At 37.1% G+C, this 72089-nt stretch overlaps 2 protein-coding genes across 3 annotated transcripts in view; both read left to right on the forward strand.

Annotated features, from left to right (window-relative positions):
• The first annotated feature begins 44818 nt into the window (after window positions 1-44818).
• Window positions 44819-50101, forward strand: LOC144999712 (ATP-citrate synthase beta chain protein 2). 2 transcript variants are annotated; one of them, XM_078958883.1, is made up of 17 exons: window positions 44819-44938; window positions 45800-45919; window positions 46037-46139; window positions 46309-46374; window positions 46769-46892; window positions 46971-47105; window positions 47199-47259; window positions 47348-47424; window positions 47509-47664; window positions 47760-47888; window positions 48052-48184; window positions 48277-48404; window positions 48512-48617; window positions 48713-48789; window positions 49100-49170; window positions 49372-49656; window positions 49798-50101. In XM_078958883.1, the coding sequence occupies exons 2-17, from the start codon at window positions 45820-45822 to the stop codon at window positions 49871-49873; spliced, it is 1827 nt and encodes a 608-aa protein (XP_078815009.1). In that variant the 5' UTR covers window positions 44819-44938; window positions 45800-45819; the 3' UTR covers window positions 49874-50101. The 2 variants fall into 2 exon arrangements, with proteins under 2 accessions (XP_078815009.1, XP_078815010.1); XM_078958884.1 differs by lacking the exon at window positions 44819-44938 and adding an exon at window positions 45696-45714.
• Window positions 50102-70041: 19940 nt separating this feature from the next.
• LOC145000594 (GDSL esterase/lipase At4g16230-like) overlaps window positions 70042-72089 on the forward strand; it is a 21989-nt gene continuing 19941 nt past the window's right edge. The window contains exons 1-2 of the mRNA XM_078959847.1: window positions 70042-70430; window positions 70519-70649. Coding sequence (XP_078815973.1) covers window positions 70079-70430; window positions 70519-70649 — 483 coding nt within the window. The 5' untranslated portion in view covers window positions 70042-70078. The remainder of the gene's footprint in view (window positions 70431-70518; window positions 70650-72089) is intronic.

Below are 72089 nucleotides of genomic sequence, written 5' to 3' on the forward strand. Positions count from 1 at the left end.
ATCATACTTCTGTCACCTCCTCCAAATTATTCTCCCTACCCCACAAGTTCTTTAAAAGTTTAAAGTCACTCGAGCCCTATTGACAAGTAAAGGTCTTGGTGTGGTCACATCTTGGAGATGTAGTCACATATTGACAAGCCGGGAGAGAAGGGTGTCAAAGTCTTGAGAAAGTTGGTGGTTCAATCACTTTCTAAGTCACATAGTGAGTTCTTTTGGGACACCTATGAAATAGACTATGACAAGACCCTTAATGATCTTATCTATTGTTAAGATCAACTTCCTGAAACTTTATGGACATTGACAATGGTGACACTGGAAATACAGAAAAAGCATTCTCTTCCCAATGGAAAGGGATCGGCCATAGTCAACTCGGTTGAACAAATGGTAAAGAGAAAAGCTAAGTCTGTGATAGTCCCGTGTACCATTATCAAAGGGTCCATATGTTTAATTTGCCAAAGAAAGGGTCATTAGTTGCGAAGCTGCCAAATTTACCTAAGGATGTTAAAGTCAATAAGTTTGACTCTACTTTAGGTAAAGTCCACTATCTAACTCTGTTAAGTTTCTATTCTGAGATTCCTGATACATGATGTGACTGGGTCACATGGTAATGTTTTAAGAATCAAAGAAAAGTAAAGGAACTCAAAGAAAGAATATGTTGAATCTGATCGCATAGATGGATTTCTATCGCGTAGTTTGAAGATCGGATTCTTGAGCTACTTCTTAGGAGTTATGAGATATTGCTTAGGAATAGATAACAACAAGTTTTCATATGGGTTGTAAGGATAAGTTTTTCCGCATAGTTTTAAAATAAAAGAAATTTTTTGATTTTATTTATTTTAAATATCCTTACAATGGCGTTTGAGGAAAAATTGTTGCTTATATGATTCCATTAATAGCAAGAGTGGAAATATGAAATTGATTCTGTCATTTGTGGTAATGTCTAAATTTATCAAATAAAGGAAAGATTCTCATCACCCAAGTCTCAACTGGACAGGAACTTGGAATCATGCAAGGTGTATAGCATGATGAATGAGAACTTTCAAGTATTGGAAAAATTAAGACTAATTACTTATTCACATGGATGTGTGAGTCAAGTAATGGACTAAGGCATCGAGTACATAGTCATGTGCACTGATTAAGTCCACCACAAAAGATATAAGGCTATTCGTCATAGTTTACTAAAGCTCAGTAAATATGATTATACTTACAAGCGTAAGTGTAACTCTGAGACATTGGAAAAGGTTCCAACGTATGGCAGAGCGAATAAGAAGAATCAAATTAGGCAGAAGGATAAAAGTTTCTCAAATCTGAAAAGATGGGAGAGTACTTTAGTATCAGTTTTGTGATCATCTTAATGATTAAGAAACCATATCAAAATTAGTTCTCTAAGGAAGTCTTAGTTCGTTCTTATGACTAAGAAGAAGGGATCTTGAATTGTTGAAATGGTTAAATCAAGAAGATGAGTCATACTTCGTTCCAATACAAGTCTTAGAGTCATACTCCAAGATTGTAATATGAGTGACATGTCTTAAAGAAGGTTTAAAACACCTGACAAATGTAAGAGTAAAAGTTTTCTACTCTTGTACATTTGAAATTGGTAAGTTGTGATGTTTTGGATAAAACAAAGACCAACTTCGGCTAATTGTGTGAAGTGTTTGTCTTGATTAGAATCCACACTATCTCTTGGATGTTTGACAAGGGAGTCTTATAGGTCAAGAGGACAGTGGGAGTCTTAAAGGTCTTGAAAGTCTCAAGAACTAATCAAGAATGAAACCTGAAGTTCTTCACTAGCACACGACTTGAGGTTTATAACCTATCGTGTTGACATATTCTGTGCCCATTCTAGTTAAAGTTGGCTTTGCATATGAGTTCTTAGAGTTCTCAATATGTTGCACAACAACTTGGAAGCAATGGTAGGCCCTTGAGCTGCCAGGTGGCAAGAAATTAAGATTGAGTTCAATCCATATGGTTTTGGATTTGTCATTATCCTTGTCTTGTGATTATGGTTTTGATAAATTCATATGGGTAGGAACTCATACACCAATAAATCTAAGTGTCATAAGGTTTCTCTCTGATTCATGAAAATGATGGTGAGGAAACACTTCCACTAAGTAGATTTTAGCTAGATAGCAATTGGGATATTTGCATTCTCAAAGTCGTTAGTGGAGCGTGTGTGGTTTACCGGCACACTAACTTGGACTTGTGAGAAGTGGAAAAAAGGTGTAACCATTATGATTACGGCATCCCTCTTCATAATTGTTTATACACACAAATGTGCTATCTAAGGGAAGGTGTATGTTTTTTGATAAAGTCTTATCAAAACAATCTAGTATCAGAAATCTGAACTTTGGTCAGAAAGTCAATAAAGTATTGATTTCTAGAAGTCGAGCTTTCTGAGTACATGTCAAAGCTAGTGGGAGCATAAGTGTTATGCTAATAATCATCATGTTAGTGGGAGCATGATAATTACGATAAGTATTGCAAGCTAGCAATATTAATTATAGAAAACAAAAGTTTCAACTGGGAAAGAGTTGTTTTCCTATAATTAAGGGAGAGGAAATTATACTTCATCTCAAATCTATAAGCTTAGATCGTGAGGTTTTAATCATTTAGTCAAGGATATATATGAATTTCATGTTGGAATGGCTCAATATAAGGAAATTCTGTATATGGGTCCATTATTTGCGTTCTTAAATTCGATTATGATTACGGTATCCCTTTTCATAATCTGAATTATGAGAACTTGGCAAATAGAAATGGAAATGTTATAGCAAAAGACTGGTTTAGTCTTTATGTGAGACATCATGAATCGTGTCCCATATGCTTCGGATATAGGATCGATTACATGTGCTATATTCATCCTTTCTAAAAGTTTCCAAATGCCTGGGGCATTAAGAAGGGAAAAGGTTTAGAACTGGATATGACTAAAAGGATTAAACAATTGTCGAGGAAAATCTAAGGTTTACCAAAGATTGGTTGCTCAAGGACAATTAGAAGTATAGTGATAATTCTGGAAGGACCATATTGACATAATCTGTAAGGAGGCAACTCTTGTTCAGAAGTGATAGTCAAAATGGAATCTGGAAATGTTTCAAAGTTAGAATTTTCAATCTGTATAAGATTAAGGAAACTTAATGCAAGAAGGATGTTTCCAAGGAATTGATCTCCTTTGGAATACTCTGTAATGATTGTTGCCAAGTCTTTCTGACTTTGTGCATAATCATTACAAGAGGATCAATGCATATAAGTTTAGAATCTAACAGATTTCAGTAAATGGCATGAATTTGAAATTCTTGCATTTGCAGTAAGGATTTGGGAGTGTGAAAAGAGAATCATTGAAGTTATGTTCAATTGATCTAGTTCACAAAGTAAAGATCATAGACAAACATAGTATGCATACTTGGTGTATGGCATGACTAGTGTTTAGAAAACATAGTGTGCATGCTTGGAGCATGGGACAACTATTGTTTTAAATTCAAGAATAATGTTGATAGCTGAAACAGTATACAATGAATAATGTGTAATCATATGGTGATAAATAAAAGGTGTTTTATTTATATTCATAAGTTCTGAGACCATATTGGATTCAATTATTATTGTGTTTCACTTTGCATGTTTTGACTTCCCGAATAAACTAGGTTATTCTTTCGGAATGACTAAGTTATTCAAACCATCCACAGTCGGTCATATGTTGGAAGTAGATATGAATTAAGACTGTCATGGGTTGGCTTGTAGAGGTCTAAGTTGTTGGACAAAGGGCTACAACACTCATGAGTGCTCATAAGTTCTGAGTATTGGATTCAACCCGCGCTCATTGGAATCACTTCATGGGTTTTATCACGAGTGATCATGAGACGATAATATCTTATATTCTTCAAACCTAGAGATATGAGTTGTTACTATGAGTTGATAGTACATTGATTACACGAAACGCATTGGTAACTCGATGTTATAAAACGTGTCTTTGTGTTTGATTCAACAAGTAGTAGAACAAGCCATATGAGTTGAAGTTTATCCATTCCTTTTACCTTCGGGATAAAAGCGATATCTGTGGGCCCCTCGATGATTTGATGATGACAAATGGAAGTGCTCGGCCGGGCCAGGACTGATTTGATTTGTTCAATTAGTCAGTCATCATAAATCGGAAATCGGGAAACAACAAATGGACAGAGAGAATGATTATAATCCATGTCTCAGTCCATATGATATCTAGAATGGAGGAATATATGATCCCTTATCTAATGGACAAGTCATTGACAAAGGTCAGAGTTCATCTACAAGATCAGAGTTCGACAGAAGCTTTTGAGAGCTACGATTGCTAGTCGGGTTTTGAAGTCATACTTGCAATAATAGTTTTAGACTTATCCAAGTGGGAGACTGTTGGATTAATGTCTAAGTCCATAACTATAATTGGTAAAACTTGACCCGACCCGGCATGGTCCATTTGGGTTGCATGGCATCATGCACTTGGATAGACTAAAATGAGAGAAATAACACTTAAGGTTTGTTAATATATTATAAGTTCTAATATATTAATAAGGTTATTTAATTAGTATTGATCAAGAATTAATTTGGAATTAATTAAGTGATCAAAAGGAGACTAATTAAATATATGGGTTGATTGTGTAAATCATTCATTCTTATATATGTGGGCTTGTGATCCAAGATTCCTTATGTTGGACTAAGTCCATGGGGTGACCCATGGATACTCCATGGAGGTTAAAATCCATGGAGCATAAGGAATGGGTAAATTCATGAGTTACATGGTGTAACCCTAATAGCCACCATATAAAAGAAACCCATGGCTCAAGAAATCGATACTATGTGTGTGTATGAGGGCTAGACGATTTCATGAAGTGTTCTAATTTCTCTCAAGTTATTCCAAGTGTATTTGGTGTTGTGTGAACCATTTGAGGTGTCACACTTGGGGCACTAAGCACTCAAGCTTCATGAAGACAAGCACCATTAAAGAGGTATGTATTCTATCTTGTTATATTGATATTTTGTATGCTAGATTAGGATAATACCTTGGATGTTCATATTTGCATGTATAATAGAGAAAACATAGATCCAAGGTATTTAGGGTTGCATGTACACTTAGGAGTGTTAGAATGCTCATAACCCAACAAAATGAACCCTTGCAACACATCCATGAAACTTCCAACAACCCTGCAACACTCGTGTATGCTAATTGTACATAAAACTGGATCCTATAGACAGTCAAATATTTGATCCTACCTAAGCCCTTTGTCAAACAAGAACAGGCAAGAAGGCCAAACCAAACATTCTCAGGCTAAAGAATCTTAGTTATGTATAATTATGATGCATATACTAAGCAACTATAGTAATGATGTCAATTTCGTATAAGGAGGAACCCTAGGCTATCAGGTATCATATAATCAGGCAATTCTAACATGCGATTCCTGAAGATCCCTAGCCTATCACTAGCATGATGTTCTAACATATCACAAGATCAAATAATTGTGAGGTAATTTGGGATCTAGTTACTGGCTCCGATTGTTCGTACACATCGCATCCTCTTTGATTATCTTGAAAACAATTTGAAAATGATTTGTAAAATCTTTTTCCTTAGTTTGAGACTGGATTCACACGAGTGTTCCTTCAATTCACTCAAACCAAAGCTTTGGATTCACACTTAGTGGCACAGTTCTCTCCTATGTGTCCAGTCAACCATCGGGTTAGAATACCTTAGGCCCCTAAACCATTGGGATGACTGCAGTGCACACACCATTTATTTCAATATGGGATGTTTATACTCTGATATATTGACAGATGTTTATGATATTTTTGGGATACATGATTCATGTTTTTTGTATGATGAATGATGTTTATGTTTTTATTAATGATTAAAAATGAAGTTTTTGGACCGTACTTTTGGGATGTTTCAAGTTGGTATTAGAGTCTTGGTTTGAGGGATTCAGCTGCACTCTCGGGTGTGTATGGACTCATAGTAAGGACTTGGTATAAGGATTTTCAAAAAAATAAAAAACAATTTTATAAAAAGGATTTTAAGAGAAAAAGGGTGTGGTGCATGTAATCAGCTGAGATCAAGTAAGTACTCCTAAATTAACGATACAAGTTATGTTATGATATGATTATGAGAACTGCATGCTAGATTAGGGCTAAGGATCTATAAGTGATGCCTTGTACGCCTGATATGATATGTTTATGAGGAATGCATGCTAGATTAGGGCTAAAGATCTAGGAAGGATGCCTTATGTGTCTGTTATATGTGTACGAGCTTTATGAACTGCATGTTACTACTGATTAGTCAGCGATATCATAGCTTGAGTAAAATATGCTTGATTATGTTTACTTAGTGCTCGAATGTTGATTGCTTTGTGTTTTTAGGAGTTCTAGTTATCATTAACTAACTAGTAAATGAATATGTTAAGTTACATAATATGAGGGGTAAATAATTTCAGAAGGTTAGGTTCAACTCTATTTTGCAGCTCTTGTATGAATCTAACCGTTGTAGTGTAGGACCACTCATTCAAAGAATTACCTGGTCTTATTTATATGTAATGGTATTCACGATCTAGTTAGGGGGGATACCAGGGACTTCTTATGCAGCTGATGGTGGAGAGTGGGTCGGTGATTACCCTAGGGCAAGCCTAGGATGAGATTAGCGCGTGAAGCAATAGTAGTATAAGGTACTTGGTGAAGTCAAGGCAGTTCTTGAGCAAAGTATGGATAGATGTGGAACGTAGTATGGGCCCGTACTATGAAAGCAGAGGATCCTTACTCGAATCAATGAAGGATGAGATGAATCCATGGAACTTGTAGTATATGTGATCCGTCGAGGTATGATATCTCTACTGATGTTTGTTATGGTGGCACTGTGCACTAGACCAATTGGAACTTCAACACTGGTGAGGGATCCAACTCGGACTCTGGAGCCGGGAAGCTAGATGAGCAAATGAGAGAGTTCATTTCATCTGAGGTCATGTGCAGTATCAATGACCAAACTCTTGTGATCTTTGCTACAATCAAGGAGGGTATCTTGGAGCTTTTGGATGAGATACTCAGTGCTTTCCACATCAAGGTGGTGGCCATGTTGAGGTTTCACACGTTGACGTTCAGGGAATTTAGAGCTTGTGGAGCTCCCGACTATCATGGGGTTCGGTACCCCATTGCTAGCGACAGATGGTTGGCAGATGTCCTAAGGGGGACAAGGTTCAACTTGCTTCCTGCCTCCTGAAGGATATGGAGCAAGATTAGTAGGAGGAGGTCGGGAGAGCTATTGGAGATGATGCCGCTATTGATGGAATGACTTGGAGTGATTTCTCGGCCAGGTTTAGGGCCGAGTTTGCACCTGTGATTGAGGTGCAACAGCTTGCGAGGGAGTTCCAAGACCTATAGCAGACTACAAAGACGGTGGTCGAGATCATCACTATATTAAGGGAGAGCGCCCTTCTTGTTCCACAATATATGGTGGACGAGGAAATGAAAAAGGCCGGATACCATGAGATGCTGAGGAGCGATATCCGACAATTTGTGAGCTGATCCAACTGCAAAATGCTGGAAGATATGATTACGAGAGCTCATGAAAGGGACCTGAAGTTGGAGATGGAGAGGAAGAGGAAACCAGATGGGGTTCATATAGATAGTTCGGGAAAAAAGCCTAAGGTATTAGATTACAGATCGAGGAGCCAGCAGGACCGCATCCGGTGTGAGGAGTATAGCAAGATGCATGAGGGGGGCATGTAGGGAAATGAGTTCGGGCTGCTTCAAATGCGGCCGAACTGGTCACATGAGCAGGGATTATACAGCTACCACCACTATCACATCAGTTCCAAATCTGATTTGCTTTCAGTATAATCAGAGAGGCCACAAGAGGGCCCAATGTCCGATGACATTCAGGGTCGGGCTGAGGCACCTACAGTGAGGAGCAGGGCTTTCCAGCTTACAATGGAGGAGGCACGTGCAGCTCCTGATGTTTTTAGGGGTACATATTCTCTCCTTATCTATTTATTCGTATTGATTGTCACTTATGCTTATGTGTTTTATTATAGGATCGTTCCTAGTGAATGGTATATCAGTTATGGTATTGTTCGATTCGGGGGCTACCCGGTCTTTTCTGTCACTCACACTTAGAAAGCAATTTTTTTGGAGCTCTGGGGGAGCTAGACTGTCCACTGGATGTAGAGATTGCAGATGATAGGACCGTTTGGGTTGCGAGGGTTAATTGGGGGTGTACACTGTAGTTTTTCGACGATCGGTTTTCCGTGGATTTGGTCCCCATTCCCCTGCGAGGGAATAAGGTTATAGTTGGTATGGACTGGTTGAGCCCCAATGGGGCAGTGATCTACTACGAGCAGTAGTTAGTGAGAGTTTCGACTCCTAGTGGGGGAGGGTTAGTGATTCAGGGCGAGAGGTCATAGTATGGACCGATTTTGTGTTCAACAGTGAGGGCGAGGCACTACCTTCAACAGGATTGCGCATGTTATTTCGCTTATGTTATGGATACTCGGGATAAGAGTATGGTGATTGTGCATGATATTATTCGTACGAGAGTACTTGGACATATACCCAGAGGATTTACCTGGGGTACCTCTAGAGAGGCAGGTAGAGTTTGGGATTGACCTATTTCCTCGTGCAGCTCCAATAGCCAAGGCACCGTATTGGTTAGCTCCTCCCGAGATGCAGGAGTTGTCTACTCAGCTGTAGGAGCTGTTAGCCAAGGGATTTATTAGATCGAGCAGTTCACCCTGGAAGCCCCAATCCTGTTTGTGAAGAAGGACTATTGGGTTTTGGTATAATACAACATCCTATGGTGCACATACAACCCTAAATACCTTGGATCTATGTTTTCACTAATTATACATGTAAATGGTTTCCATGGCATTAAACCTATAACTAGCATGCATTTGACATAAACCATATAATATACTAGTTAGGGAAACATACCTTTTATGTGGCTTGAAGTCTTGATGTATTTGGCCTTTAGAGCTTAGCACCAATAGTATGAAATGCCTCAAATGGAATCACAGCACACCTAGGACAAAGGTGGCTCTTGAGAGAGAATTCCATGCACCAAAACACCTCCATGTTTCTCTAAGAAAAGAAGTGGTGATTTTGGCTAGGGAGTAACCTATTTATATGTAGGATTCCAAGGGTCATGGGTATAATCCATAATCCATACCCATGGGTTTTATGATCCATGGTTCATGTGGCCCAACTCTTTATGTATCCATACATAAACTTGGTCCAACATGGATCATAAGCCCAACACATATAAATATAAATAATTATCATAATTAGTCCCCATAGATTTAATTAGTCTCTTTTGATCACTAAATTAATTCCAAATTAATTCTTGATCGATACTAATTAAAACATATGATTTCATATTAATATATTATAACTTATAATATATTAATAAACCATAAATAACCTTCTCTCAAAAGTCCATCCTAACAAATTGTCCTGATGATATGCAACCCAAATGGACCATGCTACTCTCGGGTAAAGTACATACCAATAATAGTTATGGGCTTAGACATCTAATCCAACAGTCTCCCACTTGGATAAGTCTAAAACTATTATTGCAAGTACGACTTCATAACCCGACTAGCAATCATAGCTCTTAAAGCCGCTGTCGAACTCTGAACAAATCAATGATGCGTCCATTAGATAAGGGATCATATATTCCTCCATTCTAGATATCATATGGACTGAGACATGGATTATAATCATTCTCTCTGTCCATTTGTTGTTTCCCAATTTCCGATTTATGACGACTGACTAATTGAACAAATCAAATCAGTCGTGGCCCGGCCAAGCACTTCCATTTGTCATCATAAAATCATCGAGGGGCCCACAGATATCGCTTTTATACCCCCCTTATAAACCGACTTCGTGAATGAGGCCTACTAACGGTAAGACTGACATTACTCTCATACATATATATATATATATATATATATATATATATATATATATATTATTAACTTATAATATTATAAAGTATAAGGGTTAAATTTTAACTTTTAAAATTCTAAGGTCTAGTTTGGAATTAAAGTATACATGGGGGGTAACTTTACAAATTCCAAAACTTGAGGACAAGTTTTGAAGCCTTTCAAAACTCTTGGCTTTTTAGCAACTTATGAGTTTAATTAAGGTTTAATGAAAAAAATCAAGTTCCATAACTTGAGGACAAGTTATGGAAGACATTAAATCATTTAATGATGACATTAAAAATAGAGACTCTTCTATTTTCATAACCTATGAGACTTGATGACACTTTAAAAAGAAAAACTCTTCACTTTCCATAACTAGAGGATAAGTTATGGAGTTCATAAAAACCATTAAGATCAAATATTCCAATTAACACAATAATCAAATAATTTTTCTATGATCTAGATTAAACTCATAAGTAAAGATAATTCACATCAACAATTTTCAAGAAATTAGATAAATCATATAAACTAATACAAATCTGGAAACTTTGACAATTATCCTTTGAAGACTCTTGGACTTCATAACCTAAAGAGTTAATAAATGAGACATTTCACATCCATAACTTATGGAAGTTTCAAAACTCTTAAGATCATAACTTTAAAATAACTTTTGAGTTCCAAAATTTTATGACAAAATTTGTAACTCCTTAAAACCACTTAGATCAAACTTTTAAAACAAATAAAATAATCATATCATTCTATATTTTAATAAATTGACCTAATTCAACTCTTGTAGTAAAGTGACTCAAATTTTACAAATAATTAGTTTTTCATAAAATCAAGTAATTATCAAAAAATTTGACAAACTTCATGTTTTTTTTTTTCTTTTTTTTTCATCAACTTGAAAAAAAATACATTTGCATCAAATATAGTAGAAAAAAAACCCATGGCTCTGATACCACTGTTGGGTTTTGGTATAATACAACATCCTATAGTGCACATACAACCCTAAATACCTTGGATCTATGTTTTCACTAATTATACATGCAAATGGTTTCCAAGGCATTAAACCTATAACTAGCATGCATTTGACATAAACCATATAATATACTAGTTAGGGAAACATACCTTTTATGTGGCTTGAAGTCTTGATGTATTTGGCCTTAAGAGCTTAGCACCAATAGTATGAAATGCCTCAAATGGAATCACAACACACCTAGGACAAAGGTGGCTCTTGAGAGAGAATTCCATGCACCAAAACACCTCCATATTTCTCTAAGAAAAGAAGTGGTGATTTTGGCTAGAGAGTAACCTATTTATATGTAGGATTCCAAGGGTCATGGGTATAACCCATAATCCATACCTATGCGCTTTATGATCCATGGTTCATGTGGCCCAACTCTTTATGTATCCATACATAAAATTGGTCCAACATGGATCATAAGCCTAACACATATAAATATAAATAACTATCATAATTAGTCCCCATTGATTTAATTAGTCTCTTTTAATCACTAAATTAATTAAAAATTAATTCTTGATCGATACTAATTAAAACATATGATTTCATATTAATATATTATAACTTATAATATATTAATAAACTATAAATAACCTTCTCTCAAAAGTCCATCCTAACAAATTGTCCTGATGATATGCAACCCAAATGGACCATGCTACTCTCGGGTCAAGTACATACCAACAATAGTTATGGGCTTAGACATCTAATCCAACAGAAGGACGAGTCATATCGGATGTACATAGACTACTGGGAGATGAATAGGTAACGGTGAAGAACCGTTATCCCCTCCCGAGGATTGATGATTTTGTTTACCAGCTACAAGGTGCATCTTGGTTCTCTAAGATTGATCTACGATCGGGTTATCACCAGATGCGAGTAAGAGATGACGATGTGCAGAAGACAGCTTTAAGGACTAGCTATTGTCACTATGAGTTTGTGGTGATGCCATTTGCGCTCACCAATGATTCTGCCACGTTCATGGACCTCATGAAACACGTGTGCAGACTGATGTTGGATCGGTCTGTAATAGTCTTCATCGATGATATATTGGCTTATTCCAAGACTTAGGAGTAGCATGAGAAGCACCTGAGGGAGGTGCTGGAGACACTAATGGAGATACTTTTTGCAAAGTTCTCCAAGTGTAAGTTCTTGTTGCACAAGGTACAGTTTCTAGAGCACCTTGTCAACCAGAAGGGTATCGTGGTCGATCTAGCCAAGATAGAGGTCGTGATGCAGAGGGAGGTTCCAAGGTCTCCAACTATGATTCGGAGTTTTCTTGGTCTAGCGGGTTATTACCGGAGATTCATGCATGATTTCTCCAAGATCTATGTTCCTTTGACCCGACTGACCAAGAAGTCGGTGACATTCCGTTGGGGGCCTGAGCAGCAAGCAACCTTCGAGACTCTCAGAAAGCGGTTATGCGAGGCACCGATTCTGAATTTTCCAGAGGATGTCGACGACTTCGTGGTAACGGTGATGCTTCGATCATGGGCATGGGTGCGGTATTGATGCGGCGGGCTCACGTGATAGCTTACGCTTTGAGGCAGTTGAAGCCTCATGAGGCGAACTATCCAGCACATGATTTAGATCTCGGGCTATGTTTTTCGCCCTCAAGATTTAGCGATATTACCTCTACGGGGTTCATTGTACTATTTACATGGACCACAAGATGTTGAGGTACCTCATGGATTAACTGAATTTGAACATGAGGGAACGTCGGTGGTTAGATGTGGTGAAGGACTATGATTGTGAGATCCTTTTTCCACCCGAGCAAAGCAAATGTGGTGGTCAACGCTCTAAGATGCAAGGCAGCGGCGACCCTGATTCGAGACATATGTCTAAGGATGACAGTGATTACTCTATTACAACAGCAGATCTGGGAGGCGCAGGTCAAGGGCCTGAAGGATGTGCGCCGAAAGTTCGAGCGGATCATAGGCCGGGTGGCCTCATTTGATTATGATAGTCGTGGGTTGTTGACCTTGCATGGGAGGGTCTGGGTTCCAAACTGGGGCAGTGTAGATGGGAAGATATCACTATGGATTTCATCATGAAGAAAGGTCAAGGACAAACACCATATGCCTCATGGAAAGATGCAGCTGTTAGACATTCCCGTGTGGAAATGGGAAGATATCACTATGGATTTCATCATGAAGCTTCCCGAGACCACACATGGATTAGATTCGATATGGGTCATCATGGATCAGTTGTCCAAGAGCTCTCACTTCATCCCAATCTAGGAGAGTATATCGGCTAAGAAGATAGCTGAGATCTACGTTTGCGACGTAGTGGCACGTCATGGAGTGCCGGTCTCGGTGGTGTTAGACTGAGATGTTCATTTCACTTCCAGATTTTGGAAGCGGTTTCACGACAAGATGGGCACTCATCTCCACTTCAGCATCGCTTTCCACCCTCATACACATGGCCAGAGCGAGAGGACGATTCTCGAGGACATGCTACATGCATGTGTATTCGATTTCAGTGGCAGTTGGGATATGTAACTTCCATTAGTGGAATTTTCGTATAACAACAGTTATCACACCAACACAGACCGATCTCCCTTTAAGATGCTCTACGATAGGAAATGTAGGACCCCAATCTGTTGGGGCGAGATCGAACAAAGGGTCATAGGGAGTTCTGAGGTAGTACTCAAGACTACTGAGAGGATCCAACAGGTCTGGAGCAGGCTCCGGACTGCTTAGAATCGGAAGAAAAGTTATGCCGACAAGCGTCATTCAGACTTGGAGTTTAAGGTGGGCGACATGGTTCTCCTAAATGTATCACATTGGAAAGTTGTCATATGGTTCAGGAAGAGGGGAAATTTGGGCCCCAGGTACACTGGTCCGTTCAGGGTTTTGGCTCGGGTGGGTCGGGTTGCTTACCGTTTGGATCTTCCAGCAGAGCTCAGCCAAATCCACGACACTATTCATGTCTCCTAGCTTCGGAAGTGCTTGGTGGACGACTCCGCAGTTGTGCCTTTAGAGGATATATAGGTTGAGAATAGCCTAAACAAAATCGAGAGACTGGTATCCATTCTTGATAGGAAAACATAGGAACTGATGAACAAGAGGGTTGAGCTAGTGAAGTTGCAGTGGCAGCACCGCAAGGTCATCGAGTAGAGACCAGAAGTGATGCGGATTTTAAGTAACCTACTCGACGAATTGAGAGCCCTCAACTCGACGAGTAGGGTTGCCAGGATGCGGTTTTGCACCCTATTTAAGCATCTTAATCCCTACATGCTAGCATCATTTCCAGCCTCCAAGTCCTAAACTCTAATTCATTTGTCATCTTGTGAGCCATTTTTAAGTGAAACATTGTATGTGGTGAAGCATGTGAAGGAAGGAGAAGCTTGGGGATTCAAGGAGAAGCTAGTAGTGCCATAGACTCCACTTCATTCTCATCATTTCCCGGTAAGCAAGTCTCAAACTTGCTTAGTAACTTCTTAGATCTCATTATTATATTTTTATTGGGTTTTTGGTACAAGAAGCTTGATCTTTGGGATATGGACGTCCCAAGTGAGTGTACCATAGATCTGAGCCATTGAGGGCCTTCATGGCATAAAGGTGCAAACTTTATGGCCATTAAAGCCCCATGCAAGCTATAGGATGTCATTTTTTCCTTTTAAGCTCCAAAAGGCTATGCATGGAGGGAAACATGGAAGCTTTACGTGTTCATGTAGTGTCTAGGGTCAAGATCTCAATTTATATGCCTTGGTTTAGAGTGTTGATGGCTTTAGGATCAAGATCTAGTTCCTAAAGAGTTAGGGTGTGAGCTAAACCCATTAAGTAAAGGTATTAACGGGTAAAGTTGGAAACTTTACCCTTAAAAGGACATTTTCAGTGTATATGAGAAGTCTGAAGCATAGATCTAAAGAGTAGGGGCTTAATCCATTAAGATGGCCCAAACTGACTGAGGAACTCATCGAGTCCATAGAAGAACTCGACGAGTTGAGTTGATTTGTCCCGATTCTGAATAGGGTAGAACTCTACGATTTAACTCCCTTTATCACGACTATGAGTAGTAAGGGAACTCGGCAAGTTAGGAGGATGACTCGATGAGTTGAGTCAACTCGGAGTGTTGAATTTGACTTTGACCAAGCGTTGACTTTGACCAAGGTTTACCCATGAAAGGGTCTTGAGAAAGGAATGGTATCTAAGGGGTTGTTTCTATATACAACAAGAGTAGAGCCAGTTGCAGGAGCAGAGACGTACAACTATTTCACCCAATATTTGAGGTGAGTTTTCTCCTCTAGGAATGGTTATAAGACACCAAGGCCAACCCGTTTATGTATGATAGTATGTTTTGGACTAAGGTCCGATGTCAGGCAGGGCCCGATGTAGGTTTATATGTGTTTCCGGGTTACGATCCGTTGCCCGGGTGGTACCCGATGATTGTTTGTATGCTTGATGTCTTTGTGATTCTTGCATGTGTTTGTATTTGTATGCTTTCTCGACTATGGTCCAATGTTGGGCAGTTCCCGAGGAATGTTTGTATGCTTTCTGGATCTCGGTCCGATGCCGGGTGGGGCTCGAGGAATGTTTATATGTCTATGATTAGGTGGTTATGCTTATGTTTATGTGAATTAGTAGATATGCTCATATGTATGCCGAGCTTCGCTCGATGCCGGATGCGGTCTGATGCCAAGCGGGGCCCGATGCCGGGAAAGGCCGATGTCGGGCAGGGCCCGATGTAGCAAGGCGAGGCCCATGATATGTTATTATGTCATTATGTGATATGTGTATTGGACATGGTAGTTTGGGGAGACTTGCTAAGCTTCATGCTTACAGTTTTCAGTTTTGTTTTTAGGTACTTCTGGTAGTAAGGCGAAGAGCTCGGGATGACTTTAATGCACAAACCATTTGTTTCAGCCTGGGATGTTTATACTCTGATATCTTGACATATGTTTATGATATTTTTGAGATACACGATTCATGATTTTTATATGATGAATGATGTTTATGGTTTAATTAATGATTAAAAATGAAAATTTTGGACCATATTTTTGGGATGTTTCACACGACCAAGGATGCATCACGACACGTAAGTTGAATGGGCTTTGCGATTGTTTTTTTTCGCCTACTGTCTGTAACGTCGCCGAGAGCCAAGTCGCAACACGTTGATTGTTGACTGTTGACCATTAAGTGTTTTTGACCAATTTCACTTTTGGTAAAAATTATATGGACTTGAGCTATAGAATGAGGCTTGAACTCTAATTGACTTTTAGCTGATTCATGTAGCTGATTCCTTCAAGGATGTGTGTTTGTGTTTTAATTCTTCATATCAAGTGATTTTTCTCACTATACTTCATATAGCAATAGATATATTTATCTGATTGGATGTAAGTACTATCAGGGTTTGCTTATACAAGTAGACTATATTACTCTTTTGTATGTTTGTTGATTGCTTATTTTTTGGTGTATTTATGCATAATAATTGAGGCGTTGATGGCAGAATGTCGTTAGGCTGTGAGTCCAGATATCTAGATTCGTTGACAGAACAACATTGGACTACCAGTCAATTATTGATTATGTTTGATGGGTTGATGACGGAATGACACTAGGCTGCGAGTCCAGATACCCATAGTTATCGATGAAACTACACTAGATTGTGACTCAACTATTTGTATGTATATTATGGTATGTGGTATTTTGGGGACTCGCTAAGCTTTTTGCTTACGGTTGTTGATTAAATGCTTTTTCAGGTAGTTCTGCTAATCATGAGAGTGGTGTGGAGTGACTATTCTGCATTCATATCTATGTTGATTTATGACTGAGACTTTCGTTGTTTTAACATGATTATGATACATTGTTTTTATGACTTGGTTTTATGGTGTTAAAATTTGGTATTTCTTTCTTTATGGAAACTAATTATTTCACTTATGTTTAAAACAAAAATTTTGTTTGAAAATCGGGGATGTTACATTGATTATTAGGGTTTATACTGAAAAGCACACTTTAAAGAACACTCGCAATGTCCCATGTCTTTTATGTCTAAGATGACACGCCTCGTGTCATGGTTGCAGGTCACCAAAAAAGTGTTTTCTCATTTAATCCATTTACTTTTTACTCTAGACCTCCAATGACCACCAAACTCTATCAATTGGTTATAATACATTAAATAAGGGTTATTAACTTTATATACACTCAATTATTGTAACACCCATAAAAATCAAGCCATTTTAAAACTTTTTCAATCATTCAAAACCATTAAGTTATTAAAAAGTGTTTTCTAAATATTTTAAATATCAGAGTATCCCAAAAATCCAGATCATAAAAATGTAAGGAGGTGCACGATCACGCATTCGCCTTCACATGATCATCAGAATTACCATCGGGTTGGAATGCCAACATACTATGGGTCCAATCAACCATCGGGTTAGAATACCCCCAGCCCTCAACCATCGGGTTAGAATGCCAACATACTATGAGTCCATTCAACCATTAGGTTGGAATACCCCAGGCCCTCAACCATCGGGTTGGAATGCCAACATATTATGGGTCCAATCAACCATCGGGTTGGAATAACCCCAGCCCTCAACCATCGGGTTGGAATGCTATCATATTATGGGTCCAGTCAACCATCGGGTTGGCATACCCCCACTACCAATCAAACGTGTGCACCTATATCAAATAATCATATATAAGTCTATAGAGACAACATACCAGGGGTCCAATCATCCAAAGGATAGAATACCCTTAACTACCAATCAAACATGTGCACATAAAACAGTCTGCAGACAGTCAAACCGATACACATATATCTAGTCATAGCACCCTCCTATATACCCGGATACCGATCTAACCGATCTCACTAGCAATAAAGTAGGTTAACAATCCAAAGGGCCGGCCTTGGTGCCTTTGAACCTTAAGTATAGTTAGGAAAACTCACCTCACAAGTAGCTCAGGATGATAAATGTCAAACTCCCTAAACGCAGCTCCATCTCAATCACCTACATCCACCAATGATCCATTTCCATAAATTCCTAAATTACTAAAATACCCTCAGAAGTCAAACTAGTCAACCCTTGGTCAAAATCAAAGTCAACGGTCAAGGTCAACATACCATGTTGACCCAACTCGTCGAGTGTAGCCCACTGACTTGTCGAGTCCTTTCATAACTCGAGAAATCGTGAAAACCCTAGTTGACTCGCTGAGTTTCCAGACAACTCGTCGACTCCATGCAGTGTCCAAATGACGGGAAAACCCTAACTAACTCATTGAGTTGTCGCACTGACTCGCTGAGACCATGAAGAAACCAACAACGGCCAATCTTCATCTGACGCGTCGAGTTTACCATGCAACTTGTTGAGTCCCTTCAGTCCATTTCTCATTCAGACGTCTTTGAGGTACCCTAAAGCTCCAAATTGTAGATGTAGCTTCCTAAGGCATGGTTACCAAGTAAAGTTGCAAAATTTATGAGCATGCAAGGTCTCAAAAGCCAAAACGAAGCTAACGAAGGAGTTTTAGGCAAGGAGACGATCATAACCTGCTAAAGGCTAGAACTTTATGAATATAAGGACTTAGAGGAGTCCAGATCTCAAGTTACAACTTCAGTTCATGCCCAATACCCAAAATGATCCACAAATATGCTAAAAATGGCCTTAAAACCGAAGAATAAGGAGATCTAACACTAGAATGATCAAGGTAACAACTTGTTTCCTTCAAATGGTAGCCAAAACATTGTAGATGATGGATCTACAAGCTCCTTCCTGTTCTAAGCTTCTCACTCTTCAAGTCTCCCTTCCAAAATCCACAAATCACACTTTTCAAGCTCTCAGCACACACAATAGGGGTTTCAGACACAATCTAGGGTTCCCACTGGCTGTAATAACGATGTAACACTCTAAATTTTCCAACAAAATATTCATTTTTAAATCACATAAATTTAGTATCACAATTTCTAAAAACCACAATGTATTAAATGACAAAACATAATTCAACAAAAAAATTGATAATATCCCAAAATCCTCAACATAGCCTCGAACATGTGTGTACAAGCAAGGCGGCTCCTTCCCGCAATACTGAGAAGTACCTGAAACACATAACATACAACGTGGTAAGCACGAAGCTTAGTGAGTTCACAAAATACCACATACACAAATGATAAGCCTCTCATGGCTATAACCCGGCATGGACCCTCTGGTCTCATGCATCTCGGTGAGTACCCTATGGTCTCACAACTTGGTGTGGACCCTCCGATCATGTGCCTCACTGAGGATCCTCTGGTCTCATAGCTCGGGTTGGACCCTCCAGTCCTATATCTCAGTGAACACCCTCCAGTCTCACAACTCGGTTTGGACCCTCCGGTCCTAGGTCAGTAAAGCACATAATAATATAGCATATATCATAAACACAAAATTCATAATATCACATAACGCAGTATAAACACATATGACCCTCCGGTCGATAACCCAAATAAGACCCTTCGGTCATACAATATTACCACTCAGATAAGTATAGTGAGAAGAATCACCTCGAAAGCAAGCAAGTAGATCTAGTACCCCACGAACTGTCTAGACTCCGCCTACATAATATAGTTATATCTAATAAGAAATTTGTAATAACCACTCCAAGATGCTAAACTGAATCCTCCACTAAATCTCAAAAACGGTGAAGAGACCATTTTACCCCTCCATGGTCTCTAAGGTCCATAATTGACCAAACCCTAAAAGTCAACGAAAATCAACACTCAATTCAACCGTCCATGTTGACTAAACTCATCGAGTGCATCTATGAGACTCGTCGAGTTCCTTCGTTTTCTCTAAAGTATCGAGAAAATCCAACTCAAGTCGTCAAGTTGTCTCATCAACTCGTCGAGTTGTAGCGTATCCAGTCTATCGGGGAATACCCTAGCTGACTTGATGATTTAGCTCATGCGCTCGTCGCGTCCCTCTAAACTAATATTCATTAAGATGACTCTAAGTAGAAATAAAGTCCCAAACTCTAGATCTGGCCACCCAAAGCTGAAATATCACATCAAGCTGCAAACTTCAAGTCCATGCATGGCATCTAGGGCTCGAAATGCCATAATAAGCTCTATATGGGGTTTAATGCATAAAATCTTTTCGCTAGCTTGAGAAAACTTGTATCTTTCAGCTCAAAGGACCTCATATGGTCCAGATCTAATGTTTTAACTTCATGTCATGCTCAAATGACTCAATAACCAAAAGATGGATGTGAGAATGCCCTAAAACCCCGTAGAAAGAGATCAAACAAAAGAAATGATCAATGTGGTAGCTTTTTACCTCCAAAAAGAATCTAAAATTGAAGAACACTAGATCCAAAAGTCCCTTCTCATTCTAAGCCTTGTTGCTCTCCAACTTTCTTCCAAAAGTGCACAAGAATACCTAAATTTAGTCTCTCTCTCACACACGCACACAGGGAATGAAGTTTGTTTAGGGTTTCTCTAAGAGTTATAAGGTGATAAGGGAGGTGAATATGAAGGCTTAAGGTCCTTTAAATAGGACACAAACCCAGAAAATTAGGGTTTTCTCACTCAGTACTTACTCATCGAGTTGGGGTCCTCCACCTCTTCAAGTAGACTCTAAAAATCACGCGGCCATTAAATCCTCTACTCGGCGGGTTGGGGCATCCAACTCGTCGAGTTGCTCTAAAATTATGAAAGTAAATTAATTAAATATTATACCTGGGATTCGGGATGTTACAATTCTCCCCCACTAGAATCAGAGTTCACCCCTCGAAGTCATCCTCCGAAAAAAAACTCTGGGTACTACTCCCGCATCTCGGACTCCGTCTCCTAAGTCCACTCAGATCCCTTCTGTTGTTGCCACTGAACCTGAACCATGGGTGCCTCTTTATTCCTTAAGACCTTTACCTTCCTATCCAAGATTGTTATCAACCTCTCAATGTAGTTTAGGCTTTCATCAACCTGAATGTCATCTAAAGGAACAACTACCATCTCATCGGCTACACACTTCCTTAGTTGGGACACATGGAAGGTGTTATGAATATGGCTCAAATATGTAGGCAACTCCAACCGATAAACTACATGGGTTTTAGTCATAAGACATCCTATGTGCTCATACAAACCCTAATGCTTGGATCTAGGTTTCTCTATTGTACATGCTTTGAATCCAAGACTATAAACCCTAATTCTAGCATACAAGTAATCATATTAATATGTAATTAGGTTTAAGATCATACCTTGATTGTTATGTAGCAATAACAATCCCAATTCCTCCTTGAATTTGCTTTGGAATGCTTAGAGTCACAAGTGTCACTCCTCTAATGGCTCACAAACACCATAAGCAAATGGAGAAGGTATAAAGAGAGAGGTGAGAGGTTAGAATTCGTATCTAGGACCTCTTGGGAAGGGATACACGAATTCATGACCCTAGGAGTGTTTATATAGGTGTAGAGATAGGGTTTCAGTCATTATCCTTATCTAGTTGATTATCCATTAAGCAACCAATAAGATAATCCTTGAATCCTTATCATACTCGAATTCTAAGGCTTTCCAACCTTAAATTCGTCCACCATATAAATAAGATAATCCTTACCTTATTTTGTAACTATCACATAACTACAAATCAGTCCCTCTAGTTTAATTAATTACATTTGATCACAAAACTAATTCTTAATTAATTATTGACCAATATTAATTAAACAAATATTATTTCTCCTTTAATATATTATTCTTATAACATATTAATAAATCATATTATCCTCTCTCTCTTTATTCATTTCTCCAATCAAGTTGCTTTGGTGAAGGCAACCCAAAAGGACCATGCACCATCGGGTCAAGTACATACCAAAATAGTTATGGACTTAGACACTAATCCAACAGTCTCCCACTTGGATAAGTCTAACAACTATTTTGTGTATGACTTCAGATCCCGATCTGCAATCGTAGCTTTCCAAAGCCGCTGTATTATCAATGTGCAACCGATTCGCAAGATGTTTTAGAATGGTCAAACATTAAAGCATTTTCAATCGATCCTATACCCATAGCGTATGGGACACGATGCACAATGTTTTATTTGCTATGATCTCAAAATTCGAATTGTGAAGAGGAATGCCGTAATCATAATCGAAATTTTAAGAACACACTATATACCTTTGACTAAATTTATTAACATTCCACAACCTAATCCTTTAGATTTGAAATGAAGCATAATATTCTCTCCCTTAATTATAGCAAAACAACTTTACAACTTTGCAAAGTATGACTCTTGTTTTCTATAATTAATATTGCCAACTATGCAATACGTGCCTTAATAATCATACAATCATAACATTTATGCTCCCACTATCATGATGATTATTATAAAACATAACACTTATCCTCCCACTAGCTTCGACATGTATTTATAAACATCTTAACTTTTAGAAAAACAATACTTATTGAATTTCTTAAGTTCATGTTTCTAATACTTAGTGCTTTGATAATCTTTTATAAAGGCTTCTTGAACTTATACACTTTTGCCTTAGATAGTTCATATGTGTGTCTTAACAATTAAGACTAATTGCCAAACCTCACAATTCAAATTATGGAAAGGGATGTCGTAACCATGATCGAATTCGAGAATGCAATTTTACAATCACTATCTTTTAAAATCTTTCTTAGTGAAAGCATTTTTCTCACAATCATTTTCATGAAGGAGGAAATCTTATGACACTTAGATTTAAACGGTGTATGTGTTCCTATCCATGTGAATTTGTTAAAAACCAAAGTTTACGACAAATTAAACCCCTTATGGATCGAACTTCCTTAATCTTGATTTCTTGCCTTATGGTAGCACAGCTACCCACCACGTTTTCCAAGTAGTTAAGCAGCTCACCTTTTCCTATCAATGTACTTTCCATTGATCAAGGTCCTTGCCTTTTATGCATTCAAATGAGAACTCATAGGACTCACATGCATAATTAACTCGATTGGATTGGCACAGAAACAAAATAATGTCTTCACGATAGGTTGTAAACCTCAACTCGTGTGCTAGTGATGATCAATAAGGTTTATTTGATTTGTTCTTGAAACCTTTCAAGACCATTAAGACTCCCACTGACTCCTTGACATATAAGATTCTTTTGTCAATAAACATTTCTTGACAAACAAATATTCAAGAGTTAGTGTAGCTTTTATCAAAACAAAACACTCCATAGTATTGGTCTTATTTGGTCTTTGTCTTATCCAAGACATCAAAACTTTCCCCAATTGATGAATGTTATAAACCTTCTTAATACTATTCACTCAATGTCACAGTGTTGACTTTAAGACTTGTTTTGGAATGAAGTATGATTGACTTCTTGATTTGACCATTTTTTCAATCTTTGATTCCTCTTCTTGGACATACAATTGTACCAAGACTCACTTAGAGGATCAATTGAGATATGGTTCTTAATCATTAAGACCTATCATAAAGCATAAAAGCTACTCTCCCTTCTTCTTAGAATGGAGAAACTCTTATCTTTCTGCCTACTTGATTCTTCTTATTCGTTTTGCTATTGATCTAAACCCTTTAATCAATTCAAAATTACACTTAATCTTGTAAGTGTAATCATGTTTACTAAGCCTTTAGTAAATCATGACGAATATCTTTGTTACTCTTATGGTGAACTTGATCAACACACAACTTTGTGTACTCGATCTCCTAGTCCTTCACTTGACACTTTGTCAACGAATTAGTCTAATTTCCAAAATATGAAATTTCTCATTCATCGTGCAACCAAGTTGCATGATTCCAAGTTTCGGTCCAATTTGAAACTTTGGGCGATGAGAAACTCTCCCTATTTGGTAAATTCTCGACATTTCCATAACTAAGAATCATATCCATTCGTTGTAGAAATATGCAAACATCAATTTTCAAAACGATTTCATTGCAAGGAAGTAAATAAATAAATAAATAAGTCAAACAAAATTTATTTTATTTATAAAAGCAGTGGAAAAACATTTGTCCTTACAATGCAAAATCTATTGAAAACTATGTAAAAAGAAAATTTCTAACAACTCTATCATAACTATCTAAGCTCAAAATCCAATCTTCAAGTCCATGAGATCGAGATCCATCTCTTGTGATTAGATTCATCTTGCTCTCTTATCAAGCTTCCTTTCTTTTCACCGATCCTTCAAAACATTCAAATGAAATCTTATCACATCATGTATTAAGAATCAATGAATAGGAACTTAATGGAGTTAGATAGTGGATTCTTACCTAAAGCGTAGTCATACTTTTGACTCTCCCATCTCTTAGATCTCTTAGGTAAATAGGGCAACTTCGTCTCCAATGCCCCTTCTCTTGGCAATAAAAGCAAATTGACTCCTTTGGAACAACACATGGAACTACTTCAGACATCGCCTTTCTCTTATGATCAAAGTTCTCGATCATTGCATGTCTTTCATTGCCATTGTCTATATCCATAGAGGTCTTGAAGGCAGATTCACCAATCAACTTTGCTTTTCTATTGCGCCAAACCATTGTTGATTCAGCAGCAATAAGCATGTAGGTGAGATCTATAAGTGTCACGTCGTGGTTCATCATATAGTACTCTCTTACGAACTCACTATACGAGTTAGGAAGTGACTGAAGAACCCAATCAACAGCCATCGCTTCACCGACAATGGATCCCATCATTCTTAGTCTATCAATGTGTGACTTCATCCCTAAGACGTGTGCACACACCGACTTGCCCTCTTTATGTTTACTTACCAAAAGGGCTTGAGTGATATTGAACCTTTCAATTTTACAATCTTGTGGGTTAGGGAGAATAATTGGAGGAGGAGTAGGAGGAAGTGAAGCATGATTTCTTGTTCCTCGATCGAATCGTGGAATATCATCTTCATGTGGAATGCTTGTTCCACGGGATTTGAGAAGACTATAGTTGTCGAACTTTCACATTGGGAGAAAAACGAATTCAAGTTAGTTGATTGATTGAGTCCTTGGTAAATCACCCAAATGAAATTCCAAGGATAGGACCCAATACAATATCCTACAACTCGGGAGAGGGATGTCGTAACCCAAATTGCAGAACATTTGAAGGTAAGTGAATGACGATTCACTAATTTCCACCATGAAAAACGAAAAAGAAATTTAAGTTTTAAATCTATGAAAACTCCTAGATCCTTTGAGATTCATTGAACATTTCAATGGCATGTTTAAATCTCGATATGCCCCTCTTGTTTGTGATTGGGATGCAGAGGATCACAAAGCGGGTGTGAATAACCATGCAAACTACATGGTGCCCTCACATGTTACAATCACCTATTCGATGTGCCGGTAAAGCACACACGCTCCACCGAACTATGACAAACATTGAGACACCCTTTGCTACCTTTGCTTAGAACCATTTAGTGTGCCGGTAAACCACACACGCTCCACCGAACTATGACAAACATTGAGTCACCCTTTGCTACCTTTGCTTAGAACCATTTAGTGTGCCGGTAAACCACACACGCTCCACTAATGTCTTCGCAAGGGCACAAAGTGTAATTTCATGGAATTGCATCAATTCACTTTTGCATAAGTAACAAAGATTGGGAATTTGAAAAACATTTAGTTACTTTGTATTTCATTATACTTATAATGGAAGGTTTCGTCCTATCCTACCCGTTCGGCTAACGACCCTCCACTAGTCAAGAGTGCGGTGGGTAAGAGTGGATACCCATTCAATCGCCATTTTATAGGCAATTTCCTTAAACACCCCTTATAGACCAGCTTTGTGAATGAGGCCTACTAACGGTAAGACTGACTTTTACTCATACATATATATAATGTTAGACTTTTAATGTTATATATAGTATAGGGTGTATTTTATACTTTTAAAATACTATATGGTTAACTTTAACAATTACACTTTTAATCCAATTAAAAGGTTAACCTAAACTTTTATGGATTTATTAAACCTCTTTTAACTATACTCCTTAATTAATTAATAAAACCATAAGGGTGTGATTTGAACTTTTCAAAACATTACTAGGGTTTTAGAATTTAACATTTCTAATTAAACCTTTAATCAACTTTTAAATTCCAAAACTTGAGGGCAAGTTTTGAAACCTTTTTCAAAACATTAGGGTTTTAACTATTTAAATTTTAAAACTCCAAAACTTTTAGGTTCAAATTTAAACTATAAAACCTAAAGGGGAAAATATGAAACCTTTCATAACAACAAGGATCAAATAACAAATAATTTTAAATTAACATTTAATCACATAATTATCCATATTTTATTTATTTAATGATTTCTTGCAAAACAATTTATCAATTTACTCAAAATAATTAATCAATTATCTTATAAGGAAACAATTATCTTGTTAATTGATAATTATCTTTAATTAGATCAAGAATATAGTCATATATATCATAAAATCGGATTTATATTGATCTAACATGATAAGGTAACTATCCATATGCAAAAACAACAAGAAATCCCGAGATAAGCATTATCTGACGAGTTGACTCGTCGAGTCAGGCATGGACTCGTCGAGTCTGCATGGACTCGGCGAGTTCAGCCATGGACTCGGCGAGTCCAGCCTCCACAATCCAAAAAATCGAATTTTTCAGTTATACAATGCATCAATACAATTGAAACCAACCTGGTTCTGATACCACTGATGGGTTTTAGTCATAAGACATCCTATGTGCTCATACAAATCCTAATGCTTGGATCTAGGTTTCTCTATTGTACATGCTTTGAATCCAAGACTATAAACCCTAATTCTAGCATACAAATAATCATATTAATATGTAATTAGGTTTAAGATCATACCTTGATTGTTATGTAGCAATAACAATCCCAATTCCTCCTTGAATTTGCTTTGGAATGCTTAGAGTCACAAGTGTCACTCCTCTAATGGCTCACAAACACCATAAGCAAATGGAGAAGGTATAAAGAGAGAGGTGAGAGGTTAGAATTCGTATCTAGGACCTCTTGGGAAGGGATACACGAATTCATGACCCTAGGGGTGTTTATATAGGTGTAGAGATAGGGTTTCAGTCATTATCCTTATCTAGTTGATTATCCATTAAGCAACCAATAAGATAATCCTTGAATCCTTATCATACTCAAATTCTAAGGCTTTCCAACCTTAAATTCGTCCACCATATAAATAAGATAATCCTTACCTTATTTTGTAACTATCACATAATTACAAATCAGCCCCTCTAGTTTAATTAATTACATTTGATCACAAAACTAATTCTTAATTAATTATTGACCAATATTAATTAAACAAATATTATTTCTCCTTTAATATATTATTCTTATAACATATTAATAAATCATATTAACCTCTCTCTCTTTATTCATTTCTCCAATCAAGTTGCTTTGGTGAAGGCAACCCAAAAGGACCATGCACCATCAGGTCAAGTACATACCAAAATAGTTATGGACTTAGACACTAATCCAACACTCAGGCGATCACCCTGAAAGGAATAATGTATCTATAGCCCAACTTTTCACATTTCTTGAATTGGATCACCCCTTTCCATGAGGACACCTTCAGGAGGACAAAATCTCCGACGTGAAACTCTAGCTCTGAACAGTGCCGGTCAGCGTAACTCTTCTGACGAATCCAGGCTGATAGTAACCTTTGTTTAACCTGCTGGATCTGCTCTGTCTTCTTGAGCACTATCTCAGTGCCTCCCATCACTCTCTGCCCTACGTCACAGATGGGAGTCCAACACCTCCTCCTATATAAAAGCTCAAAGGGAGGCATACCAATACTGGAATAATGGTTGTTGTTGTATGAAAACTCAGCCACGGGCAAAATCGGAGCCCTTACTTCCACCGAAGTACATAACACATGCACATAGCATGTCCTCGAGCGTCTGAATTGTCCGCTCGCTCTACCCGTTTATCTATGGGTGATATACAGTAGTGAAGTGCAAGCGGGTGCCCAAATCCTCATGAAATTTCTTTCAGAACCTGGAAGTAAAATGCACATCTCGATCTGACACTATCAATATCGGCACTCCATGCCGTACCACCACCTCTAGAACATAGATCTCAGTTAATTTCTCCGTAGAAGAGTTCTCACTGATAGCCAGAAAGTGAGCAATCTTCTTCAACCGGTCTACAATCACTCATATTTCATCGAAAACTTGCGCGGTCCTCATTAATTTGGTGATAAAATCCATGGAAATTTGCTCCTGCTTCAACTGAGGAATCTCTAAAGGCTGCAACGGGCCATGTGGATGTTGGTGCTCCGCCTTGACCTGACGACAGGTGTAACACACCATTTATTAAATAAATAAATGAGCAAATTTATGAATGAAAAATAGCCTAAAATTAATAATATTAGTGGGGTGTTGGTTTTGGGGAGCCAAGTATTACAATTTAGATTATTCGGGGGCTAAAGTGTAATTTCAGAATTAAATCTAAAAGTACTTTTAGAAGTTGGGGGCTGAATCGTAAATTTTGGATTAAAGATGAAAAGATTTTATGGAGGCAGGGGCTAAAAGGGTAACTTATGGAGTCATTATGAAGAAAAATGGGAGGGAGGGACGAAATCTGTAATTATAGGGAAGATGCTTAACGGCTGCCTCCATATATAAGGAAGCGAACCCTAACCCTAATGGGAAGCTGCAGCCGTCACTTACACCCTCCACCCTTCAGCCGCCACCTCCTATCCTCGCCGGAATCGATGAACGCTACCACATACGCTCTTCCAGTCAGCTGTGGCTACCAAGGGACCGTAATTCCCAGCCGATAAAGGTGCCATTAGCTTGGGACGTTAGCCTCCAGCATGCTCATCGCCACCTTGTAGTCAAACGCCACCACCACCTCCGTTTCAACGACCTCCAGCACCGCCACCACCATTGTTGAGGTCACAAACCACAACCGATAACCGCTTGCGACCCCGACAACGAACGAGGCCGATTCCACGGCTGCTATAGTTATTCTAAATCGCAATTCTTCTTCTTTTCTTATTTATTCCACAGCATGTTGTCGTCACTGCGGTCATTTCTGACAAGAAAACGAAGCCATCGTCGTTCGCCGTTGCATACTAATGATCGCCACCACTATAGTTCGTCGCTAATGATGCTTTGAGCAACCGGGACGACTACCGGGGGCCGAAAAAGGGTCGGATTTGCTACAGTGTGGTCATGAATGATCAGGAATCCTTGGGGATCAAGAAACCACCACCACCATTGTGAGGTGGTGGCTGTCATCATGAAACAGTTGTCGTCGCTGCTGTGAGCCACCAGGTGGGTGACTGGACCTTATGAGCAAATCAGAATCGTGTAGGTGTATGTGTTTTGTAGTGTGAGGGTTTTTTTGGTTGGAAAACCAAGAACAGCAACCACCACCGCAGTGAGGTGGTGGCTGCCACCATGTGTGTGTGTTTATGTTAGTTAGTGTGTGTGTGTGTGTGTGTTTATTTTTGGATTTTGCATTGTAAACTGTAATCATGTCGGAATAATGAAAAGGAAAACCCTAAACACCACTCCGAGGTGGTGGCTGCCACCACTGGCTGCCGTGTCGGGTGGTGGTGTGCCTCATTTGTATTGTAACTCGTTTGGGATGCTTGGACAAACAGACGGAAACTCTAATGGTCCCAATAATGAATTGATTGACCAAAAAGCCCAAACATGTGACTAATGGGCCTAATGAACCCTAATTGCTCAAAAAACCTAGCTATTGGGCCTATTGGGCTATGATTGGGTTGAAACACTAATTAGGGTTTAGAAAACCCTAATTTTGAAATTACGGGCTTGGACTTATCGGGACCCACATTTGGGCCATAGGAACATAATTGTGTATTAAGCCCAATCACACCATATGATTTATTTAGAATAGTGACAAACGTAATGGATTAAGTCCTTAATGGGTTAAGTGATAAACACTTAATCCTAATCATCATTTTATGTGAAAACCCTAATTTCACTTGGGCCTCGAGTTGGGTCTTTCCATTTGGCTTTGGTAATTGCACTATTAATGGGCCATCCAAAATCAAGCATATGGACTAGAATAATTTAATGGGCTGTAGGGTAAGGCCCATGTAAGAGGTTTGGGCCTAATTTGGAAAATTGGGCCATAGATGGGCCATAATTACGCCTTTATGATTATGAGATATTGGGCCATTAGAAATGCCAAGTGTTTGGACTAGACTAAATGATTGGGGCTTAGTATAAGGCCATGAAAAGGTTTGTGCCCAATTTGGAAAATTGGGCCATATGTTGGGCTTTGACTCATTGTTGATTTTTGGGCTTTTGGATTGGGATTTAGGCTTGAATCAAGCTAAGATAGGGGTAAAGTAATCTTTTACCCCAAGTGTGGACTTATGGATATGTGTTGGAACCCAATTGTTAATTGGGTTGTTATTTTGATGTTGACATGTTCCAGAATTTGTTAGCCAGCAGCCATAACGTTATTCGCAGGACTTCAGCAGTGTGAGGTGAGTCTCCTTATTGTTTGTATGGGTCTAAGGCACCAATGCTGGCCCATTTAGTTTATATATGATAGGAAGACCCGGGGGTTAGCCCTATGCATTATGCATGAAAGACCAGGAGGCAACTCTTGGCACACAGTACATTATTATGTATGGTAGGAAAACCCACGGGTTAGCCCTAGGCAATATGTATGGAAGACCACGAGGAGGTTCCTGGAACATTATATGTTATTATGTATGAAAAACCAGGAGGTAGCTCCTGGCACACTATATGCTGATTAGCTAAGTAGAGTAGCATGTATGGTAGTTGTCTTTAGGAAGCTTGCATGGAAGACCAGGAGGTGGCTCTTGGTAATTATCTGTGAGATTGAGGGGGTGGCCCGCTTGGCAAGAAAGAGCACATGGCAGCCCGTGGCATAATGACAAGACTATGTTTGGCATAAAGCATCTTTACTGATTGTGATATATGTATGGCTCATGGTTATGTATGATGGTATGTGAGTATGGGTTTATATGTTAGGCAGTATTCGGTTGAAAGAGAGCAAAAGGGTAAGCCAACACCCAGATATGCTAGCAAGTATGTTGATATGTATTGTAACATCCTGTTTTGGATCGCCCGTGATTAGGGTTCGTAGGTTGCAACCCGGGCATGAGGAAGTCTCGGGGTTGCGACGAGCTGCTAGAAGCGTGGGGCATCTCGTCACCTTTCCGTGGATATGAGGTTCATTTGAAATGGAGTTATATCGAGGAAGCAATGGAACTTTGACGTTTTGGCAGGATAAGTCCCTTATTTGAGAAGGGTGGCAGCTGAGTACATTGGGCGTACGTGTGTGTACGCTTAGCATACTTATGTGCGTGATTTTTAAGCAGAGCCACCTAGTATGCTAGGCGTACTAGGCACATAGTGAAAACCCTAATTTTGGGTGTGTCCCTATATAAAGGATGATATGATGGCCTCATTCTTGGCCACCATTCTCAACCATCAAACCTTCTTAAACCCTAAACCTTCGTTTATGGAGCTTGTGAGTGCATTTAAGAGTCTTTGAGTGTTTTTGTGTATTCTTGGAGTGAAGAAGAAGCTTTGGAGAAGAAGGAGTCCGAGTACAGGACCTTGGATCTGATCATGTCTATGTTAGGAGCTTCATATAGAGGTATAAAGCTTCAAGCTTTTCACTCTTTTGATTTGTGCATCTTAGTAGAGTATTTTAGGGTTTTGTCCCAAAAGTTGGAGACTTTATAAGATATTCAGCTCCAGAGATTTTGATCAACCCCTTTGAGAGTATTTAGTGGTGTAATGTCATAAAAATCAAGACTTGGACGTTGGAATCAAGCCATGCATGTGATATGAGCATTTTGTGATAGAAGAGTGAGAGTTTTGTGTGTTTGTGACCTTATCAGCCATGACAAGGCTTAAAATCACTGACTTTATGGAGTAAGAGCTTTTAGGGAGTCCAGATCTGTGTCATGAGCCAAGGTCTTATCGAATTAAGACCATATGAGTAGAAAGAGTAAATCTGGGAAGTACACTGAGCGTAATTCCAATACGCCCCAAGTACTGACCAAGTGTCCCCGATGGCCAATCTGGATTCGTGAGTACGCTGAGCGTACCAAGGTAGGTACGCCCTGAGTAACTTCACTGTGGACTTTTTGGGCTAAGTCTCATTTTAGGCCTTGAGTGTTGGGCATGGAGTTTGGGCTTGCTGCAATAGAGTTTTGGACCAGAATATATATATATATATATATATATATATATATATATATATATATGTGTGTGTGTGTGTGTGTGTGTGTGTGTGTGTGTGTGCGCGTTGGGACCTTGAGTTGGGCTTTCCATTTAGATTTGAGAATTGGGCCTCGAAAGAGCCCATTTGTTATTCGGCCTTAGTGAGCCCAATGGATTTTAGGTTATTGATGGGCTAGTTACTGGACTACCTTTAGACCTAGTGAGTGAGAGTTTGGACTGAGTTCCTAATTGGGTTAATTGTGGGTTTGGCTTAGAAATAGAGTTCGGTGCACAGTAGCAACATTTTTAGGGGTTGTTCATCATCTGAGGTGAGTCCTCTCACTATACTTTACCTATAGTGGTAATTCTTGTGTGATCAGAGGGTCTTATATGTTTATATTGAGTATTGTGATATCTTGCATTATGTCTATGTGATTTATGATGTGTATTATTCTGTTCTTACTGAGTTAGGACCGGAGGGTCGACCTGAGTCGTGGGATCGAAGGGCCCCACTGAGACACATTGACCGGAGGGTCTTATTGTGTTATATCCTTGAGTGGCTAATGAGTTGTGTGTGGTATTTTGGGGAACTCACTAAGATTCATGCTTAACGTGTTATGTGATATGTATTCCAGGTTTTCTCAGGATCACGGGAAGGCACCAGCTTGATTGTACACACCAGAGAAAGAGTTATGTTTTGAGGATCCTGGATTATTAATCAAACAATTATGGAATTACGTTTGTAAATTAAATCGATGAGATTTTGTGAAATGTGTTATGAGAATTATGTGAATTTAAAACGAAAAATTTGTTTGAAGATTTACGGTGTTACAAGTTGGTATCAGAGCCTTGGTTTGAGGGATTCGGATGCACCTTCAGGTATGTATGGACTCAAACTGGGGATTTGAGGAAAAATTTCAAAGGAAATGATTTTTCTAAAGCGAGCAAGAATTTCTAAGAGAAAACGAAAAGGAGCAGTGTGTACAATCAGCCAGAGCCCGAACATTGATTTCCTAAAATACCCTTACTTATTTGTGTTATGAGTTATTATTGAGATATTAGTGATGCATGCTAGGATATAGGCTAGGTATTTCATATATTAGGGATAGAGTTGCCTGATTTGTGATGCCTTAGCCTAAGAATTGTTGTTATCTGTGATGTGCTTTGAGTATGTGCAGAATAAGAGTATCCAACAGGAATCTTTTAAAGAGAGCTTTGAGTAGAGGAGTAATCTAGGAGAGATACCTAGATGAGCATTGGAGAATCCTATTGAGGGAGTAGTTAGATACCTGCGAGAGGTAGGGTTGCTTGAGTTCAATGATACCTTTTGTGTTATAGTAGAGCAAATAGAGTTTTAACCTAGAATGGTTTTACATGTTGGTAAAGATTATTCGATCCCCGAATGCTGCTTGCTTCGTGCTTTGTGGAACTATTGATGATGGGAGTCAACTACTAAGTGAATATGATGATATTTAGGAGGTAGAAGGCTGGCATTATAAGGAGTTCTTCAGCAGTTGATGGTAGAGAAATGTGAGAACCTAGGAAGAGCCTAGGGAGTGACCTTAGTCAGATAAGTACACTTATAGAGGAGAGTATTCGGTGGGGAATGACCAGGTTTAACGGGATTGGTGATCGAGAAGGTTAAGCAGCTACTTAGGAAATATGGGATGATCCGTGTGGATAGTATGGGTAGATGTGGCAGGTAGTATGGGCACATACTACTAAAAGCAGAGGACCTGTACTATAAACATGGAGAATTCTATAGGTTCTAAGTAGAAGATTGAGAGGAGATAACATGGTTCGGATACCATGATTCATAGCAGATAAAGAGGATATAGGTTCGGGTACCATGATTCGTAGAAGTCGAAAGGAGATCACATGGTTCGAGTACCATGATTCGTGGCGGTTAGTGCTTCTGGTTTTACCAGTTATCCCGTTATGATATATTAGACTAAGATAAGATGTAATAGAGTGTGGGGCCAGAGGGCCAGGTCGAACGAGTTTCAATGGAGCGTACCTTGAGAGGGAAATCAAGTTAGTTTCCGAGAGATTTCTAATGAGATGCCAGTTGGAGTCGCAAGACTTAGGGATGAGTAGAGATGATGCTTATTGGAGAATCGCGGTTTGAGTTGAGCAATCAAATGATAAATGAGGCATCACCTTCTGTGGCAAAAGTGGCACTGTCCTCGTTTCATGGAAGAAACAAAAGAGATGATGAGCTTCAGGTTTCGGAGTTTGGAGGTAAACCCCGTGGGGTAGCATAGGGTTACAACCCTATCACCAGAGTATTTTGGGCAATATGTTTGATGCGAGGTATTCCTTATACCATGAGACAGTTTTGGCTCTAAGATGGAAGAGAACAAGGAGGTGCCTTATTGAGGGGGGCGTAGTTTTAGCAGCAATTTCAGGTGGTTAAGAGGAGTATATCAGGGCGGTGGCCCTTGTTACGTTATGTATCGACTGTAAGAGTGAGGTATCTTGCTTTTATGATGCTTTCGCGATGCTAGGCTGGTCGAGGAGTCAGAGACGAAGTGCATGATAGTGCATTATTTCCGGACTGAGAGTCAGGACTAATTCGAAACGGTTGGGGTATCTGGCAGTATATCGGTATGAGGCTTCAAGATGACTAGAGGCAGTCACGTTGGGAGGATTCTGAGATTTTTGTCTGAGTTACGGGATATTTGGAGTTGCTTGGTTCCATCAGGAAGATCATTGAAGTGATTATGTGGTATGTTCCAAGAGTCAGGTGTCATATACCTGGTGAAACAGTCTACGGAGTAGATTGTTGGTATGCTAATTGGTGATGTTTTGAACCCTGAGTGGGGGAGAACTAAGTATTCTATTTAGAGGATTAGTGATCCGTTCAAGTGCGGTTAGAGAAATGGTTATGGAGACTCACGGTGCGGACACATGAGACCTAGGTTATTGGTGGATGAGGCGAGGCGCAAGGTGGGATGATGCATGAGTATGTGCTTAAGGAAGGATGAGTGAATCCATAGCAGGTGGCCATTGGTCAAAGAATTTATTATGGCTAGGGATTTTTCGAGTTTGCAAATATTGAGTTCGAGGCGGTTGGGTCACTGAGTTCAAGATGCAATAACTGAGATTTGTGGGTATAGGTATAGATTGTGATCTATACTCTAGGAGGGGCAATAGTTTATTTGTCAACCAATTTCATAGTTGGTATGAGTAGTTCGTATGGGTGGTGATTAGTAGAGGGTGGAGCTTCGGATTTTTTTTCAACGTGTTTTCAATCGTTGATGATTCCTTCGTGTTTCAATTTGTGAGGTGGGAGTATTTCGAGGTTTCGAGTTATGTAAATCGAAGATCAGTGGTTGAGGCAAGACATCGTGAGATGTTGTGATGGTGCAACGAGGTGCCCGAGTATGGTGTCCTAATTTTTGGTCATGTTGACACTCGAGTTGTGGGATGGTGAGTGGAGTACCGAGAGACGTTTGTTCCAGTAGGAACCCATCAGTTAAGCGTCGCAGGAGTGGGACTGTCTAAGGGTGTATCTATGCTGAGAAAAGAGCATTGCCTATGAGAACTTACATCAGGAGTGGTGGTGCATAAGCAGGGTGGGTGTAAGCACCTATAAATGTTGAGCTGCAGAGCATAAGTTGGTGAACTCAGTGTAGTGATGGCTTGACGATGAGATTATGGGGTGATAAGCGAGCAAGTGGATTCGAGTGGGAGCAATCGATTGGGATTATCATGAAAACCATGGAGTGAGCCCATGGTGATTCAGTGAGCGAGAGAGTGTTGTAAGACTATGGGGAGCCGTAGCATCCATGAGTCAGCAAGGGAGTGTTGTGATACTGCGGGGAGCTGTAGTATTCATTAGTTAGCGAGAGCATGTTGTGATATTACGGGGAGCCATAGTACTCACTAGTCAGCGAGAGAGTGTTGTAGTTCTGTGAGGAGCCAAGTATTCACTTGTTAGTGAGAGAGTGTTGTGATACTATAGGGAGAAGCAACACTTAGTACTCGATAAGAGTGAATATTGTTCTACCGGGAGCGGTAGTATTCACTAGTCAGATTATGACACATTGGAGTTCTTAGGCTTGGGTAGCCTTACCACTTGAGTCTTCTGGAACCTGGTTGCCGGACCAGGGGCGAGACTAGGGTCTCCGTAACGGTCGATGATTGTTGTATCCCGGGTTGAGGAGGGATTATCATAATCAGAATGAATTGGAGAGATGTGTGTGCATAAATTTATGAATCGCGGGTTCGGGTTAAGTATTAGATTGAAAATGAGTGGTTCTAATTCTATTGTGGAATCAAACTCTCGAGTTGAGGTTGGGACAATTCATTTATTGAGTAGGTGAGATGAGGCTCCGGATTCGTAGATGGGTTTCATTTTGAGGGGTAACTTCATATACACTAACTACACAGAACAAGAATTTAAAGCAATCAATTATCAAACAAACATGCTAGGTAAAATCAATCCAACACAAGTCTTAACCAACTAGTAAATCAAAGCTAAAGTAAATACACCATGAGTTCCAGCTTCATCTAGCTAACAAAAGCAGCTAGATTTAGCTGGACATCCTAGCAACTAAGCAAACAAAATTCATAATAAAAAACATGTTTAAATGTACCAAACTATGAATCAAATTATGAACTTCTTCTCCCTTGGTGTTGAAAGCCAATTCCAAACTTTTTATTCTTCTTCTGAAAATCGTCTCCAGGAACCTTCCAAGGCAAAAAAAGCCCCTTCAATCGTAATAATCTTAGGTTTTTATAATAATTTCGAAATTTGTGTTTCACGTCGTGAATGACATCTTCACGTCGTGACTTCGGAGGAATCCTTATCGGGCAATGATTTTACTTCGCGAATACTTATCTTCCATAATACTCATGCCACGTCGTGGCCTTCTAGTCCACGTCGTGATTTGAGATGAATTTGTGGGTTTCTTCTACTTTTGTACTCCAAGTCTCCAAAGTTCCATGGTTTGTCATTTTTGCTCCCTTTCTTCAAAAATGCTTCAATTTGGCTGAAAAATATAATTTAAGCTTATAAGTATCAATATTCTATGCAAATAACCAAATTATTAGTAAAAATGTAAATAAATATTGCCTAAAAATATGTATAAATATGGCAATATCAGCACACGTCTCGGATTGGAGCACTCACTACTCTACGACTTAGGGCATCGGCTACCATATTAGCCTTGCCAGCGTGATACAAAATCTCACTGTCATAGTCTTTCTCTACATCCAACCACCTTCTCTGTCTCATATTCAGGTTAGGCTGATCCATAAGGTACTTAAGGCTCTTATGGTATGTGTATATAGTACGTCGGACACCAAAGAAATAGTGGCGTCAGATCTTGAGGGCGAACACCACCGCCCCCAACTCCAAATCGTGGGTGGGATACCTCGTCTCATGAGGCTTCAACTTCCTTGATACATATCTTATCACATTCCCCCTCTGCATCAACACAACACCCATCCTTGATATAGATGCATCACCATAAACTACGAAGTCCTCCACTTAACACTGGAGCTTCACACAATCTCTGGTGAAGAGTCTCAAATGAGGCCTGCTACTCAGACCCCAAGCAAAAGTAACACCCTTCCTGTTCAATCTGGTAAGAGGAACGAAAATCTTGGTGAAATCCTTGATAAATCTCTGGTAGTACCCTGGCAGGCTGAGAGAACTCCTGATCTTGGATGTATACCTGGACACCTCTCATCGTATAACTGCCTCAATCTTGGCCGGGTTGACCAAAATCCTATTATGATTAACGAGGTGTTGAACCTATTGTAAACTTGGATTATTTGGCGTAAAGCCTCTATGTCCTTAATACTCCAAGAATCTCCCAAAGATGCTCTTCGTGCTGCTCTTTGGACCTCTAGTATACCAAAATGTCATCGATGAACACGATCACCGACCGATCCAACATGGGCCCGCACACCCAATTCATGAGATCCATGAACGCTGTCGGTGCGTTGGTGAGTCCGAAAGGCATCACCACAAACTCGTAGTGCCCACAACGAGTCCTAAAGGTCGTCTTATGGATATCCTCCTTGAAAACTCTCATCTGATGATACCCAGATCTCAAATCAAACTTGGAAACCAAGACGCCCCCTACAACTGATCAAATAAATCGTTAATCCTCGGTAGTGGATAACGGTTCTTGATCGTCAACTTGTTCAACTCTCGGTAGTCGTTACACATCTGGTATGAACCATCCTTCTTCTTGACAAAAAGGATTAGCGCTCCCCATGATCCGAAGGTGAATCAAATGATTCTCGGATGATAGTTGAGAGAAAACTAAGGGTTTTCGGTTGAACATCTTGAGAGAAAAAGCTTGAATTTTCAATTAGAAAAGTAGAAGTGAGGATTACTTCAGTCAAACATGTATATATAGGGTAGAGTTTGCAGTCCGAAAGAGTTCACGACCGAGAATCGAAGGTTTACAGTCAGAAGTGAGTTCACAACCGAGAACGAGGTTCTCGATTGCGAGACGTTTACGGTTGCGAAGGGGGTTTATGGTTCGACTGAAGGTTCTCGGTTCCAAATTATTTCCCTCCAAAACACACAACACCAAAGAATACTAGGTTTATACACCTATAACTCATTAATCTAACTATATTAAGATAATTAAAGAAATAATTTTGACCTTTATTTGATATGTTTGACTTTTGTCACACTCCCAAACCGAATTGGCGGAAACATTTGGGGGCGGAGGACATCATGTACAATATCATAACAATGCACAATAGTAAAACAAGCAACAACATCATCTATTGCATTAATAATATAGTTTATACATGCGTGTTCTCTATATAGTTGTAAGATACCAAAAATAATATATCAAAATAAAAGACGAGTCTTGAACATGCTCCATCTTCTGAAAACCTGGTCCAGTGTACCTGCCTACTGGTAACATGAGAATACAAGTTATTTTGAAAAAGTAGATCAGCATTTAAGCTGATGAGTTCATATGTATTTTTGTGTCAAAAGTTTGCATCTGTTTCATGAAAATGTTTGTAAGTGTTTTGATGTAAATATTTGTATACTTCCTAGAAAATCCTATATTTTCTACTAAAATGAAAAGTAGTCTTCTACCAAGACTCAACTGTTTTGTATGTTTATTTCTCTTTTGAAAAATGATGTAAGATGTATGTTTGTACTTGTAATAGTATAAATGTGGGTTTTCCATATATGTAAAACTATCTTTACACGAAAAATAGTACACATTTCTTATGTGAGAATATCACTGTATGAATGTAATGGAAAAAAGAAGATGTACACTAGTGTTTGTATAAAAATACTCTACTGAAGCACTAACTACCTTAAAAATTAAATTGTTAATTAAGGTAAAAATGTGATTGAGTTATAACCATGCTTGACTGACTAGATAAAACACAACATTCTTCAGACATTGAAAATTGTATGACATTTGTCACTCGTAGACCTATAGGTCCCACTCTAGCTAGCAGCAAGGTGTAGGATGGTCAATCCTGTATAGATTTATACACAAACTCATGCTCTCCCTCCAGGAGACTCTGGTTACAAAACATGACATAACAAGTATATTGTTATGCCATGAAATAGTGGCTTACATTTTAGTTATGTAATGAACCCTTAAACTATAACTATTATAGTTATACACAAACTCATGCTCTCCCTAAGCAGAAATAATGTCCCAAACTCTAGATATGGCCTCCCAAGGCTGAAATACCAAGTAAAGCTACAAGTTTTACGTCTATGCATGGCATCTAGGGCTCTAAATGCCATAATAAGCTCTATATGGGGTTTAATGCATAAAAGCTTGTCGCTAGCTTGATAAATCTTGCATCTTTGGGCTCAAAGGACCTCATATGGTCTAGATATGATGTTTCAACTTCATGTCATGCTCAAATGACTCAATAACCAAAAGAGGGATGGGAGAATGCCCTAAACTCCCTAGAAAGAGATCTAAAAAAAGAAATGATCAAGGTGGTAGTTTTTTACCTCTAAACAGAAGCTAACACTGGATCAAAAAGTGTCTCCTTGTTCCAAGCCTTGATGCTCTCCAACCTCCTTCCAAAAGTGCATAAGAATACCCAAATTTAGTCTCTCTCTCTCTCCCTTTCTCTCTCTCTCTCTCTCTCTCTCTCTCTCTCTCCCCCTCACACACACATACACACAACGAATGAAGCTTGTTTAGGGTTTCTCACATAGTTCTAAGGTGACAAGGGAGGCATATATAAAGGCTTATGGTCCTTTAAATATGACACAAACCCTGAAAATTAGGGTTTTCTCACTCTGTACCTACTCGTCGAGTTTGGGTCCTCTAACTCGTCGAGTAGACTCTAAAATTCACGCGGCCATTAACTTATCTACTCGGCAAGTTGGGGCATCCAACTCATTAAGTTGCTCTGAAATTATGAAAGTAAATTAATTAAATATTATACCTGGGATTCGGGATGTTACAAACGATGAGGGAGGCTAGAAACGGCCCATAAGTTTTTTAAATAGGGTGCAAACCCTAAAATTTAGGGTTTCCTCATTCAACTCCTACTCATCGAGTTGGGGTCCTCCAACTCGTCGATTAGACCTCATAAATCATGCGGGTTGGCTACTCTCTACACGACGAGTTGGGGGGCCTCCAACTCGTCGACCTCCATAGTTGCACTTCGTTTATCTATCACTGCATCTGCCAGCGTTCCTCAGCCTCTTCTGACGACACCATCAACCTTTTTAATCGTTGGTCAATATTTGCCGATGTTCCACAACAACGGATATCAGACCATGTGTCATGAAATCAAATTATATGTATGTGAAATCCAAATTTATATGTATAAAATCAGGTTATATGCTTATGAAATCAGATTATATGCTTTTGAAATAAGAAATTCTTGAAAGCCTGTATGATCTTTATATGAAATCATAACTTGTTGTGTTGTATGAAATTAAAATTTGATGAATGTCGTATGAAATCAGAATATGTTGTAGATGTTGGTAAAAATATGATGGAGTTGTCTTTGATGCCCTATTTGTCTTACTAAAAACATGAAAACCTTTAGCAAGTGTGTTGTATATTATTAAATCAAGCTTTACTCAATTGTTAACCATGTAAATGTATGCATCAGTACTCCAAACTTCAACATCAAACAGAAAATGGTTATTGCTTCTTGCATTAAGGATTGCTTATATAAACCATCTACAAATATATGATTTGTTTGTTTGCTTTCTTGGATTCCACTTATTTTGATGTCACTGTACACATCCCACATGCCTTTTGAGAATATGAAAAATGGACTAATGGAGTAGGTAACCATCAAATACTACAAAAGAAAGAATCAAGACTGTGATTTTTATTATTTCATATACAAAATCAAGGGAAATTGTATTTTCATTTACTTATGTATGACAACATATTATTTTAATTTCTTCATATTATAATAATATAATATTTAATATCAAACTTTTTTTTATTAGACTATCCGTTATACCTACCACATATTACATATGTAGTGGGTGTCACATCAACACCACATTTCCCTACTACTAACATGTGATACCTACCACTAACACACCACTCCACATCATTATTTTTATTTTTTTTAGTAAATACAATAAAATTACATTATTTTTATAATTAAAAAACATCCATTTTTTATAAACTAGTTTTTCATTAATTATAAAAATAAAATTACAACTTCAAACTACATTACTTAATTAATCTAGAAAAAAAACATTACATTAATTAAAAAAAACAAACAAACATACATATAAAAAAAACTAATATTCGTTCGTGTTACGTTGGTACAAATGTTCCGCGACATATTCTCGAAAATTTGAACACGTTTCACTATTATGAATTTCAACAATTCGCTCTAAAAAACTCATTCATTCCGGGTACAAACTCCTTAATTGGAATGATAACGTCGTTCGGATCATACGTGCAAATCGGTCGACCTTCATCTTCAATAATCATATTATGCATTATAATACATGCTAGGACCATTCGTTTAATTCTTTCTTTATCCCATAATCGTGTAGCATATTTCACTACATGTCATATCTGCTTAAGGACTCTAAATGCCCTCTCGATATCCTTTCTCGCTGATTCCTGTTTTTTTGTAAACAACTTTGCCTTTTCACTTCGAGGAACCGAGTATGCCTTCATCAATGTTCAATAATCCGGGTATATCCCATCACCAAGGTAGTAACCGTATTTGTATGCGTGCCCGTTCACCGTGAATGTCATATCAGATGCTTTGCCGGTCCAAATATCGTTGAAAAGAGGAGACTGACCAAGAACATTAATGTCGTTCTAAGACCTCGCTACTCCGAAAAAGGCATGCCATATCCATAAATCTTGAGATGCAACAACTTCTAGGATGATAGTTGGTTCATCTATATCTCCTCAAGTGAACTGACCACGCCATGCATTTGGACATTTTTCCCAAGCCACAAACGTGCAATCTAGACTGCCAAGCATACCCGGAAATCCATGACTCTCTTTATGAGTCGAATATAATCTCTCAATATCACATTGAGTAGGTTTGCACAAATATTGTTTGTGAAAAACCTGATACACACATGCAAAAAACCAATCTACACATTCAACTTCAGTCCTCTTGGATACTTTCAAGTGTTCGTCAGATGCATCAAATGTTATATCGTATCCCAAATACCAAAGAGCAGCCACACATTTTTGTATACTACTAAAACCCATTCTTCCTCTAGCGTCGGGTTTTTGTTTGAAAAAATCATAACGAGATTCTAAAGCATTACTAATACGTAAAAATATAGACTTATTCAGACGGAAACGATGTTCGAACAAGTCGTCATTATAAAGACAATTATCGGCAAAGTAACCACGTACCAATAAGTCGTGTGCGGCTTGACGATCACGATTGACAACCGTCGTTGTACGAGTACCATTCAAACTTTCTTCGTTGTGTATGTGTTGCATAACATTGAAGAATGTCTCGACGAATTTTACGTCGTCATCCGAGTCAAAAGTTTTTAAGAATTCCATGTGTTTTGTGGTTTTAAAGAATGAATGTTAGAATGAAAGTGTAAGTTTTGGTGAAAATAGAAGGTTTATTTATGTGTATTGAATTGAGTTTGAAAAAAAGAGAGGCCAAATGGCCGTTCAACGGTCGAGAAAACAATCACCAATCACCTTTTGCATTTAAACTCGTCGTCGGGAACACGAAGGACAACGACCATGCCCGACCACGATTTGTCAGGGTGGTGTGCATGAATTTTTCTCTTGGCCACATGGACCACGGATGCTCTTGTTGAGAGTATACCGTATGGTCTTAATGTATTATGCCGATTCATAAAATTTATGGATTATAATAGTAAAAGTGATGTATGTTATGAATCAATATAATTAGAGATAGAATAGTAAAAGTAATGTATGTTAAAGATCAATATAATTAGAGATTAAAAGGAAATTGAGTAATCTAATAATTATAAACGAGGTTTTCAAAAAAAAATAATTATTTTTTTTTAATAAATACTTTTCCGGAATGTCTTTATTCCAGAGTATTGTTCATATTATAATCTATTCATATCCCAGAGTATTTTTTTTAGTTGAATTTTTTTGGGGATTCCGAATGCTACATTTTGTAATGTTTTAAGTCATCTTTTTTTTTTTTTTTTTTAACAAAATGTCTAATTTTTTACATTAATATTGTATATAATTCATATAATTATGTTTGTTCAAAATTTTGTTAAATTAAGCAAAAAAATGATTTTTTTTTTAAATTTCGGAGTTCTTAAAATTTAAGAGTTTTTTTTTTCCTGAAATCCAAAATTTTAGTCCGAAATCTGAAATAATGTTCCGGAATCAGTCAAAAAAATTGTTTTTCTTGTTAAATATGTCTATTCCAGAGAAAGTGGTTTATTTTGTTAATTGTGTTTGGTTATTATCTTCAAATACATATTAAAAAGTGGTTATATTGAGGAAGCTTTTAGAGTCAAAATTGATTACATATAAAGAGTAACCCATTTGCCGGTCAAAATTATGATGCTTTATTTGGAGAGCCTCCTTGGATAGAATATCTGCGATGAATGCTTCGATGATAAGGGTTATACACATTTCAAGTATTTTATGCCCTTTATGCAACAAGGAGAATGATGAATCATCATATCATCTCCTAATTACATGCAATTATACTAAGGAGGTGCAAGATAAGATTCTTAAATGGTGTGGGGTTTGAAATAGAAGATTCTTAAATATAAGAGATTTCATTGATTATGCGATTGCTTGAGGAAATTGCCCTAGGAAGAAATGGATTCTAAGCTTGTGTTTTACCGTCTTTTATGAAACATTTGGTTGAACATAAACGACAAGTATTTCTTTGTAACTTTGTTTATTTGTTATATTTCTATCGTTTTCTCTTATTGTAAAGGTACTTTTCCTCATGTTAGCTTCTTATTTGTGAGTGCCTTTTATAATATTATTTGCCGTTTAAAAAAATAAAAAATAAAAAATGGTTAGATTTCTTAATTCCCTATATTAAACTTATACTTAATTCCCTATATTAAACTTATAAATGTTTTTTTAATAAAAATAATAAATAAATAAGTAAGATAACTTAATAAATAAAGGATCTCCTCGTATATTGATACTAGTTAACAACGTTATTAATTTAGCGTGGCGAAGTAAATTGTTGAAACTTGAAAGGTATTTGGACCTAAATATCTACACCGGTCAATTTGGAACGTCTACAACCCACCAAACCAACAACCAGCCACCCCTCTCTCTCTCTGGTTAGTATACCTATACATATAAACCATGAATCTATATACAATTAAATATTTATGTCGAATCACTGAATCCATGACCCCATATCTCCAATTCCTCTTATATATATAGCACACCCGTTGGTATTCTTCACACTTCATTGCTCGTCTCGATAAACCCACTCACGCATTTGACGTGTTTCAACAAATTCTTACATACCAAGGTAAACCCACACTCCAATTCCCTCTCTTTCTTTCTCTCTCTGTGTTCTATGATTCAGAATCTTCTCTAATTTCTTGAAACTTGATAAAAGATCCAGCATTCGTTGTGTTTTGCAAACCAATTCGGTTCAACTCACCTATGTTTTTACGAGATTCAGTCCATTGTGTGATTTGATTTGTTGGTTTTGCGGAGAAATTAGAGGTTTTAGAAAACTTCACTTCAGTTTGATCTGTAGATCTGGGTTTTACTGTTGAATTAGGTAGGGTTTTATGTTTAAGTATTGAAATCGGATGTTCTCAGACCTGTAGATCAGGATCAGTTCTTTAATCACTGGATACTGAATCAAACTTGTCGTTTTTATCATGATCTGATTTGGTGATCGATCCACTTGAAGCTCAGCTAATTGGGTTAGATTCAGAAAAAAAAATGTTTTTCTGATTTCGAAACCTAGTGGGACCCACATGGAATGTACCATCTGCCTTACTGCTTGTACATTTAATGCTCTTTAAATTTGCTGTATTAAGTTCATTTTTCACAACTTCTCACTCTCACAAGATAGATTTTTTTAATGGTATACAACAATTCATTGCATCTGTAGTTGTGTCACAAGCATTTATATCATAAAGACCCAAAATTGGGTTAATTAGTTATCTGTCATTTTATGAACATTGAAGAAAAGGGCACACACACACAGTACCCCACAATAGAGCAGGAATTTGGGGGTATCTGTAGTGGCGATTCTGGATTTTTCTACCAGACGATGCACAACAAGAACATGTTTTTATTTGCTTTCTTTTAATTTTCAAAAAGACTTCTCTTTTATGTCAAATTGTTTACTTTTTTGCTTATTTTGTATTTACAGGTGTTTTTGAGCAAGCACCGATGGCGACAGGGCAACTTTTCTCCCGTACAACACAAGCTTTGTTCTATAACTACAAGCAGTTGCCAATTCAGCGCATGCTTGATTTCGACTTCCTTTGTGGTATGTCAAATTACCTTTATCCCCTCAATACCCAATTCGCTAGAGAACTTATTGCTGCTTTATTTATTTTTATGTTTGTAAGGTTTCAAACTTCTGACTAACTTTTAACTCAATTAGGGAGAGAAACACCTTCAGTTGCTGGAATCATTAACCCTGGTGCTGAGGGATTTCAGAAACTATTTTTTGGCCAAGAAGAGATTGCAATTCCAGTTCATTCCACGTATGTCTTCTTTGTCAATATGATTAACAAATTTAAATATGATCCAATTTTATGTGATGATGTTACAGAAGTATTTGAGAAATGGAATAGATAAAGGATGAGGGTAAATTTGTAAAAAGTTAGGATCTAACCCTCACTTTCATTATTAAATGGTTCTATGCTTTTGCAGAGTTGAAGCTGCTTGTGCTGCGCATCCTACTGCAGATGTATTTATAAATTTCGCATCCTACAGAAGGTCAGTTGAAAGCTGCTTTTGCAAATTTTATATTTATTAAAAGTTTTCAAGTTGCAAGAAGTAATGATATTAATTATTTCCCCACAAACGTTTTTTTCAAGAACTTGGTTGTTGGTTAGTGACATCAACAAAACATTTATAACGAAAAAAACTTCTGAAAAGGCACCAAAATGTTACACAAATGGCACACTTCAAACAAGGACCAAAATTGCATGAAAAACTTAGCGGGACCAAGTTTGCAAAAATTCCCTATAGTCAGGGACCATTTTTGTAATTTAGTCCTGTTTCAACATTTGAACAAAATAGAAACTTGGTTACCATAAACCCACAAATTCATATTGTAAAAGCACATACATAAATTCACAATAAAACAATTGTTTTTTATTTACAACAGTGCTGCTGCTTCATCCAATCTTGCCCTCAAACAACCCACCATCAGAGTTGTGGCTATTATAGCTGAAGGTGTTCCTGAATCTGACACCAAGGAATTGATTGCATACGCAAGATCAAACAACAAGGTAAATAAAATGGGACCCACATTCTAAAATTTCACTTTCAACATATAAATATATCTATTAACAGTAATGATTTTGCAGGTTGTTATTGGGCCAGCAACTGTTGGTGGGGTTCAAGCTGGAGCTTTCAAGATTGGTGACACTGCAGGAACAATTGATAACATTATTCAATGCAAACTTTACAGGCCTGGATCTGTTGGATTTGTCTCCAAATCTGTATGTTATTTTTTTCTCATTTGTGTGATTACGTTTTCGTCCTTTCAAAGTGTTCATGGAGAAAATATGACTCTATGATTTGTTTAACTTCAGGGAGGCATGTCAAATGAGCTGTACAACACAATTGCCCGTGTCACGGATGGACTTTATGAAGGTAGAAAGATAAACACGAAAACTTTATTTTACATCTGTCACTGTCATTATCACTGTCAGATGCTCTAAATATAATAATGGTTTTGTAGGTATTGCAATTGGAGGAGATGTTTTCCCCGGTTCTACTCTTTCGGATCATGTTTTGCGGTTCAACAACATTCCTCAGGTACGTTGACATTGTGGTAAATTACGGTTATACCCTCTTTTGCAATATGCATAAGTCTTAACGTGTTTGTTTGGGAAAATTCAGATCAAAATGATTGTTGTGCTTGGGGAACTTGGTGGGCGAGATGAGTACTCGTTAGTTGAAGCTCTTAAAGCGGGAAAAATCAATAAGCCAGTATGTGCTTGGGTCAGTGGGACTTGTGCCCGCCTTTTCAAGTCTGAAGTCCAATTCGGGCATGCGGTAAGCCTCTTGCCTTTCTTTGAAGGGTAGAATCGTAATTTCACTTTGTTTATCCGTTTTTTTTAAAAATGTTTTCTCAATGAAATTAATATCAGGGGGCTAAAAGTGGAGGTGAAATGGAGTCTGCACAAGCTAAAAACCAAGCTCTGATGGATGCCGGTGCCATTGTCCCAACATCATATGAATCATTTGAAGCCTCCATTAAGGAAACATTCGCCAAATTGGTATTATATATATATATGTCTCTTTTAACACTTCTTAGGGCTGTTTTCGTCAATTCCCATCTTTTCAACTCAACTCATGTCTTGTCTTATGGATTCTTTTTTATTTTTCCATTTTTGTTCCATAAATTGATTTTTTTTGGGTGTTTTTTTTTTTTTTTTTTAGGCGGAAGAGGGAAAGATTAGCCCTGTCAAGGAGATCACGCCTCCCCAAATCCCAGAGGATCTTAACTCTGCAATCAAGAGCGGGAAAGTACGAGCACCGACTCATATTATTTCCACCATCTCCGATGACAGAGGTAAAACACCAAACCATGTAAAATGACCATTTTGCCCCCCATCACTTCTTTTCCCGCTGGTGATTAAAGATTCTCTTTTTCTGAATTTTTAGGTGAGGAGCCATGCTATGCTGGCGTACCGATGTCTTCCATTGTTGAAAAAGGAATGGGAGTCGGTGATGTCATTTCACTTTTATGGTTCAAACGCAGTCTTCCCCGCTACTGCACACAATTCATCGAGGTTTTTTTTGTTGTTTTTTAAAAAAAAAAAGAATTTTTATTTATTTATTTATTTATATTTTATAATTCCATCTCATATATTTATTTGTTATATGATTTATTCACCAGATTTGTATCATGTTATGTGCCGATCATGGGCCATGTGTCTCCGGTGCTCACAACACCATTGTAACCGCTAGGGCAGGAAAAGATCTCGTATCCAGCCTTGTTTCCGGTACTTCACTTTGAACCAAATTTTATAAAAAAAAAGTAATAGCGATAAGAGTTTTATAAAATACTGAGTTATTTAATTTCTGATTTGTGAAACAGGTTTGCTGACTATTGGTCCACGTTTTGGTGGTGCTGTTGATGATGCTGCTCGATACTTCAAAGATGCCTACGATAGGGTGAGTCGAGTTCATGGATTTGGATTCCGTACCTAATTATATATTATAAGAGTATATTACAAGAACGGTCCTTGGTTTTCACAGTATTTTGCAATTTAGGGACCTGAACTGTCAATATGTTTTTAATTTTGGTCCTTATTACTTATTTCCTTTCAACTTTGGGACCTTTTGTATGAGCGTTAATTTCAAATATTTTGAGAAACTCAAGGACCATTCTCGTAGCTTATTTTAAATATAACGGAAAACACGAAATAAGGACAAAGTGTTTGAGATCTTAATTTTTTAATTTGTGTTTTCTTTTTCTTAACAGAAACTTTCACCATATGAGTTTGTTGAAAGCATGAAAAAGAAGGGTATTCGGGTGCCCGGAATTGGTCACAGGTACGTTATTTATAGAACACGTTGTAATGTATTTGACATGCACTAGAATGAGACAAAATTTGCAAATTTTTGTCTCACGAAAAATGATGGGACTCAATCTCTTGTCTTTGAAAAGACGTAAATGCCCTAGAAAGCTTGTTTATACCTGTTTACTATGATTCCCTAATTTAATAATGTATGTTTGGTGGTTGTAAAACAAAGGATCAAGAGAGGGGATAACAGAGATAAGAGAGTGGAGCTACTACAACTATTTGCACGAACAAATTTCCCATCAACCAAGTACATGGAATATGCGGTTGAAGTAGAAACTTACACTCTCTCAAAAGCAAACAACTTAGTGATGAATGTTGATGGTGCCATTGGTACCCTTTTCTTGGATCTTCTTGCGGGTAGCGGACTCTTCACCAAACAAGAAATCGATGAGATTGTCAGCATCGGTTACCTCAACGGTCTCTTTGTCTTGGCACGTTCCATTGGTCTCATCGGGTAAGTCAACTTCCATTCCAATTACAACAAATAGCAACATACTTTCATTTGTCTTAAATTAACGACTAAGGTTGTACCTTCTGCATTATTGTTTGTACTTTGTCTATGGTGAATGAATGCTGATGGTTTGAAAATTTGTAGGCATACGTTTGACCAGAAGAGGTTGAAGCAACCACTATACCGTCACCCATGGGAAGATGTTCTTTACACCAAGTGATTGTTCTGTGTTGTATTGTAATAGTAATACTAATGCATCATTGTTGGATGTATTTCCTTTTGTTTGTTTGTATCATTTAGCTTATGGCTTTCTATTTCGATTGTTATGTGGAGGGAGTCTTGAGTCTTGTTTCGGAACTTTACAAAAAATAACACAATCATGGAGCATTTTTCATTCTCTTGTACTAGTTTCTTTGTAATTGTTAATGATATCTTTGTTTCTGTTGAATGAAGATCTATAAAAAGCATAAATATTTCAAAATCAAAATTATCAGAATTATATATCGACATTCAATTTCGATTTATCAAAGTAGAATATTAATGATGTTAATTCGAACGCGAGAAGCTCGGATTTTTGAAGCTGATAGTCTTCAGACTCTTTATTTAATCAAAACAGGACATCAACATTACAAATAAAGGTGCAGGTATTTAAAGACTTTTAAACATAAACCTATTAGAACAGACTTTTGACACAAGGAAACAAAACAAATAAATAAGGAAAGAAAATAAAGAAAATAAAAAAAGACTCAACATTAATAAAACTTATTAACCAATTACTTGAGCTCTACCCTTTCTCTTTGTTGTTACGGACCAACTAGACCATAGCCACCTCATCATTCTCCCCAAGTTGAATGAAACTCGACCTTGAGTTCAGGGTAGGATATAAAGGATCATCAGGATGAAATGCGGATAAATCGGAGACATTAAAGGTGGAGCAGATGGAAAGATCATCAAGTAAGTCGATAACATAAGCATTATTATTGATGCGCTTTAAAACTTTGCAAGGTCCAATCTTCTTCATCTTCAACTTGTTGTACGTACCAACCGGAAAGCGTTCCTTGCGTAAGTGCACCATTACTAAATCTCCCTCATGAAAAAGCTTTTCCCTTCTACTCTTGTCATGTGCGTACTTATATGTAGCATTCGACGTTGCAAGTTTATTCTTAACTTCAAATTGTGTTGCTTCCATTTTCTGAGTGAAATTTTCGGCGACAAGACTATGGCCCGGAAGCTTTGGAAGCGCAATAAGATCAACGACATGCTTGGGAGGGCGCTGGTAAACGATTTGGAACGGGGATTTGCCCGTGGATTTGTTGATCATGTTATTAAAAGCGAACTCAGCAGACACTAAGAATTGATCCCATTGCTTTGGCCGATCCCCACAAAGACATCTAATCAAATTACCTAGAGTCTTGTTAACAACTTCTGTATGACCGTCTGTTTGCGGATGAAATGAGGTACTAAACTGAAGAGCAGTTTGAAACAGACGCCATAATGTCCTTCACAAATGACTTTAAAATTTAGTGTCATGATCAGAAGTGATGGTGGAAGGAACACCATGTAAGTGTACCAACTCGCGAAATAAAATGAGCCGTTTTAGAAAAACAATCCACCACCACAAAGATGAAATTGTTACCCCGAATGGTCTTAGGCAATACTAACACAAAATCCATGGAGATGTCTTCTCAGGGACCACCGGGAATGGGAAGAGGAGTGTATAAACCGGTATTTTGAGCTTGACCCTTGGCAGTTTGACAAACAATACATTTAGCGACATATCGACCAACATCACGACGTAACTGCGGCCAATAGTAACATTCCTCTAGTAAAACGGACGTCTTGTCTCGTCCAAAATGTCCTCCCAAACCACCGCCATGCAACTCCTTAATAAGTTCCTCACGTAAAGAAGTGCAAGGAATACACAGACGATTATTGTAGAAAAGATAGCCAACAACTTTCAACATAGGAGGTTGTATCGGATTGTTCCAAATGTCCTTAAAATCTTCATCATCGGCATATAATTCTTTTAAGAGGTCAAACCCAATAATACTTGATTTCAAGGTGACCAACAAATCAGCTCGTCGACTTAAAGCATCCGCCACCTTACTTTGCTCCCTGGATTTATGTTTCAAAACAAAAGAAAAACGTTGAAGATACGAAATCCAACATCCATGCATACGATTAATTTTCTATTGACTGTTAAAATATTTTAACGCTTGATGATCGGTAAAAAGAACAAAATCTTTGTGAAAAAGATATTGCTCCCAGTGCTGAATAGAACGATAAATTGCGTAAAATTCCAATTCATAAATGGACCACTTTTGTCTTTCCTCGCTAAGCTTTTCACTAAAAACCGCAACAGGCTTGTTTTCTTGTGACAAGACAGCCCCAATGCCAACAATAGAGGCGTCACATTCGATTGTAAAAACTTTATCGAAATTTGGCAAGGCTAGGAGGGGAGCGGTAGTTAACTTTTCCTTGATAATGGCAAAACTTCGAGTGGCCTCCTCGCCCCACTGGAACTGTCCTTTCTTCATGCATTGTGTAATTGGTTCCATGATGGAGCTAAAGTTGCGAACAAATCGTCGATAAAAAGTGGCGAGACCATGAAAGCTACAAACCTCACTAATAGCGCGTGGAATTGGCCAATCTTGAATAGCTAGAATTTTCTCATCATCAACGCGGATCCCAGAAGCCATAATCATGAAACCCAAAAATAATAAATGATCAGTAAGGAAAGTACATTTTCTTAAGATTTAGATATAGCTTGTTCTCGGCCAGGGTAGAAAGACCTGCTCGTAAATGTAGCAAATGATCGGCTTCTGATTTAGTATAAATGAGTCTATCGTCAAAATAAACTACCACAAAAGAACCGAGAAAAGGTTTGAGGACCTGATTCATTAAACACGTTAAAGTGCTTGGAGCATTAGACAAACCAAATGGCATGACCAACCATTCGTAGAATCCATCCTTCATTTTGAATGTCGTTTTCCATTTGTCGGCCACACGCATACGAATTTGGTGATAACCGCTACGGAGATCAAGCTTGGAAAATAGTTGTGAACCTTCCAGCATATCAAGCATGCCGTTGAGACGCGGAATGGGAAAACGATAAGCCATAGTAATTTTATCATTAGGTCTACTTGTTGGATTAGTGTCTAAGTCCATAACTATTTTGGTATGTACTTGACCCGATTGTGCATGGTCCTTTTGGGTTGCCTTCACCAAAGCAACTTGATAGGATGAATTATGGAGAGAGAGGATTAATTATGATTTATTAATATATTATGAGAATAATATATTAAAGGAGAAATCATATTGTTTAATTTATATTAGTCAAGAATGAATAAGAATTAATTTTGTGGCTAAAAGATATTAATTAAATAAAGGGGACTAGAATTGTCAATTGTGTGATAGTTGAATATTGGGCTAATGGACTCCATAAAGGATGGAGTGGACGAATTCTATGAGGAAACCCATTAGAAATCGTCCAAGGCCTCTAAGGAGGGAGTCTATAGATTGCTTAGGGCCTAAGCAGTCAAATTAGGGTTTCCTTGTTATATAACCTTAATAGCCTCATTATTTAAGGATCCCTAGGGCACCAAAAACGTGGCCAACTAATTCCTTAGGGTTTCTACACATTTTTGGGTGCCTTCTCTCTTATCATTCTTCATCCTCTTGCTCTTGGTGTTTGTGAGCCATTAGAGGAGTGACACTTGTGACTCTAAGCTTTCTAAAGCCATTACAAAGGAGGATATGAGATTGTTATTGCTACATAACAATCAAGGTAAGATCTAAACCCCAATCTTATGTTAATATGATTAATTGTATGCTAGATTTAGGGTTTACAACTTTAGATATTCAATTGCATGTTCATTAGACAAACTAGATCCAAAAGCTATTAGGGTTTGCATGTACACCATATGAATGATGTTTTGCTTAAAACCCATCAGTGGTATCAGAGAGCCAGTGCTGTTTGTTTGATGTATTGGATGCTATTATGTATTATCCTTGCTTAAAATTCTAAATTTAGGGTTTCTGGGGGCTGCACTCGCCGAGTCCATAGATGAACTCGCCGAGTCCATGCCTGACTCGACGAGTCAGCTGGTCAGAAAGAGGGAAAATCAGGATTTTGTGCTATTTTGGCTGTGGGATAGTTACCAAAACGTTTTTTATTGATATAAATCAGATTTTTATGATATTGGGTGATTATCTTTGCCATAATTAAAGATAACTTCATATTAGTTAAATAATAATTTCCTTATATGATTAGATCTAATTATTTGAATTATTTGGTGAATTATCTTGCAAGAAATTGGACTAGGTCAAATTAGATAACTACCAATTAATAGTTAATTGCCTTATTTGAATTTTGTGATCTAGAATATTCTTGATAAAGTTTGGAAAAGTTTTAAATTAATCCCTTTAGGTTTTATAGTTTAAATTTGAACTTAAAAGTTTTGTTTTTGAAATTTAAATAAGTTAAACCCTAATGTTTTGAAATGTTTTAAAACTTGCCCTCAAGTTTTGGAATTTAAAAGTTGATTATAAGTTTAATTTAGAAATGTTAAATTCTAAAACCCTAGTATTGTTTTGAAAAGTTCAAATCACACCCTTATGGTTTTATTAATTAATTAAGGTGTATAGTTAAAAGAGATTTAATAAATCCATAAAGTTTTGGTTCACATTTAGTTAAATTAAAAGTATAATTTATTAAATTAGACCACCTAGTATTTTAAAAGTGTAAAATACACCCTTATACTATATATAACATTAAAAGTCTAATATTATATGTATAAGTTAAATTGCTAGTCTTATCGTTAGTAGGCCTCATTCGCGAAGCTGGTCTATAAGGGGTGTTTAAGGAAATTGCCTATAAAATGGTGATTGAATGGGTATCCACTCTTACCCACCACACTCTTGACTAGTGGAGGGTCGTTAGCCGAACGGGTAGGATAGGGAAAACCATTTCCATTAAAAGTATAATCAAGTATAAAGTAACTAAAAGTTTATACAAAATTCCCAATCTTAGTTACTTAAGGCAAAAGTAAATTGATGCAATTCCATGAAATTACACTTTGTGCCCTTGCAAAGATGTTAGTGGAGCGTGTGTGGTTAATCGGCACACTAAATGGTTCTAAGCAAAGGTAGTAAAGGGTGACTCAATGTTTATCATAGTTCGGTGGAGCGTGTGTGGTTAACTGGCACATCGAATAGGTGACTGTAATATTGGGGGCACCATGTAAGTTTGCATGGTTATTCACACCCTGTTTTGTGATCCTCGGCATCCCAGTCGCAAATCGAGGAGTACATCGAGATTTTAACATGCCATTGAAAAGTTTAATGAATCTCAAAGGATCTAGGAGTTTTTCAATACATTTAAAACATAATCTCTTTTTTGTTTTTTCATGATGGAAAATTAGTGAATCGTCATTCACTTACCTTCAAATGTTCTGCAATTTGGGTTACGACATCCATATCCCAAGTTGTAGAATATTATGTTGGGTCCTAAACTTAATATCTCATTTGGGTGATTTATTAAGGACTTAAATCAATTAACTAACTTGAATTTTCTCCCGTTTTGTAGATGTCAAAGTATGATAACTATGGTCTTCCCAAATCCCATGGAACAAGTTTTCCACATGAAAATGGTATTCCACGATTCGATCGAGGAACACGAGATCATGCTTTACTTCCTCCACCTCCTCCTATTTTTTCCCTAACCCACAAGTTCAAAGGCTTGAAAAGTTAAAACTCACTCAAGCCCTTTTGGCAAGTAAATATGAAGAAGGAAAGTCAGTGTGTGAACACGTCCTAGAGATGAAGTCACACATTGATAGGTTAAGAATGTTGGGATCTATTGTCTGTGAGGAGCTGGTTGTTGATTGGGTTCTTCAGTCGCTTCCTGACTCATATAGTGAGTTCATAAGAGAATACTATATGATGAACCACGGCGTGACCCTCATCGATCTCACCTATATGCTTATTGCTGCTGAATCAGCAATGATTTGGTGCAAGGGAAAAGCAAAGTTGATTGGTGGATCTGCCTTCCAGACCTCTATGGATATAGGCAATAGCAACGAAAGGCATGCCATGGTCGAAAAAGTTTGATCATAAGAGAAATGAAAAGTCTGAAGTAGTTCCGTGTGTTGTTCCAAAAGAGTCAATTTGCTTTTATTGTCAAGAGAAAGGGGCATTGGAGACAAAGCTGCCCAGTCTACTTGAGAGATCTAAGAGATGGGAGAGTCAAGACGTTTGGCTCTACTTCAGGAAAAATCCACTATCTAACTCCATTAAGTTCCTATTCATTGATTCGTAATACATAATGTGATAAGATTACATTTGAATGTTTTGCAGGATCAATGAAAAGAGAGGAAGCTTGATGGAAGAGCAAGATGAGTCTGATCACGAAGAAATGGATCACGATCGCATGGATTCGAAGATCAGATTTTGAGCTTAGGAAGTTATGATAGAGTTATTAGGAATATTTGATTACATAGTTTTTCAGTTGATTTTGCATTGTAAGGACATGTTTTCCACTGCTTTTATGAATAAAATAAATTTTGATTTATCTTATTTATGTATATCCTTGCAATGAAATCATTGTGAAAAATTTGATGTTTGTGTATTTCTATAAATGGATGTGATTCTTAGTTATGTTATTTATAGTAGTGTCAAAATTTCTAAGTAAGGAAAGATTCCCATCACCAAAGTTTCAATTGGATAGAAACTTGGAGTCATATGATTTGAATCATGTGATGAATGGAAATTTTGGTACTTAGGAAATTAAGACTAATTCCTTGATCACACAAGTATGTGAGTCAAGTAAAGGACTAAAGGAATAGAACACAATGTTGTGCACTAGTCAAGTCCACCACAAATAACAATAAAAACTATTCGTCATAATTTACTAAAATTCTAGTAAATGTGGTTATGCTTACAAGATTAAGTAGAATTCTGAATCATTGAAAAGGTTTTAATGAATAGCAGAACGAACAAGAAGAATCAATTAGGCAGAAATATAAAAGTTTCTCCAATCTAAGAAGAAGGGAGAGTACTTTTGTATAAGATTTTATGATCATATTAATGATTAAGAACTATATCACAATTGATTCTCTAAGGACATCTTAGTGCACTAGTATGACTAAGAAGAAGAATCGGAAATTGTTGAAATGGTCAGATCAAAAGGATGAGTCATACTTCGTTCAAAAATCAAGTCTTAGAATCGTACTCCAAGATTGTGAATTGAGTGACACACATTCATCAAATGTGAAGTAAAAAATTGTTTTCCTACTCCTACACATTTGAATTTGGTATATTGTGATGTCTTGAAGAAGCCAAAGACCAACTAAGACCAAATGTGTGTAATGTTTTGTCTTGATTTAGACACACACACTAACTCTTGAATATTTGTTTATCAAGAAATGTTCTTGATAAGAGAATCTAATATGTCAAGAAGTTAGTGGGAGTCTGAAGATCTTGAAAGGATTCAAGATTTAATCAAGAGTAAACACTAGCGCACGACTTGAGGTTTGTAACCTATCGTGTTGACATAATTTTGTTTCTATGCCATTACGATTTAAGTTGACTATGCAATGTGAGTTCTATGACTTGTCATGTGGATTGCATAGAGTCAAGACACCCTAATCGATGGAAAGTACGTTGATAGGAAGGGGTAATCTTATTGACAACTTGGAAGACATGGTGGGCACCCGTGCTGTCATGAGGCAAGAAATTAAAATTAAGTAAGTTCAATCTATAAGAGTTGAATTTTGTTTTGATAAATTCACATGGATAAGAAAACATGCACCTTAAAATGTAAGTGTCATAAGACTTCTCTCCGTTCGTGAATAAATTCTTTCACTAAGAGAGATTTTAAAAAGATAGTGGTTGTGAAAATTGCGTTCTCAAATTCGATTATGATTACGACATCCCTTTTCATAGTTCGAATTGTGAGGTTTGGCAATTGGTCTGAATCTTTGAGGACTTATTATTGTTCAGACACACATATAAGCTATGTATTGAAAGGTGTATGAGTTTAAGAAGCTTGATAAAGGCTTATCAACTGTTTTCTGAATACATGTCAAAGCTAGTGGGAGCATAAGTGTTATGCTTGTATGATAATAATCATCATGATAGTGGGAGCATAGTGTTATGCTTATATGATTATTATGGCAAGTATTACAAGATATCAATATTAATTATAGAAAATAAGAGTTATACTTTGCAAAGTCGTAAGGGTTGAAAAGTTGTTTTTCTATAATTAAGGGAGAAAATATAATGCTTCATTTCAAATCTAAAGGCTTAGATTGTGGAATTTTAATAAATTTAGTCAATGATACATAATGTGTTCTCAATTTCGATTATGATTATGGAATCCCTCTTCATAGATCGAATTATGAGAACGTGGCACATAAAATATTATGGCAGATGATTGATAAAGTATCATATGTTTATGTAAGACATTATGCATCGTGTCCTATACGCTTCCAGTATAGGATCGATTGAAAATACTATAATATTTGACCATTCTAAAATTTTCCAAATGTCTAGTGCATTTAGAGGGAAAAAGGACTAGAATCGGTTTTGACTAAAATAATTAAACAACTATCAAAGGACGATCCAAAGCTCGCTGAGGATTGGTCGCTTGTGAGTAGTTGGAAGTATGGTATTGGATGACATTATTATGAATAAATAAGATTCTACTAAGAATGAATTGACAAATATGGAAATGTTTCCATATTGGGAGTTGGATATTGAGAATCTATGTCTAGATTAAAAACTTTTATGCAAGAAGGATGTTCAAAGGAATGTACTTTGAGTGAGAGACATCATATCTATAGAATTGTTTTTATTAGAGATTGGCTAAATCTTGATGATTTTGAGCTATGACTATATGAAAGGATCATTGCATAAAATGTTACAATCTAGCATGTTCTATAAGTGGCAAGAATTTGATGTTCTTATGCTTATGATAAGGATTGGGAGTTGTGAAATGAGTATGAAATGTGTTCATTTGATCTATTTCACAAAGTAAGGACCATAAGTAAACATTGTGTGCATGCTAAGAGCATGGGACAATTATTGTTGTAATTCAAGTAAAAAGTTGATTACCCGAAACAACAAAAAATGAGTAATCAATATGGTGATTAAATAAAAGGTGTTTTATTTATACTCAAAGGTTTGGGGCCATATAGGATCAGTATTACTCTTGTGTTTCACTTTCCATGTTTTGACTTCCTGAATAATTAAATTATTCCAGAATAATCAAATTATTCAAACGGTCCACAGTCGTTCATAAGTTGGAAGTAGATATGAATGAAGACTGTCATGAATTGGTGTGTGGATTGTCTAAAGTGTATTAGACATAAGCAAATGTTTGCTGCAACGTTCATGAGTGCTTATGAATATGATTTGAGCATTGGAATAAACCCACACTCACTTGGATCACTTCATGGATTTTATCATGAGTGATTAGTAAGACGATAATATCTTATATTCTTGAAACCGAGATGTGTGAGTTGTATCTTGTGAGTCGGTTACACATTGATAATATGTAAACGCACCAGTAACTTGCTATCATAAAACATATTGTTGTGTGTGATTCGGTAAGTGAGTGCAAGCAAGCATTGAATCAAAGTTTATCCGTTCCTTTTATCCAAAGTGGGATGAAAGCGATATCTGTGGGACCCTCGATGATTTAGTGATGACACATAAGCGCTTGGCCAAGCCGGGACTAATTTGATGTGTTCAATTGTAGTCTGTTGTCAGTCGTCATAAATCGGAAATCAGGAAAATAGTATAGAGAGAATGATTTCAATCCATGTCTCACATCTATGTGATATCTAGAATAGAGGAATATATGATCCCTTATCTAAAGGACACGCTTCTGATAAGATCAGAGTTGACAGCGCCTTTTGAAAGCTACGATTGTAGATCAGGATCTGAAGTCATACGTAGAATAGTTATTAGACTTATCCAAGTGGGAGACTGTTGGATTAGTGTCTAAGTCCATAACTATTTTGGTATGTACTTGACCTGATTGTGCATGGTCCTTTTGGGTTGCCTTCACCAAAGCAACTTGATAGAATGAATTATGGAGAGAGAGGATTAATTATGATTTATTAATATATTATGAGAATAATATATTAAAGGAGAAATCATATTGTTTAATTTATATTAGTCAAGAATTAATAAGAATTAATTTTGTGGCTAAAAGATATTAATTAAATAAAGGAGACTAGAAGTTGTCAATTGTGTGATAGTTGAATATTGGGCTAATGGACTCCATAAAGGATGGAGTGGACGAATTCTATGGGGAAACCCATTAGAAATCATCCAAGGCCTCTAAGGAGGGAGTCTATGGGTTGCTTAGGGACTAAGCAGTCAAATTAGGGTTTCCTTGTTACATAACCCTAATAGCCTCACTATTTAAGGATCCCTAGGGCACCAAAAACGTGGCCAACTAATTCCTTAGGGTTTCTACACGTTTTTGGGTGCCTCCTCTCTTATCATTCTTCACCTCTTGCTCTTGGTGTTTGTGAGCCATTAAAGGAGTGACACTTGTGACTCTAAGCTTTTTAAAGCCATTACAAAGGAGGATTTGAGATTGTTATTGCTACATAACAATCAAGGTATGATCTAAACCCCAATCTTATGTTAATATGATTAATTGTATGCTAGATCTAGGGTTTATTGCTTTGGATATTCAATTGCATGTTCATTAGACAAACTAGATCCAAAAGCTATTAGGGTTTGCATGTACACCATAGGAATGATGTTTTGCTCAAAACTCATCATTACTATCAACATACATGCACCAACTCCCATCTTTCTTCGGAACTAACAGAGCTAGAACAATGCAAGGGCTCATGCTTTCGCGAATTAGTCCCTTTTGTAATAAATCTTCCACTTGTCCTTGTAGAATAGAATTTTCTTTAGGGATCATTATATAATGCGCTAGGTTTGGTAGTTTTGCTATGGGTATAAAATCGATATGATGTTGTATATCACGCATGGGGGTAACTCGGGAGGGAGCTCTTGAGGGATGAGCGATTTAAATTCCGTTATCATAGGTACTAATTTCTTAGGGATGTTACTCGTTACTCCGTCCTGAACTAACCCGACATCTATTATCGCAAGGATGACATACTTGCCTTTTATCTCCTCCTCAAAATCACGCCTATTCATTATGATCATATTGTTGTGCGTGGGTGCTCGTGTGATAGGAGTGTGTTTGTGTGACTCGAGTAATGGAACCAGGGTTAAACAAACACCATTAATATTAAATGCATATGTATTGTCTTTCCCCTTGTGTACGACATTGACATCGAATTCCCATGGTCTTCCTAACAACAAGAGACATGCATCCATGCCAATTATTTCAAAAAGTACCTCATCTTTGTAGCTACCGATTAAAAATGGTACTTTACATTGCTCGGTGACTCGAATCTCACCTATGGATTTAATCCAGCTGATTTTATAAGGACGAGGATGTTTTACTATTGGTAGTTTAAGCTAATCGACTATAGTGCAAGATACAATGTTCTCCGTACTACCGCTATCGATGATCACATTAAAACCCTTAGATAAACTAAACATCGAGTACGAAACAGGTTGTGGTGTTGTGTAGGTGTCTCAAGGAGTTTAGGAGCTGATAGTATGCGGCGTAAAATGCATGTCTTGGAGGTATGCTCGCCCCATGATGTTTCTTCTTCAGCGTAACACAATTCTGCCACCGTCTCTTTCTTTTCACTACCAATGGAGCTGTTGATTTCGTCCACTTCCTTAGTTGCGAGATTGACTTTAGCTGTAGATGCCCTGCAATCACTGGAATGATGGCATGTGATCCCATATTTAAAACACTTACCGACTAAGGGTCGTGCGTAAGGGTTGGATGGTTTTACAGTAGACGAGGTTGCGACAGTTTTCACTTTGTCTAGGGCGGGCTCTTTGGCATGGGCTAGACTGTTTTCGGTGGATTGGGAGGCTTGAAGTGTTGGGCTGGTGTTGGTGAGAGCTCTGGTTCGATTATTAGCCCAAGAACGAGAGTTTTTAGTGATGTGGGCTTTAGCTCTTGTAGCTAAATTGTAGGCTTCGTCTACGGTGCATACTGGCACAAGTGAGATACGATCCAAGATATCGGATCTCAATCCATTCGTATACCTCGATACTTGTTGGGACTCTGTCTCTGCTAGATCATTCCGAGAAGAAAGGCAGTGGAATTCTACCGTGTAAGCCTCCACAGTTCGATCTCCCTATACACAATTTTGAAGAAGGGTAAAAAGCACCTGGTCGTGATTCGGAGGTAAGTGTATTTTCCTCAACTCTTTTTCCATGCACTCCCAAGTCGAGATTGGAAGTTTCCCTTGCCTCTCACGATTCGACTGTAAGTGCTTCTACCATGCTTGTGCTCCCCCTTTAACTTATACGCCACAAGAGTAAGTATTTTGTCATTGGGGATTTCATAGAATGAGAAAAAGTTTTCTAATTCAGACATCCAATTGAGGAATGTCTCGATGTTCATTGAGCCATTGAAGGATGGAACGTCCTTGGCTCATTGTCGATAATCAAAATCATGGTTATCATGTTGTCGACCATGTCTGCCGCCTCCGTCTCCCTCATCACCTGTATCCTGCTCAAGGTCGGAGTCTTCCCCGTTCGGTCCTTGTTCCTGCAGTTGGAGTCGATCGGCAACAATTAGGAGGTTGATTATTGACCTGTGTTGCTGGTTGTTCCTGGGGGGCAAGAATTCGAGTCGTAAGGGTCATAAGTGTGGCTGTAATTTGTTTAAGTGTTAACTGGACCTCTCGGAGGGTTTGCTCCACAAGCTCGATCCGTTTAGAGTCTTGTTGTCCGTCGCCCGGTGCCATGGATTCGTTGGGATCTGATACCACCTGATGTAGATTGAACTACAGAAATAGACAATTTGTCAAGTGTATTGTCAAACACTTTGTAAACTCGTGATACTTTACGTGTATTGAACGCGAGAAGCTCAAATTTTGAAGACGAAAGTCTTCAGACTCTTTATTTAATCAAAACAGGACATCAACATTACAAATAAAAGTGAAGGTATATAAAGACTCTTAAACGTAAACCTACTAGAGCTCTAAGACTTTTGACACAAGACAAAACAAATAAATAAGGAAAAAAAAAGACTCAACATTAAGAAAACTTATTAACCAATTACTTGGGCTCTACTCTAACATCCCGTTTAAAATAGAATAATTAAATAATAATCTTGGAACCCCGAGAAGTAATTATTATTATTATTATTTTATATTATTATAGTCCAAAATCAAAGAATAATTTGCGGAGTGTTGGTTTCGGGAAGCCAAATGACAATATTCGAATCTCTAGGGGTTTAAGTGTAATTTCGGGATTTATTTTGCAAAGGATTTTAGAAGTCAGGGGGTAATTGGTAACTTTTGGACTTATTCTGAAAGGATTTATAGGGGCAGGGGCCAAAAGGTAAATTTTGGGATTTAATTTGAAAGAAGAAGGAGAAAGAGGGACTGAAAGTGTCAATATGGTAAGGTTCAAAATATGACGGGAGTATATAACCCGTCACCCATACCTCCTAACCCTAACCCTACCTCAACAATCAGCCGGCATCACCACCTTATACCCCCACTCCTTTCCAGTTGCTGCTATCGGTTCCGACCACCGAAACCACCACCGCTAACCTGGCTGTCGGCGAAGACGTTCATCGTTGCTGCTCCATTTCTGACGACTATTCCACCACCACCTTTCGCCATCTGGTTAACGCGCCAATGCCGCCAAAAGCAGCCACCATTTCTGTCACTACTGTGACCACCGAAACCCATCCGTCGCCGCTCCCACGGCCATAGACGAAGACCGTCCTGGGGATGTTAGGGCTGCCATCGAATAGAAGAACCACCCTTTCTCTTTCTGTTTTGGCGTGTTTCATCAGTGCCACGTCCCAGCTCGACAGTCGTTGCCGCTTGCGTAATCCTTCTTCTACCCCGGTCAACAACCGCCACCCACCGGTGGTTGTTGTGCGTATGTTTAGCCGTGTTTTGCAAGTCTACGTGTGTTTCGGGTTGCTAACCATAATGTGGATGCTCTCTACTGGCCGGAAACATCACAAGAACCACTATTGCGGCCCGCCATGGTGGTCCTTATCCTGTCGTTGCTGTGCGCCACTGTACGGTGGGTGATTGTGTGCGTTTTTTCGAGCAAAAGATGGTTGTGTGTTCTGGTGTGTATGAGTGCATTGAAGGTGTTGATTTGGCCAAAAAAATCACCACCGCATAGCTACCATATACCACCACCGGCCACCATAAGGGTAGCCATGTGTGTATGTTTATTAGTGTGTGTGTGTGTGTGTTTATATTAGTGTGTGTTATTTGGATTGTGTTGTAAATTGTGATCGATAAGAATAATAATAGAAACTTATAACCACCACCGTGAGGTGGTGTCTGCCACCTCCTGTCGCCACTAGCCGTCGTGTTGGGTGGCGGTGTGCCTTGTTTGGGATGCTTGGATAGAATGGGTCTAATGAAACCCTAGTGGGCCCAATGAAACCCTAATAGGCCCAATAATTCCCTAATTGACCTAAAAGCCCAACCATGTGACTAATGCGCTAGTATTGGATAGGAAACCCTATTTAGGGTTTGGAAAACCCTAATGTCATGAAACCCTAATTTTGGGGATTGATCGGGACGCACACTGGAATTATTTAATAAACTTAAAATATTAACTAATAATCATTTGCAAGTTAACCTAAGGCAATATTGGACTTAATGGATTAAGTTCTTAATTGGTTAAGTAGGAACACTTAACGCTAATCGTCATTTCATGTGAAAACCCTAATTTCAGTTGGGCCTTTCTATTGGGCTTTGATGATTGGTCCCAAAATGGGTCATTCAAGAACAATCGTATGGACTAAATTAATTGGATGGGCATTAGGGTAAGGCCTATATGGGGGGTTGGGCCCAATTTGGAAAATTGGGCTATAGATGTGCCATAATTTTGGCCTTGATGATTATGAGATATTGAACCATTTGAATGCCAAATTTTGGACTGGACTAAATGGTTGGGCCTTAGGGGAAGACCATGTAGAGGTTTGGGCCCAATATGGAAAATAGGGTCATATGTTGGGCTTTGGTCCATTGGTTGACTATTGGGCCTTTGGATTGTGAGTTGGACCTTGGGCTTGGAACCCAATTATTAATTGGGTGTTGTTTTGATGTTGATAGCCCGAGAATCCGTCAACCAGCAGTTGGAGTTTTATCTATGGGACTTCAGCAGTGTGAGGTGAGTTTCGCCTCACTATACCGTGGGTCGAAGGCACCAATATCGACCCACTAGTATTGATTATCTGCTAGTAGAGGGATGCCCTAGGGACTCTATATAGTTATGTAGGATAGACTGAGGACTCTTGATCTAAGCTCTCTTACCCGTTCCTCATTTGGTTGTGGTTTTAGAGTAGGATCACCCGTCCGGGTGGCCATCTCACCTCTGAGTATACACAATTATGCATTCCTTGGATTTTTGATATTTAGTATGCTACTATGATATGTTAGATCGACATCTTGGTAGATAGGATGTTATTATGCATTTATGATCTGTTAGATAGGTTTGTTTGTCTATAGATTGTTATGTGATTATATGATATATGTGCACATGTTTGATTAGTGGTTGAGGCTTATCTGCTTTGCACGAGAGCCAATAGACCTAGGCATTCCAACCCGATGGTTATGGGCCATGAGTATTCCATCCTGAGGATGATTGGACTCGTAGTATGTGAGCATTCCAACCCGATGGTTGTGGGCTGAGGGTATTCCATCCCGAGGATGACTAGACCTGCTATATACATATATACTGGCATTCCAACCTAGGGTATTCCATTCGGATGGATGACTGGACCCGGAGGTTGATTGGGCCTAGGGTATTCTAACCCGATGGTTGATTGGACCCGACATATTTGTCATAATATATGGTGAGACTGGGATGCTTCGTGCTTCAGTTAACAGGCCTGGGGTATTCCATCCCGATGGATGACTGGACCCATAGTATGTTGGCATTCCAACCCGATGATTGAGGGTCTGGGTTATTCCAACCGATGGTTGATTGGATCTACAGTATGTTGTTTGTGATTATATGTATATTATTGTGTGCATGTGTATTTTGGGGGAACTCACTAAGCTTTGTGCTTACGGTTTTAGTTTATTGTTTCTGGTGCTTCAGATGACTCGGCAAGGCGAAGGCGTGACTGTACACATCCTCGTGATTTGGACTTATGGTTTGTGGGATACTCTGATATGAAAATATTTTGAAAACATTTTGTAATAACTAATGGGTTTGGATGTTTGAAAAAAATTTAAAATTGCTTTATTTTTATGGGTGTTACATCTTCCATTTCTCTTTGTTGCTACGGACCAGCTGGACGATAGCCACCTCATCATGATGTGATAGTAAGAAATGAAAGTATGATGATATATTAAAGAAATAGTTGCAAGCATATTGCTATTAAGGCATTGTACTTTAATCACCTATAAATATGAAAATTAAGCAATAACAAACAGCCGGAGAAACCAATCGGAAAAAAAATGTTGTCACCGGCCGACGATGATGACCCGATGCAGATGCAGTGGTTGGAACTTCAGAGATCACGTTAGAGGGAAGAGGAAACGAAATCCACAACTTGATACTATGTTGAATTGTGAAAATACTCGTTATGGTTTCTATGTATTCCATTCCTTTAAATAATACATGCTGGTAATACTGTATTCACAATAAAGACCCTATAATATTTATGAACATGATATACCAAAGAGATATAAACTAACATCACTGTCTAATACCCATACTTCTGTTTTATATTTATTAGGTTGTATAAATTATTTTCTATCAAATTCTAATTCTAATCAATTCCCGGTTCATGAAATCCCATTTATGGATCGATCAAATTATTTTAAAGAAAGTTGTGAATATAATAAGCTAATCAATTCCCAGTTATTTGATTGCTTCATAGGTAGTTTTCTGTTTTTGGTGTCATTTGGTCATAAAGCCAAGGAGTCATCTAGACGAGAAACAAGATCATTTTTGTGGTTTTGCTATCTTTGATATATGTATGAAACATCTTGATTAAAATAATGAAGCATATGCTTATTATGAGAAAGACAAATTGCTACTAAACTACTGATTGTTGACTCTTCACCATAATGGGCTCTGGAGAAAGAAAGTGAAAGGCGCCTAGAAAGAAGATACAACACAAAAATTTAGAACATTTTTTTTTAAAAGCACAAGTGTGAATGTTCATGTGTCATTGTTGGTCTTTTATAGGTGGGAATTGTCATGCGCTGGTCTTTTATACGGGTGGTCATGGGTTGGATCGGGTAATAATAGATTGGTCTGTTTAATTAAATGTATTGAAAATCTCTATCAAATCTAACTTATTTAACTAAACTAACTATACGGGTTGAAAATTCTCAACCCAACTCAACCTTTTTAATAAATGGGTTGAAATTAGTTTGATACGGCTACGTTTTTCCAACCCAACCTATTTAGTAAACAAGTTAACCCATGTTGACCCGTTTAAAATTTCACAAAAAACCCTTAAGAATCATATAATCCATCAAATAAAGTTACATATAATTTAAAGGCCACAATAATTGTCCATATACAACAATGATTTTATATGCCTATAACACAAACACAAATAAGTGTTTACAACCATAAAACATTATAAATATTAATTTATAAATTCTATTCAACTTGACTATCACTTTTACCAACTTGAATTCTAGTAATGGTTACTAACATATGGTTTTTGATAAATAAAAAATAATCAAAATATAATGATCAACTAAATAATAATACTAAATAAATATAAATTAAAAAATATTTAAAATTTTTTAAACAAGTTGGCAAGTTGTAAATGAATTACGAATTTTAATCCTAACCCAACGAATTTAATTAAATATGTTAGACGAGTTGATCCATTTAATTAAATGAATTCAAAATCTCAACTCAATATCCTATTTATCGAGTTGGATTGATGTGGTTGTAGTTGAGATTGGCACCCCTAGTTCTTTTATTCTTTAAGTTTTTTATAAACATAAAATAATTGGGAACATTTTTTTAATGGAGCCATTCAAAAAGTTTACTTCTTTTTTCTTTGTAGAAATAAACTGGTAACACAGTCCGTATTTAAAAATACAAAGTGAAAGTAGAATTTGTTCCAAAATGTAAATAATAATATATTGGAAAGATATCTAACTTTTCAAAATGCTATGCATAATTTATGCGTTGTTGATACTACAAAACATGTTTGTTGTTTTAAATTTACCAACATCCAAAAAGTTTTTTAGGTGGCCCTATGCTCTAGACACAAACCAATTCTGTTAATGAAGGTTTATAATTATTATCTTTTATCATGTATGTATTTGGCTCTTATGTATGGCCCAATCAGTATATATATATATATATATATATATATATATATATATATATATATATATATATATATATATATATATATATATATATATATATATATATATATATATATATATATATATATATATATATATATATATATATATATATATATATATATATATATATATATATATATATATATATATAAAGTTTTGAAAATTTTTAACAGTAAATGACATATTTTTGGTCACTTTTGGTCCTACAATATTTACAACATTGACCTTTCACTTTTATGTTTTTGTTTATAAACAACCTTTTAACTTTGGTTTGAATTTTTTATAATCCTCGCATTTTATTACATATTATTAGTATTCTTACTTAATCCTTCACCTTTATGCTTTTGTTCACAAACAACCCTTTCACTTTGGTTTGAAAAATGATCCCTCAAACTATATTTTCGTCATTTTAACATTGCTTCAGTTTTGTCTTTTTTGGTACCTGTGGTTTACCAGATTTAACACATTGAGGACAACGATGGAAATCAAAATTACTCTTTTACTCCTAATCCGATTTTTTTATTAATTTATACTTTTCTTTTTCGTTTTAAATTAATGTTTTGTTTATTAAAAAATACCCGCCTAATACCATAAAGCCACTCACTATCTGTCATCACCACCACCACCACTACCACCGCCAAAATTACATAAATGGTCTATATAGTTTACCCGTGGTTACAAATTCAGTCCCTACTACCTGAAAAGAACAACTTACCCTCACATTAACGGACAAAAAATAGCGGTCTATATTTTCCAGATTAGTTTTCTGGGCGCTGCTATACATGGCAATAAAGTTCAATTTGTGACACCATTTCTTTATTTTTCTCATTTATTGTAAGAAATAACTATTTAGATTTCTTTACTTATGTAATTAGATGACATTGTTTATCTTTCTTTACTGAATTATCTCAATTCAATTCAACATGCTACTTTACTTTACAAAGCAATACCTTTCGACCCCAGCAAAGCCGATGAATCCTTTCTAGTTTATATTATATTTTTAATATATATTTCTAAAGATTTATGTAGAAAAGGCTTTTTGGAATTTTTTTTAATAAAGTTCTAAATTTTTTTTTTGTTTTTTTTTCTGAATAGAAAAGTTATATTATTTTAGAAAATATAATCAGTTATTTCCTGTTAAAATAATTTTTTTTTATTAATTTGAACGAAATGTTAAATAATTAGGACTTCTTTGTTACAATTTTTTTTAAACTTTATTAAAATCTTTTTCAAGATAATGAAACTTTTCTGCATAAAATACTATTTCCATTTAATGAGAAATGATCATTATGTAAAACATTCTCCATGCTCTAGACATAAACCAATTTTGTTAGCGTACGCGTAACAAAAAGATGCAAATTAGTGATGAAAACATATGGTCACTAACAATAAAAGGAGTCGTCACTAATGATTTAGTGACCAAACTTTTGGTCGTCATTTTCCGTTATGGTAGGTCCATCCCAAAAACTGATTAGTGACCAAAATATAAAAATGGGCACTAAATGGTGACTAAGTTTATTGGTCACTATCTGTGACGACCCGTTTTATCACTAAATATCGTCACTAATCAATGAAATATGTCACTGTTTTATCTAATTAGTGACTATAAAATATCGTCACTATCTTATCCGATTAGTGATCATAGAAAGTTTTGACTAATTTATCCAATTAGTAACCATAAAACGTCAGTTATTAATTTACTCAATTAGTTACCAAAAAATTATGATTTTTGTTGCTGTTTCTTGCATTTTAACCCATTAACAAAAATAAATCACCCCCATTAATAGAGAGTGAAAATTACCACTCTATTTTAGCATTTCTCATCAACTCTTTACACTACCAACCTTTTTGTATATACAAAAAAAGTATTTTCGAAAGGAGTTTTTTACCAAAACTCATGCTTTTATACCGACATGAACCTCTTGTACCAACGAACCCAAAAGAAACATAAACTTAAATCTATGGAAGAATTCATCATTAGGCATCTCATTATTTTTCTCAACGTGATCGAGTATCATCTATCAACCCGGATCATTACTAATCTTTCTTCAAAATTTTCTTGGAGGAAATTATTGGTTAGATTAATGTCTTGTTGTTCCTGTATAACAAACATCTTCATCGTCTTGGTTTGTATGAACACGTGCATGGCTCAAAACTTTTCTGCAATCTTTATTTTCGGTGATTCACTTGTAGATGTGGGTAACAATAACTACATCACAACATTTGCTAAGGCGAATTATGAGCCCGTCGGGATTGATTTTGGGAAGCCAACAGGAAGATTCACGAATGGAAGAACTGTTTGTGACATATTAGGTAACTCAATCTTTTCCATATAGTTAAAAGCTATTGACTTTGGAATTTATTTAGTTTCATTCTTATTACGTTTTGTTAATTACCTCAGGTCAATCATTGGGTTTCAAACATTTTCCTCCACCATACCTAGCTCCTACCACTTGTGGTTCTGTAGTTCTTGATGGCGTAAATTATGCTTCTGGTGCTGGTGGAATACTAGATGAATCTGGAGCAAACTACGTAAGTCCTATAACACTGTATACTATACAGTGGCTTTTTCTTATAATTACATGAATTTTAGAGGGTTTATGATGTAGATGAACCTGTAGACAAATGGGCAAAATATGATCATTCTCTGAAATTTGAAAAAGTAATAAGGTGGTGTTTTATTAGAAAAACCATGTGAATTATCACTAATTTTGCACATGTGTGTGAAATTTCTTTAATTTGCAATATTAAACGCTAGTTTAACATTCATCTAGTAAATGAGTTAATTTAAAAACATTAAATATAAAAGTTAAAATATTTGAAACTTTAACTTTATAAGATTATAAGAAAAATAATGAATTATTAAAATTGAAATGTTTTTTTTTTATATATTTTAAATTTAAACAAATAATTTAAATAAATAAACAAACAAAATTAATGAGTTTTAATTTGAGAATTTTGAAATTAAAAGATAAGTGTATTAATGAATTTGATATCTATTTATTAGTATATTTATTGTAATTATTAAATTGTAGTATTATGTGGAATTTATTAAAATAATAAAATCCATAAAATAAAATGTGCAAAAAAATTAAATCAAAATAATCTAAAAATGATATTTAACAAATTGAATGAAAATATGAAATATAACAAATAAAAAAAAACAATTTATTAAAATAGATTCTAACTAAGAGCATACATAATACAATAAACAATAGTAGCTTACGTCCGATTTTTCCAAAAGATTTTTGAAACCAATAAACTATTAAAAATTGAAAAATGAGTTTTTATTTATTTATTACTTTTTTAAACAAAGATTTTTGAAGAAGCTTATAATTTTACAAGTTATTGTCACAATCTTTTCAATGGTTAAAGTGAGTTTATAGATTTTCATCGGTTATAAACGAATAATTTATCCAAACAATAAGCAAAAAGAAAAAAAAAAACTCTCTTATTATGAAAATAATGATCTTTATTTATTTATTAAAAATACCAAAATAAAAAAATTTATTTATTATAGATGCTTTAATTTATGCATTATAATAAAAGGAGAATTTTGTATATATTTTTGATAAATATCATAATATCATATTTTGTCCGACCTAATTTCTAAATAAAATATTTATCCTTTTAACTTTCAAAATAGAAAAAACATCATAAATGGTTCCTTTGGTTTCCTCAAATCTAAAGTTTAGTCCCCATGGTTTAAAAACGGCATACATAGTCCATGTGCTTTCAAAACTTTTGACGATTGGTCCTTATCGTTAACTCCGTTAAGTTTTATTTGTTAACTAAAGGGCATTTTCGTCATAAATGGATAGATAGTCACTGTGCTTTCAAAACTTTTGACGATTGGTCTTTATCGTTAACTCCGTTAAGTTTTGTTTGTTAACTAAAGGACATTTTCGTCATTTCACTACCACATGGACCATTTATGATGAAAATGCCCTTTAGTTAACAAACAAAACTTAA

Source organism: Lactuca saligna, chromosome 6 (genome assembly GCF_052625555.1).
Source record: "Lactuca saligna cultivar CGN05327 chromosome 6, ASM5262555v1, whole genome shotgun sequence".
Classification (NCBI taxonomy): domain Eukaryota; kingdom Viridiplantae; phylum Streptophyta; class Magnoliopsida; order Asterales; family Asteraceae; genus Lactuca; species Lactuca saligna.

Excerpts from the sequence above, each read along its gene's own strand:
- LOC144999712 (XM_078958883.1), top strand. The coding sequence starts at position 45,820 with ATGGCGACAGGGCAACTTTTCTCCCGTACAACACAAGCTTTGTTCTAT. Across the intron at positions 46,893-46,970 it reads ACGCAAGATCAAACAACAAG|GTTGTTATTGGGCCAGCAAC; the intron begins GTAAATAAAATG and ends ATGATTTTGCAG. Across the intron at positions 48,405-48,511 it reads ACTGCACACAATTCATCGAG|ATTTGTATCATGTTATGTGC; the intron begins GTTTTTTTTGTT and ends TTTATTCACCAG.